At 38.4% G+C, this 72,089-nt stretch overlaps 3 protein-coding genes across 5 annotated transcripts; 1 reads left to right on the top strand and 2 right to left on the bottom strand.

The window, feature by feature from the left end:
• Positions 1 to 36,158: 36,158 nt before the first annotated feature.
• On the bottom strand, positions 36,159 to 37,594 carry LOC145112263 (uncharacterized). The gene is made up of 3 exons (XM_079048447.1): positions 37,225 to 37,594; positions 36,513 to 36,627; positions 36,159 to 36,177 (listed from the first exon to the last, which is right to left on the bottom strand). The coding sequence occupies exons 1-3, from the start codon at positions 37,592 to 37,594 to the stop codon at positions 36,159 to 36,161; spliced, it is 504 nt and encodes a 167-aa protein (XP_078904573.1).
• Positions 37,595 to 37,760: 166 nt separating this feature from the next.
• LOC145116160 (Putative methyltransferase family protein) lies at positions 37,761 to 39,763 on the top strand. Of its 2 annotated transcripts, none has more exons than XM_079052507.1 (8): positions 37,761 to 38,007; positions 38,100 to 38,167; positions 38,441 to 38,560; positions 38,683 to 38,756; positions 38,849 to 38,906; positions 38,972 to 39,073; positions 39,160 to 39,271; positions 39,472 to 39,763. In XM_079052507.1, the coding sequence occupies exons 1-8, from the start codon at positions 37,913 to 37,915 to the stop codon at positions 39,587 to 39,589; spliced, it is 747 nt and encodes a 248-aa protein (XP_078908633.1). In that variant the 5' UTR covers positions 37,761 to 37,912; the 3' UTR covers positions 39,590 to 39,763. The 2 variants fall into 2 exon arrangements, with proteins under 2 accessions (XP_078908633.1, XP_078908634.1); XM_079052508.1 differs by having other exon boundaries at positions 38,692 to 38,756.
• A 21-nt stretch (positions 39,764 to 39,784) lies between these two features.
• Positions 39,785 to 42,343, bottom strand: LOC145116159 (MutS2). Of its 2 annotated transcripts, none has more exons than XM_079052505.1 (6): positions 41,764 to 42,343; positions 40,812 to 40,917; positions 40,575 to 40,627; positions 40,312 to 40,443; positions 40,149 to 40,221; positions 39,785 to 39,993 (listed from the first exon to the last, which is right to left on the bottom strand). In XM_079052505.1, the coding sequence occupies exons 1-6, from the start codon at positions 42,175 to 42,177 to the stop codon at positions 39,890 to 39,892; spliced, it is 882 nt and encodes a 293-aa protein (XP_078908631.1). In that variant the 5' UTR covers positions 42,178 to 42,343; the 3' UTR covers positions 39,785 to 39,889. The 2 variants fall into 2 exon arrangements, with proteins under 2 accessions (XP_078908631.1, XP_078908632.1); XM_079052506.1 differs by having other exon boundaries at positions 39,898 to 40,031.
• Positions 42,344 to 72,089: the final 29,746 nt, after the last annotated feature.

Below are 72,089 nucleotides of genomic sequence, written 5' to 3' on the forward strand. Positions count from 1 at the left end.
TGGATTAGCATAAGCATTACACCAACTAAAACAAGTTTTAAAACACCAAAACAGTTTAGGGTAATGTTTCTAGTCCATTTCCAGAAGCAAAACTCGAAAATATGCATTCAGGGGCTCCTACTCGTCGAGTGCAAGAACCTACTCGACGAGTAGGATGAATTATCACATGGACTCGTCGAGTCCCCCCATGGACCCGGCGAGTTCATGCAGTAGATAGCAGATTTTTGAGCGTTTTCAACAAGTTTGCATCAAGTATCAAGAAAACAAGCCTAGGCTCTGATACCACTGTTGGGTTTTGAGCATACTAACACTCCTATGGTGTACATGCAACCCTAGAAACCTTGGATCTATTTTTTCTCTAAAATACATGCAAATTTGATTTCCAAGGTTTACAACCTAACTAGCATGTTATGAGGTACTCGTAATACAAAACTTTAAGTAGAATAACATACCTTTCTTTTGTGGTTGATTGCTTGGAGTTTTAGAGCCTAGCACCAATAGTGTTGATGCCTCAAGTGGTGTCACAAATCACCCAAAACAACTCGAAAATACTTGGGAGAATATAATGATTGCTAGAATCGGCCCACCCTTGTTTCTCACACACTCTAGTGCCAATTCTAGAACCAAGGCCCTCTTTATATAGTATGGAGGATTAGGGTTACACCCTAATACCCATGACTCTTCATTTACCTAGGATCCATGGGTTAAAAGCTCCACGGACTATCCATGGACTTTCATATACTCTTAGTCCATCCTAAATAAATCTTAGCCCAATCCATATATATATGAAAGACTCCATATTTAATTAGCCTCTTTTGATCTTTAAATTAATTCCAAAATCAATTCTTGATCAATACTAATTAAATAATATGATTTCATGTTAATATATTATAACTTATAATATATTAATAGATCATAAACATCTTATTATCAAAAGTATATCCATACAAATTGTTAGGTGAAGTGCAACCCAAATGGACCATGCCGGGTCGGGTCAAGTTCATACCAAATATAGTTATGGAATTAGACACCTTATCCAACACCAACAAATTCACTTAGGCTAATCATTCACTAATTGGGCTGCAACAAAATACTTGGGTTTTTCTCTTAAGCATTTTTTGATGGGTTTTATACCAAACAACAATCCTATGTGCTCATACAAAAACCATAATGCTTAGATCTAGGCTTCTCTATTGTACATGCAATTCATCCAAGACTTGAAACCCTAATCTAGCATACATAGAAATCAAAATCTATAACAAAACAGGTTTAGATGATACCTTTCAATGTTTGCAAGAATCCTTTGATCTTCAAGAAGCTTAGTGTCACAAGTGTAACACCTCTAATGGCTCACAAACACCACAATGATGTAAAGGAGAGAGGATGAGAGGCAAAAATCAGCTCCAAGCTTCCAAGGGATCAAGTGGCCGATTTTGCTAGCCCTAAGGTGTTGGATTAGGTGTCTAAGTCCATAACTATTTCTTGAATGTACTTGACCCGATTAGCATGGTCCATTTGGGTTGCATGGCATCATGCATTTGGATAGACTAAAATGAGAGAAATAACACTTAAGGTTTATTAATATATTATAAGTTCTAATATATTAATAGTACTATTTAGTTAGTATTGATCAAGAATTAATTTGGAATTAATTAAGTGATCAAAAGAAGACTAATTAAATATATGGGCTGATTGTGTAAATCATCCATACTTATATAGTGGGCTAATGGTTCATGGATTATCAAGTTGGGCTAAAACCCATAGGATGCTCCATGGTGGTTATAGAACCCATGGGTCATGGAAATGAAAAGTCATGACAATTAGGGTTTACATGGTGTAACCCTAATTGTAACACACTATATAAGCTACATGGTATTCACCAAAATCGGCCACTAAGATATACAAGTGAGGGCTAGCCAATTTCTAAGTGTTCTTCATTTCTCTCTAAGTTATTCCAAGTGCATTTGGTTTTGTGTGAGACATTTGAGGCATAACACTTGAGGTGTTAGGCTCACAAAGTTTTCAAGGAATCCTAACTACTACAACGTATGTATTTCCTACTAACTTTTATGTTTAAAAGTTCCCCATGTATACTAGAGAGGTTATGAACCTTGGAAAAACAATTTTGCATGATTCATAGATAAAACATAGATCCAAGGTTTCTAGGGTTGCATGTACACCATAGGAGTGTTAGAATGCTCAAAACCCTACAGTGGTATCAGAGACTAGGCTTGTTTGTTTGATACTTGATGCAAAATTGTGAAAAAAACTCATTTTTGCTACACTCTGCAGCATGAACTCGCCGAGTCCATGGGGGGACTCGACGAGTCCATGAGTAAATTCATCCTACTCGTCGAGTAGGTTCTTGCACTCGACGAGTAGGAGCCCCTGAGTGTAGATTTTTGAGTTTTGCTGCTGGAAATGGACTAGAAACATTACCCTAAACTGTTTTGGTGTTACAAAACTTGTTTTAGATGGTGTAATGGTTATGCTAATCCATTTTCAATAGCTATTATCAAAATTTCAAGTTTTATATGGTTTATTTATGATTCTTGAAATTGTTGATATGAACATTCATGAACTTATGAGTTTAGAAGATCATAGGAATTATTTGTAACTTGCTTGTTAGTTTAATTCTTGATTATTATGTGTTTTAATAGAATTCATAATTTGTCCTCAAGTTATGGATTACCAAAAGTCACTCTTTTAAAGTCCACTATTAAACACATAGGTTACATAAAATAAAAAGTCTCTCATTTTATTAATCCATTAACTCATAAGTTATGAAAGATGAAAAGTTTTGAAAGTTACAAAACTTGCCCTCAAGTTTTGGAACATGTAAGGTCACTTTAAAACTTTAGTTCCAACCCCTAGAATTTTAAAAGTTAAAATTCAACCCTTATACTTTATAATATTATAAGTTAATAATATATATATATATATATATATATATATATATATATATATATATATATATATATATATATAAGAACAAGTCGTTTTACCGTTAGTAGGCCTCATTCACGAAGCCGGTCTATAAGGGGGGTATAAGGTTGTTGCCTATAAAATGACAGCTTAATGGGTGTCCTCTCTCACCCACCGCTTCCTTGAGTGGTGGAGGGTCGTTAGCCGAACGGGTAGGACAAGGACTTCTAAATCTTCATTAAAAGTATGATGAAAAATAAAGTAACTAAATGTTTTTATAAATTCCCAATCTTAGTTACTTTAGGAAAATGTGAATAAGGTGCTAACCCATGAAATTACACTTCGTACTTTGATTAAGTCGTTAGTGGAGCGTGTGTGGTTAACCGGCACACTAACCTGGACTTAACAAGGTAGGCAACGGGTAACTTAATATTTATCATAGTATTTATGGAGCGTGTGTGGTTAACCGGCACATCGATTGAGGGGTAAATATTGAGGGTACCAAGTAATTTGCATGGTTACTTCACACCTTGTTTTGTGATCCTCGGCATCCCAGTCACAAAACCTGAAGGGCACACTCGAGATTGAAACATGCCATTGAAAAGTTCAATGAATTTCAAAGAATCTAGGAGTTTCAAAAACCAATTAAAACCTAATAATTTATTTCGTTTTTCATGGTGGAACTTGGTGAATCGTCATTCACCTACCTTCAAATATTTTATAGCTTGGATTACGGCATCCCTCTTCTAAGTTATAAAATATTGTGTTGGGTCCTAGCCTTAATATTACATTTGGGTGTTTTATTAAGGACTATCTTTATATCTAATCTAAACTTGTCTTTCTTCTTTTCAGATGTCTTCCAATAATGCTGCTTCTGGCTCAAACCCTACCGGCTCCTTCTCTCTCATGAACCTTTGTGAGAGAGTCATCTTTGATGGATCCAACTTTATGGATTGGATCAGGAACATCAGAATGGTCACTCGGTATGAGGACAAGGAATATGTCCTCGACAAGGAGCTTAAAGAACTCGAGCCGACTGCTACTCCTGAGGAGGTCGCTGAATATCAGGCCCATGAAAGAGATGCTACCAAAGTGGCATGCATCATGTTGGCCACTATGATAGCCGAGCTCCAAAAGTCCTATGAGGACTACTATCCTTTTGAGATGCACCAGGATTTGATGGACCGCTACCATCAGAGTGCTCGTCAAGAGCGATATGAGATCATCTCCTCCATGATAACAACCAGGATGAAGGATGGTGAACCCATCACGGGCCACATGCAGAAAATGCAAAGGTATGTGGACCGTTTGCTGAAACTGAACGTGAACTTCCCAAAGGAGTTGGCAATAGATATCATTTTGCACTCCTTACCTTCGTGTTATGATTAATTCTGCATGACATACCACATGAACAAGGAGGAAATTACACTCAGCAAACTTCAAGGACTTTTGAAGACCGCGGAAAGTGGTCTTAAAGGTAAGCCGGTTGTTACTACTCCTACTCCTACCGCGGCCCCTATCTTGGCAATCGGGCAAGGCAAAGGAAAGAAGAGGAAGAGCCCTTCTAAGGGTACCAAGGGAAAGTCCCTTGATGGCTCCTCTTCATATAGAACAAAGAAAGGTTTCGTCACTCCTTCTGCTAACCCTAAAGAGGCTGAATGCTTATATTGTCATGAAAAGTCGCACTGGAAGCGAAACTGCCCAAAGTACCAGCAAGATGTTAAAGATGGGAAAGTAAAACCCAACCATGCAGGTATTTACACTATATTGTCTAATAACTCACCCAATTCTAATTCTTGGGTCCTTGATACAGGTTGTGGTATTCACATATGTTGTGATTTGCAGTTACTAAGAAGAAGTGAGAATGTGGAGCATGGGAAGACAAACTTGATCATGGGAAATAGGAAAGTTACACATGTCACCAAGATTGGAGTTTATTCTTTATTACTAAGTAGTGGGTTAACATTAGATTTGAATAAATGTTGTTATTCGCCTGAAATTGCAAGAAGTATTATTTCCTTTCATGGTTTGTACAAACAAGGTTTTACCTTTTCATTTGATAATGATAGTGGTGGTATTAATGCTTTCTTTAATAATGTTATTTATTTAAAGCGTTACCTTGTGATGGTGTGTATGAAACTGTGTCGGTTGTAGATAACCTAGGAAATAATGTATTGTCTATCGATTCTTCCACTAGTTTGGATAAAGCATCATTATGGCATTGTCGTCTTGGACATGTAAGCAAGAAACGCATAGGTCAACTGTAAAAGGATGGAGTCTTGGAGTCATTTGACCTAAAATCAGATGATAGTTGTGTATCTTGTTTGCTTGAGAATATGACATAGTCACCTTTCACTGGTACTTGTGATAGGGGTGAAGGTTTGTTGGATCTTGTACACACTAATGTGTGTGGACCCTTCAGAACTGCCACAAGGGATGCTAACCGCTTCTATGTGACTTTTACTGATGATTTTAGTAGATATGGATATGTCTACTTAATCAAGCATAAGTCAGAGACCTTTGAAAGATTCAAAGAGTTCAAACAGGAAGTGGAGAATCAGTTGGGCAGGAACATTAAGATGCTTCGATCCGATCGAGGTGGTGAGTATCTTAGTACAGAGTTCCTTGACTATCTTAAGGAATGTGGGACTATCTCACAATTGAAACCTCCCAGGACACCGCAGTTGAATGGTGTGGCTGAGAGGCGCAATCGAACATTGTTGGATATGGTTCGTTCCATGATGAGTCGAGCTTTGCTACCAATCTCATTCTGGGGGTATGCCTTAGAGACTGCTGCCCATATCCTTAATCTAGTCCCTACAAAGAAGGTTGCCAAAACACCTCATGAGATGTGGACCGGAAAAGTTCCCAATCTGGACCACATCAAGATTTGGGGTTGCGAGTCTTTTATGAGGCGTGAGTCTCATGATAAGCTCGAACCTCGAAGTGAGAGGTGTATTTTCATCGGCTACCCACAGAGATCCTTTGGTTACCTTTTCTACAGACCCAGTGATAATGTGGTCTTTGTAGCACGGAGAGGAGTCTTTCGGGACAGAGAATTTATAAGCCAAGAAAATAGTGGGAGGCAAATTGACCTTGAAGAAATTCAATAGTCAAGTGGTGAAGGAACCTCAAACCATAGCAATCAACCTGAGGAGGAAACTCCTGTTGATCCGACAGAAGAGTATGTACCTCTGAGGCATTCCACGAGAGTTAGAAATGCACCTGAGCACTACTATGGTTTCCATATTACTGCGGAAGGTGATACACTTATCAGTGATAGCACACTGGTAAGTCTGGATGAACTTAACAGCTACACCGAAGCCATGGCAGGCCCTGAGGCTGCTAAATGGAAAGAGGCTATGCACAGCGAGATACAACCCATGTATGACAATCAAGTTTGGAACTTGGTTGACAATGTACCAGGTCGTAAGACAGTTGGGTGCAAGTGGATCTTCAAAAAGAAGACCGGAATGGATGGTAATGTGCACACTTATAAGGCGCGACTGGTTGCAAAGGGCTTTTCTCAAACTCCGGGAGTTGATTATGATGAGACCTTTGCACCAGTAGCGAAGATTAAGTCTATTAGGGTTATGTTAGCCATTGTTGCATTTCATTATTATGAAATTTGGCAAATGGATGTGAAAACCGCTTTCCTTAATGGAAAGTTGGCTGAGGATGTTTACATTAGTCAGCCAGAGGGTTTTGTCAGTACAGAGTATCCTAATAGAGTGTGTAAGCTTGAGAAATCCATTTATGGATTAAAGCAAGCACCTCGCAGATGGAATCTTTCCTTCGATGAGAAGGTCAAAGAGTTTGGCTTTTCGATGGGTGAAGATGAATCTTGTGTATATGTCAAGGCTAGTGGGAGTATAGTCAGCTTTTTGGTATTGTATGTGGATGACATACTACTCATAGGAAATAACATCACAACTCTGCAGGAAGTTAAGTCCTGGCTTGGGAAGTGTTTCGCTATGAAGGACCTTGGAACCCTAATCTAGCATGCATAGAAATCAAAATCTATAACAAAACAAGTTTAGATGATACCTTTCAATGTTTGCAAGAATCCTTTGATCTTCAAGAAGCTTAGTGTCACAAGTGTAACACCTCTAATGGCTCACAAACACCACAAGCAAGAGAATGATGTAAAGGAGAGAGGATGAGAGGCAAAAATCGGCTCCAAGCTTCCAAGGGATCAAGTGGCCGATTTTGCTAGCCCTAAGGTGTTGGATTAGGTGTCTAAGTTCATAACTATTTCTGGAATGTACTTGACCCGATAAGCATGGTCCATTTGGGTTGCATGGCATCATGCATTTGGATAGACTAAAATGAGAGAAATAACACTTAAGGTTTATTAATATATTATAAGTTCTAATATATTAATATTATTATTTAGTTAGTATTGATCAAGAATTAATTTGGAATTAATTAAGTGATCAAAAGAAGACTAATTAAATATATGGGTTGATTGCGTAAATCATCCATACTTATATAGTGGGCTAATGGTTCATGGATTATCAAGTTGGGCTAAAACCCATAGGATGCTCCATGGATGCTCCATGGTGGTTATATAACCCATGGGTCATGGAAATGAAAATTCATGACAATTAGGGTTTACATGGTGTAACCCTAATTGTAACACACTGGATAAGCTACATGGTATTCACCAAAATCGGCGACTAAGATATAGAAGTGAGGACTAGCCAATTTCTAAGTGTTCTTCATTTCTCTCTAAGTTATTCCAAGTGCATTTGGTGTTGTGTGAGACATTTGAGGCATCACACTTGAGGTGCTAGGCTCACAATGTTTTCAAGGAATCCTAACTACTACAAGGTATGTATTTCCTACTAACTTTTATGTTTAAAAGTTCCCCATGTATGCTAGATAGGTTATGAATCTTGGAAAAACAATTTTGCATGTATCGTAGATAAAACATAGATCCAAGGTTTCTAGGGTTGCATGTACACCATAGGAGTGTTAGAATGCTCAAAACCCTACATAAAGGTCCTTATATACTTGAGCTTCTATGGTTTCAGTCAAAACCGTAATTTGATGACTTAGACCCTAAGTAACTTGAGAACCTTCTGGAATGAGGCCTCCTTCGACGAAATTAAGATGGACTTCTCCTTAATTTCATCCATGCCCTAATCCATAAGGATTCTCAACCCAATATCAACTATCACACAATTGACAGTTCTAGTCCCCTTTAATTAATTAATGTCTTTTAGCCATAGAATTAATTCTTAATTAATTCTTGTCTAATATTAATTAAACTATATGATTTTTCTTTTAACATATTATTCATATAATATATTAATAAACCATAATAACCTCTCTTTCTCCATAAATCATCCTATCAAGTTGCTTTGGTGAAGGCAACCCAAAAGGACCATGCACAACCGGGTCAAGTACATACCAAATATAGTTACGAGCTTAGACACTAATCCAACAGTCTCCCACTTGGATAAGTCTGGTAACTACAGTGCAAGTACAATCCGATTAGCAATCGTAGCTCTCAAAGACGCTGTCGAACTCTGATCTTATCAGTAACCTGTCATTTAGATAAGGTATCGTATAGTCCTCCGTTCTATATATCGTGCGGACAATCACATGGAACATAGTCATACTTATTGTCCAGCAGTTTGTTTCTCGATCTCTGATTCGTCTGAAAAATAACTTAATTGAACACATCAATTCAGTCCTGACCGGGCCCGGCACATAAGTAAATCCAAATCATCGAGGGGCCCTGATATCGCTTTTACCCTCTTAGGATAAAAGGAACAGATAAACTTTGACTTATATGCATTTACCATTCACTCATCAAATCATGCACAACAATGTGTTTTATAACATCAAGTTACTGATGCGTTTACGCATTATGAATGCACAACCAACTTGCAAACAATAAACCATATATCTAGGTTTTAAGACCATATGATATTATCGTCTTGCGATCACTCGAGATAAATTCCATGAAGTGATTCCAGCAAGTGCGGGTCTAATCCAATGCTCAAATCATGTTCATAAGCACTCATGAACGTTGCAGCAAACTTTTGCTATGTCTAATACACTTTAGACAATCTACAAACCAATTCATGACAATCTTCTTTCATACCTACTCCCAAAGTATGAGCGACTGTGGAACTTTTGAATAATCTTATTATTCAGGAAGTCTAAACATGCAAAGTGAAACAATAGGTAAACAATCAACATAAGACAGTAACTTTACTTATAAATAACACTCATTTATTTAATCATCAAATGTCAATTACATTTATCTATTACACGTTTCGAAAACTATCTAATCTAAACTAATATCGTCCTTCAGCCCAATGCTCCTAGCGTGCTGCAAGTGCTTAACCCTACTCAGTCCCTTCGTAAGGGGATCTGTTAGGTTATCCTCTGATGATACCCTCTTCACTACGAGGAGTCCCTCTTCCACCCGATGTCGAATAAAATGATATCTCCTGTCGATATGTCGAGATCTGGCATGATCCCTCGGTTCCTTGGTTAAGGCAACCGCTCCTTCATTATCAGAGAATATCTCCATAGGCTCCTTTATGGCTGGCACAACTCCAAGGTCTCCGATGAAGTTCTTCAACCATATTGCCTCCTTTGACGCTTCACTAGCTGCTATGTATTCTGATTCACACGTTGAATCAGCTACAGTCTCCTGCTTGGAACTTTTGCAAGTTACTGCTCCTCCATTTAAGGTAAAAACCCAGCCTGACTGAGATCGATAATTATCTCTGTCTATCTGAAAACTGGCGTCAATATACCCTCGCACCCTTAAGTCATCACTCCCACCGAGGACTAGAAACCATTCCTTGGTCCTCCGAAGGTACTTAAGAATATTCTTGACTGCGGCCCAATGTGCTCTGCCAGGGTTCCCTTGATATATATTAACCATGCTCGAAGCAAAGGCCACATCAGGGTGAGTACAAGTCATAACATACATGATCGAGCGAACTGCGGAAGCGTAAGGTACTCGGCTCATCTCTGCTATCTCGACTTCGATACTCGGACTTTGAGTCTTACTCAACTTGGCATTACTTTGGATTGGTAACTCCCCTTCTTGGAATTCTCCATGCTAAAACGCTTTATCACCTTGTCTAAGTAAGTCTTCTGACTAAGACCTATTAGCCTCTTACTTCTGTTTCTCACTATCCTTATTCCCAAAATATAGGCAGCCTCTCCGAGGTCCTTCATAGCGAAACACTTCCCAAGCCAGGACTTAACCTCCTGCAGGGTCGGGATGTCGTTTCCTGTGAGTAGTATGTCATCGACATACAATACGGGGAAGCTAATTATACTCCCACTAGCTTTAACATATACACATGATTCATCTTCGCTTCGCAGGAAGCCAAACTCTTTGACTTTCTCGTCAAAACAAAGATTCCATCTGCGAGACGCTTGTTTCAATCCATAAATGTGAAGGGTTTTGAGCATTCTAACACTCCTGTGGTGTACATGCAACCCTATAACCCTTGGATCTATGTTTTCTCTATTATACATGCAAATATTTAATATTCCAAGGTTTCATCCTAACTAGCACAATATGAAGCAACTATACTACAAGAATCTAGTAGAATGACATACCTTTTGATGTAGTAGCTTGATTCCATGGAGCTTAAGATCCTAGTGCCTCAAGTGTGACACCTCAAATGGTTCACACAACACCAAGAACCCTTGGAATAACTAGAGAATAAGGATACATGCACCAAATCCGTTTTTGCCCTCTTGTGTATACACACTAGTGCACATTTCATGAACTAGGAACCTCTTTATATAGTGTGGAGGATTAGGGTTACATTCATGTAAACCCTAACACCCATGACCTTTCATTTCCATAGGATCCATGGGTTAAACACTCCATGGACTATCCATGAAAGCTTAGCCCGACCTAAATGAACTTGGCCCGCCACATATATAAGAGTCCATATTTAATTAGTTCCTTTTGATCACTAGATTAATTCTAAATTAATTCTTGATCAATACTAATTAAATAATATGATTTCATATTAATATATTAGAACTTATAATATATTAATATAAATCACTAGTATCCTTTTTTTTCTCATTTTGTCTATCAAATTGTTTCGATGCCATGCAACCCAAATGGATCATGCCAAATCGGGTCAAGTACATACCAATTATAGTTATGGGCTTAGACACCAATCTAACAGTCTCCGACTTGGATAAGTCTAAAACTATTATTGCGCATGACTCCAAAACCCAACTAGCAATCGTAGCTCTTAAAAGCTGTTGTCGAACTCTGAACAAATCAATGATGTGTCCATTAGATAAGGGGTCATATATTCCTCCATTCTGGATATCATATGGACTGAGACATGGATAATAATCATTCTCTCTGTCCATTTGTTGTTTTCCGATTTCCGATTTATGATGACCGACTAATTGAACAAATCAAATCAGTCTAGGCTTGGCCAAGCACTTCGGGGTGTCATCACTAAATCATCGAGGGGCCTACAGATATCACTTTTATCCCTTTAAGGGTAAAAGGAATGGATAAACTTCGACTCATATGCTTATTCTACTACTTGTTGAATCATACACAAAGGCACGTTTTATAACATCGAGTCACCATGCGTTTTCGTACAATCAATGTATAACCAACTCATAGGAAAAAACTCATATCTCTAGGTTTGAAGAATATAAGATATTATCGTCTCATGATCACTCGTGATAAAATCCATGAAGTGAGTCAAATGAGTGTGGGTTTAATCCAATACTCAGAACTTATGAGCATTCATGAATGTTGTAGCAACCCTTGCTATGTCCACTACCTTGGACATCTACAAACCAGCTTCATGATAGTCTTGCCTTAATACCTACTTCCAACGTATTATCGACTGTGGATGGTTTGAATAACTTAGTCATTCGGGAAGAACGACCTAGTTATTCTGGAAGTCAAAACATGCAAAGTGAAACACAAGAGTAATCGAATCCAATATGGTCTCAAAACTTATGAATATAAATAGAACACCTTTTATTTATCACCATATTGATTACACATTATTCATTGCATACTGTTTCAAATTATCAACTTTATACTTGAATCAAAAAAATAGTCATGCCATGCTCCAAGCATGCACACTATGTTTATCCAAACAATAGTCACGCCATACACCAAATATGCACACTATGTTTGTCCAAACATTAGTTATGCCATACACCAAGTATGCACACTAAGTTTGTCTATGATCTTTTACTTTGTGAAATAGATCGATTGAACCTAATTCCAATGATTCTCATTTCATAATCCCAAATCCTTACAGCAAATGCAAGAATTCCAAATTCCTTCCATTTACCGAAATCTTGTTAGATTTTAAACTTATATGCACTGATCCTCTTGTAATGATTATGCTTAAAGTCACAAAGACTTGTCAACAGTCATTACAGAGTATTCCAATGGAGATCATTCCATGGAAACAAAGTCTCAAATTCAAACTACATTGCTTTGAATATCCTTCTTGCATTAAGTTTCCCAATCTTACATAGATTTAATGAATGACTTCCACCTATGGGAATATTTCCATATTCTCATTTTGACTATCACTTCTGAATAAGAGTTTCCTCTTTTCAGAATATGTCAATATGGTCCTCTCAAAAATTTACACCATACTTCCAACTGTCCCTGAGCAACCAATCTTTAGTAAACCTTAGATTGTCCTCGACAATTGCTTAATCATTTTAGTCATATCCAATTCTAGACTTTTCCCCTCTTAATGCCCTTAGCATTTGGAAAATTTAGAAAGGATGAATATTATAGCACATGCAATCGACCCTATATCCAAAGCATATGGGACACTATTCATGATGTCTCACATAAAGACATGATACTGGACCAGTCTTTTGCTATAATATTTCTATTTATATTTTCCATGTTCTCACAATTCAGATTATGAAAAGGGATGCCGTAATCATAATTGAATTTTAGAACGCAAATAATGTTCCCATATATAGAAGTTCCTTATGTTGAACCATTCCAACATAACATTCATATATATACTTGACTAAATTTGATTAAAATCTCAATCTAAGCTTTTAGAATTGAAATGAAGTATAATTTCCTCTCCCTTAATTATAGCAAAACAACTTTTCCCAATTGAACTTTTGTTTTTCTATAATTAACATTGCTAACTTGCAACACTTATCATAATTATCATGCTCCCACTAACATGACGATTATCCGCATAACACTTATGCTCCCACTAGCTTTGACATGTACTCAGAAATCAGTTGGACTTCTACAAATCTATACTTTATTGACTTTCTTACCAAAGTTCAAATTTCTGATACGAGATGCTTTGATAAAACTTTATCAAAATCATACACCTTTCCTTAGATAGCACACATGTGTGTCTAAACAATTTCAGAACTATGAAAAGGGATGTCGTAATCATAGTCTCAATTGTTTAGACCTTTTCCACTTCTCACAAGTCCATGTTAGTGTGCTGGTTAACCACACACGCTCCACTAACGACTTTGAGAATGCAAATATCACAATTGCTATCTACTTAAAATCTCCTTAGTGAAAGTGTTTCCTCACCATCATTTTCATGAATCGGAGAGAAACCTTATGACACTTAGATTTTATGGTGTATGTGAAGTGAATTTGTCAAAACCGTAATCACAAGGCAAGGTTAGTGACAAATCCAAACTCATATGGATTGAACTTGTGCAATCTTAAATTCTTGCCACCTGGCAGCACAAGGGACTGCCATTGCTTCCAAGTTGTTATGCAACCGATTGAGAACTCTCAAAACTCATATACAAATCCAACTTTAACTGGAATGGTCACAGAAATGGAATATGTCAACACGATAGGTTATAAACCTCAAGTTGCGTGCTAGTGATAAACTATAGATTTTATTCTCTATTAGATCTTGAAACTCTTTCAGGATCTTCTAGACTCTCACTGTCCTCTTGACATATAAGACTCTCTTGCCAAGAACCATTCCTTGACAAAACAAATATTCAAGATATAGTGCGGATTCTTATCAAGACAAACACTTCACACAATTGACCTTAGTTGGTCTTTGTTTTATCCAAAACATCACAACTTACCAATTTCAAATGTACAAGAGTAGAACACATTTTACTCTTACATTTGACAAGTGTTATAATCCTTCTCAAGATTATGTCACTCAAGTTACAATCTTGGAGTATGACTCATCTTCTTGATTTAACAACTTCAACATTTCATGACTCCTCTTCTTAGCCATAAGAATGCACTAAGATGTCCCTAGAGGATGAATTGTGATATGGTCTCACAATCATTAAGATGATCATAAAACATGATACTAAAGTACTCTCCCATCTTTTTAGATTTGAGAAACTTTTTATCTTTCTGCCTAATTTGACTCTTCTCATTCGTTCTGCCATACACTGAAATTTTTCCAATGTTTCAGAATTATACTTAAACTTGTAAGTATAACCATATTTACTGAACTTCAGTAATCGTAACGAATAATCTTATCGAACTTTGTGGTGGACTTGACCAGTGCACAAGAATGTGTACTCGATCCCTTAGTCCTTCACTTGACTCACATATACATCTGAACAAGGAATTAGTCTTAATTTTCCAAAGATGAAAATTCTCATTCATCATACTATAACTTGCATGATTCCAAGTTTCTATCCAACTGAAACTTGGGTGATAAGAATCTTTCCTTATTTAGTAAATTATGACACTACCACACACGACAGAATCAAATCCATTTTCCAATGTTGCTATCAATGGAATCATATAAACAACAATTTTTCACAAATGCCCTTGTAAGGATACTTAAAATAAATAAAAACAAAACTTTTCTTTTATTTAAAACTTGCAGAAAAAATTATCCTTCCAATGCAAATGCATATGAAAAACTATGTTGTTATCTATTCCTATGCAATCTATCACAACTCTTAAGCACCAGCTCAAAAATTCTGATCACCGAACCATGCGATCGAAATCCATCTACGCGATAAGAATCAGCTTACTCTTCTTTAAGCTTCCTCTCCTTTCTTTGATTCTTAAAACTTCAACATGTGACCCAGTATCATGTAATAAGAATCTCCAAATAGGAACTTAGTAGAGTTAGATAATGGACTTACCTGAAGTAGAGTCAAACTTTTTCACTTGACCAACCTTATGATCTTTCAGGTAATAGGGCATCTTTGCAACCAATGCCCCTTCCTTTGGCAATATAAGCATATGGACTCTTTGGGAATGGTACACGAGACTGTCTCAGAATTAGCCTTTCTCTTTACCATTTGGTCAACTGAGTTGACTATGGTCGATCCCTTTCCATTGTGAAGAGAAAGCTTTTCTGGATTTTCAATGTTACCATTGTCAATGTCCATGGAAATTTGGAAAGTTAATCTTCTAATCAAATTTGCTTTACCAGTGCTCCAAATCATTTCTGATCTAGCAGTACCTAGCAAATAGATAAGATCATTAAGGGTCATGTCATAGTCTGTTTCATAGTAGTCCCAAAGGAAACTCACTATGTCACTTAGAAAGTGATTGAACAACCAACTTTCTCAAGACTTTGACACCCAACTCTCCCGGCTTGTCAATATGTGACTTCATCTCCAAGATGTGAGCACACATAGACCTTGCTTGCCAATAGGGCTTGACTGACCTTGAACTATTCAAGAACTTGTGGGTTAGGGAGAATAATTGGAGGAGGTGGAGGAAGTGAAGTATGATTTCCATGAGCCAACCACGGGACAACATCTTCATTAGGAAACTTGTTCCAAGAGATTTGGGAAGATCATAGTTGTCTGAACCAGACATCTACAATGGGAGATATTCAAGTTAGTTGATTTAAGTCCTTAATATAACACCCAATATGAAATATTAAGGCTAGGACCCAACATAATACTTTTATAACTTGGAAGAGGGATACCTTAATCCAAGCTACAAAATATTTGAAGGTAGGCGAATGACGATTCACCAGTTTCCACCATGAAAAACGAAATAGAAATATTAGGTTTTAATTGGATTTGAAACTCCTAGATCTTTTGAGATTCATTGAACTTTTCAATGGCATGTTTCAATCTTGATTGTGCCCTCTGAAGTTTTGTGATTGGGATGCCGAGGATCACAAAATAAGGTGTGAATAACCATGCAAATATACTTGGTACCCTTAATATTTATCACTTAATCGATGTGTCGGTTAACCACACGCGCTCCACCAATCCTATGATAAACATTAAGTTACCATTTGCCTACCTTGTTATATCCAGGTTAGTGTGTCGGTTAACCACACGCGCTCCACTAACGACTTAAGAAAAGTGCAAAGTGTAATTTCATGGGTTTGCACCAAATTCACATTTTCCTAAGTAACTAATATTGGGAATTTATAAGAGTTTAGTTACTTAGTATCTAGCATTAATACTTTTAATGAAGGGAGAATTATAGTCCTTGTCCTACCTATTCGGCTCACGACCCTCTACTAGTCAAGGAAGCGGTGGGTGAGAGTGGACACCCATTAAGCTTCCATTTTATAGGCAACAACCTTATACCCCCCCCCTTATAGACCGGCTTCGTGAATGAGGCCTACTAACGGTAAGACTGACTTGCTCTTATACATACATATAGATATATATATATATATATATATATATATATATATATATATATATATATATATATATATATATATATTATTAACTTATAATACTATAAAGTATAAGGGTTGAATTTTAACTTTTAAAACTCTAGGGTTTGGAATTAAAGTGTGTGTGAGACTTTACAAATTCCAAAACTTGAGGGCAAGTTTTGAACTATTCAAAAACTTTTGAATTTTCATAACTTATGAGTTTAATTAAGGTTTTTAAAAACTTTTAATGAAGAGACTCTTGAACAGCCATAACTTGAGGACAAGTTATGGAGTTCATAAAACAAAAAGACTCTTCAATTTTGTAACCTATGCATTTTAATGGATCTTTAAAAGAAATGACTTTTGGTAATCCATAACTTGAGGAAAAATTATGGAATCCATTAAAATACATTTAGATCAAGAATTAACTAACAAACAATTTTTGCAAATAATTCCTATGATCTACCAAAACTCATAAGTGTATGAAGAATCATATCAACAATTTCAAGAATTACATAAACACACATAAAGCTTGAAATTTTGATAACAACTTTGAAATTGGTTTACCATAATCATTACCACATCAAAAACAGGTTTTATAAGTCCAAACAATTTAAGGTAATGATTCTAGACCAATTCCAGCCTTAAAACTCGAAGATATGCTGTCAGGGGGTCCAACTCGTCGAGTGCATGAACCAACTCGACGAGTTGGATGAATTTAGGCATGGACCAGTCGAGTCCCTTACTGGACTCGTCGAGTCAGCTGACCAGACAACATATAAACTTCGATTTTCAGCAATTTGCATCAAGTATAAAAGAAAACAAGCCTAGGCTCTGATACCACTGAAGGGTTTTGAGCATTCTAACACTCCTATGGTGTACATGCAACCCTATAAACCTTAGATCTATGTTTTCTCTATTATACATGCAAATATTTAATATTCCAAGGTTTCATCCTAACTAGCATAATATGAAGCAACTATACTACAAGAATCTAGTAGAATGACATACCTTTTGATGTAGTAGCTTGATTCCATGGAGCTTAAGAGCCTAGTGCCTCAAGTGTGACACCTAAAATGGTTCACACAACACCAAGAACCCTTGGAATAACTAGAGAATAACGATACATGCACCAAATCCGTTTTTTCCCTCTTGTGTATACACACTAGTGCACATTTCATGAACTAGGAACCTCTTTATATAGTGTGGAGGATTAGGGTTACATTCATGTAAACCCTAATACCCATGACCTCTCATTTCCATAGGATCCATGGGTTAAACACTCCATGGACTATCCATGAAAGCTTAGCCCGACCTAAATGAACTTGGCCCACCACATATATAAGAGTCCATATTTAATTAGTTCCTTTTGATCACTAGATTAATTCTAAATTAATTCTTGATCAATACTAATTAAATAATATGATTTCATATTAATATATTAGAACTTATAATATATTAATATAAATCACTAGTATCCTTTTTTTTCATTTTGTCTATCCAATTGTTCCGATGCCATGCAACCCAAATGGACCATGCCGAATCGGGTCAAGTACATACCAATTATAGTTATGGGCTTAGACACTAATCCAACAAAATGCACACTCTATTAGGATGCTTTGCATCGACAAAACCCTCTGGCTGACTCATGTAAACATCCTCAGCCAACTTCCCATTAAGGAATGCGGTTTTGACATCCATCTGCCGTATTTCATAGTCATGAAATGCAGCAATGGCTAGCATCACCCTAATAGACTTTATCTTTGCAACCGGTGAGAAGGTCTCATCATAGTCAACTCCTAGAGTTTGAGTAAAGCCCTTCGCAACCAATCGCGCTTTATAAGTGTGTACCTTCCCATCCATGTCAGTCTTATTCTTGAAGATCCATTTGCACCCGACCGTGTTACGACCTGGCAAATTGTCAACCAAATTCCAGACTTTGTTGTCATACATGGACTGAATCTCACTGTCCATAGCCTCTTTCCATTTCGCAGACTCCGGCCCTACCATGGCTTCCTTGTAGTTGTTAGGTTCATCCAAATTTATTAGTGTACTATCATTAATAAACATATCACCTTCACTTGTTATATGAAAACCATACAACACAGGTGGAACACTAACTCTACTGGAACGTCTAAGAGGTAAGGACTCGTCAATTGGTTCAACTGGAGTTTCTTCCTTGGGTTGAACGCCAGTGTCAGAGGTTCATTCATCGGTCGATTCTTGAAGCTCTTCAAGATCAATTTGCCTCCCACTGTCTCCTTGGCTTATGATTTCTCTCTCTCGGAAAACCCCTCTCCTCGCAACGAAGACAACATTATCACTCGATTTATAGAAGAGATATCCAAAGGACTTCTGTGGGTAGCCGATGAAAATACATCACTCACTACGAGGTTCGAGCTTGTCGTGAGTCTCTCGTCTTACGAAAGCCTCGCAACCCCAAACCTTGATATGTACCAACGAGGGATCTTTCCCTGTCCACATCTCGTGAGGTGTTTTGGCAACCTTCTTCATAGGGACTAAGTTAAGGATATGGGCGGCAGTCTCTAAGTCATACCCCCAGAATGAGATAGGTAGCGAAGCACGACTCATCATGGAACGAACCATGTCTAGCAAGGTTCGATTACACTTCTCAGCTACACCATTCAACTGCGGTGTCCTGGGTGGCGTCAATTGCGAAACGATTTTGCATTCCTTGAGGTATTCGTGGAATTCAAGACTTAGGTACTCTCCACCTCGATCGGATCGAAGCATCTTGATTTTCCTGCCCAACTGATTCTCCACTTCTTGCTTGAACTCTTTGAACTTTTGAAAGGTTTCTGAATTATGTCTGATTAAGTAGACATAGTCATATCTGCTATAATCATCGGTAAAAGTCACGTAGAAGCGGCTTGCATCCCTTGTGGTGGATCTAAAGGGTCCACATACATCTGTATGTATGAGATCCAATAAACCCTCACCCCTTTCACAAGAACCAGTGAAGGGTGACTTGGTCATATTTCCAAGTAAACAAGACTCGCACACGTCATCGTCCCTAAGGTCGAATGACTCCAACACTTAATCCTTTTGGAGTTGGGCTATACGTTTCTTGTTGACATGTCCAAGACGACAATGCCACAAGCATGCTTTATCCAAACTATTGGAAGAATCAATACACAACACATCATTTCCTAAATTATCTACAACCATCACAGATTCATATATTCCATAAATAGAAAACACCATTAAGATAAGCATTAATAGAACCCTTTTCACTATCAAATAAATATTTAAATCCTTGTCTATACAAACCATGAAAAGAAATGATGTTTCTTGCCATATCTGGCGAATAGCAACAATTATTCAAATCTAGTCCTAATCCATTACTAAGCACTAAAGAGTAAACTCCAATCTTGGTGACATGCGACAATCTTCTGTTTCCCATGGTCAAGTTTATCGTCCCATGCTCTACATCCCTATTTCTTCTTAGGCCCTGCAAATCAGAACAAATGTGAAAACCACATCCTGTATCAAGAACCCAAGAAATAGCATGTGATGAATCATTAGATTGAATAGTGTGAATACCTGCGTAGGACGGCTTGATCTTCCCATCCTTGATGTCTTGCAGATATTTTGGGCAGCTTCGTTTCCAATGCCCTATTCTGTGGCAGTGATGACATTCTGCATCCTTGGGGTTGGAGTTGGGTTTAGCAGGACCAGCCTTGGTTCCACTAGAAGAGGTGTCATCATGGGACTTTCCCTTATGGTGGCTCTTTGAGGGAGCCTTCCTCTTCTTACCCTTTCCTTGCCCAATAGCCAAAACAGGGGCTGCAGTAGGAGTAGGAGTTTGTGCAACGGACTTGTCTTTGAGGTTACTCTCGGCAGTACTCAATAGACCTTGCAGCTTGCTCAACATGACCTCCTCTTTGTTCATGTGGTAGGTCATGCAAAACTGGTTGAAGCAGGGTGGCAGCGAATGAAGGATGATGTCAATCGCTAGCTCTTCATCGAAGTTAACAGTTAACTTCAGCAGGCGGTCAACATACCTTTGCATCTTCTGCAGATGAGCAGTGAGAGACTCTCCGTCTCTCATCTTGGTCATGATCATCGAAGTGATGATCTCGTACCTCTCCTGCCTCGCACTTTGGTGATACCTTTCAACCAAGTCCTGATGCATTTCGTAGGGATAGAAGTCCTCGTAGGACTTTTGGAGTTCAGCAGTCATGGTCGCCAGCATGATGCAATGGACTTTCGTGGCATCACGCTCATGGGCCTCGAAGGCAGCGATCTCCTCGGGAGTAGCAGTGTTCATATCCACCTCTTTCATATCCTTGTCGAGGACATATTCCTTGTCCTCGTAGTAGGTGACCATCCTTATGTTACGGATCCAATCGTTGAAATTGTTTCCCTCAAAGATCACCCTCCCACACAAATTCATGAGTGAGAATGAGCCTGAGGCGTTTGAGCCGGAAGCGTTGAAGGTAAGTGAATGACGATTCACTAATTTCCATCATGAAAAACAAAAGAGAATTAACTTTTAAATGTATTGAAAACTCCTAGATCTTTTGAGATTCATTGAACTTTTCAATGGCATGTTTAAATCTCGATATGCCCCACAAGTTTGTGACTGGGATGCCGAGGATCACAAACCGGGTGTGAATAACCATGCAAATGTACATGGTGACCCCAATGTTACAGTCACCTAATCGACGTGCCGCTTAACCACACACGCTCCATCGATCTATGACAAACATCAAGTCACCATTTGCTACCTTTGCTTAGAGCCAATTAGTGTGTCGGTTAACCACACACACTCCACTAACGTCTTAGCAAGGGTACAAAGTGTAATTTCATGGAATTGCATCAAATTCACTTTTTCCTAAAGTAACTAAGATTGGGAATTTTTGTAAAAACATTTAGTTACTTTATAAATTCATTATACTTTTAATGAGGAAAGGTTTGCCCAATCCTACCCATTCGGCTAACGACCCTCCACCAATCAAGAAAGCGATGGGTGAGAGTGGACACCCATTAAACGGCCATGTTATAGGTCATAACCTTATACCCCCCTTATAGATCGGCTTCGTGAATGAGGCCTACTAATGGTAAGACTAGCATTTAGGTTATACATATATAATAATTATTCTTATAATATTATAATAGTATAGGGTGAATTTTAAACTTATAAAATTCTAGGGTTTGGAATTTAATTGTTTCAAAATTAAACTTTTAATCCAAAAAATTAAATTCCAAAACTTGAGGGCAAGTTTTGAAACATTTCAAAACTAACTAGTTCAAAATTCAAATAAATAATTAAACAATTAATTATGGTGATTATCTAATTTTGACCTAATCCAATTTTATGCAAGATAATGATCAAATAAATTCAAATAATTAACATTTATCATATAAGGAAATAATATTTCAATTAATTTGAAAATATCTTTTATTTTGGCAAGGATAATCATCCAATATTAATAAAAATTTGTATTTTATCAGTTAAAAACGATTTTGTAATTATCTCATAGCAAAATAGGCATAAAATCCCGAAAATACCTCTTTCTGAAGGCCCGACTCGCCGAGTCCCCTTATGGACTCGTCGAGTTCATCCTACTCGTCGAGCCCACTTTGGGACTCGCCGAGTCTGTCAGTCAGGGGGTCAAAAAAATATTTTCCAGCATGAATGAAACACAAAGCATCAAATACAACACAAGCCAATCAAGACTCTGATACCACTGATGGGTTTTATACAAAACAACAATCTTATGTGCTCATACAAAAACCCTAATGCTTGGATCTAGGCTTCTCTATTGTACATGCAATTCATCCAAGACTTGAAACCCTAATCTAGCATACATAGAAATCAAAATCTATAACAAAACAAGTTTAGATGATACCTTTCAATGTTTGCAAGAATCCTTTGATCTTCAAGAAGCTTAGTGTCACAAGTGTAACGCCTCTAATGACTCACAATCACCACAAGCAAGAGAATGATGTAAAGGAGAGAGGATGAGAGGCAAAAATCGGCTCCAAGCTTCCAAGGGATCAAGTGGTCGATTTTGCTAGCCCTAAGGGTCCTTATATACTTGAGCTTCTATGGTTTCAGTCAAAACCCTAATTGGATGATTAGGCCCTAAGTAACTTGAGAACCTTCTGGAATGAGGCCTCCTTGGTCGAAATTAAGATGGACTTCTCCTTAATTTCGTCCATGCCCTAATCCATAAGAATTCTCAGCCCAATATCAACTATCACAGAATTGACAGTTCTAGTCCCCTTTAATTAATTAATGTCTTTTAGCCACAGAATAATTCTTAATTAACTCTTGTCTAATATTAATTAAACTATATGATTTCTCTTTTAATATATTATTCATATAATATATTAATAAACCATAATAACCTCTCTTTCTCCATAAATCATCCTATCAAGTTGCTTTGGCGAAGGCAACCCAAAAGGACCATGCACAACCGGGTCAAGTACATACCAAATATAGTTACGGGCTTAGACACTAATCCAACATTTTTATGGACAACCTTTTATGTGGGTTAATTTTTCAAGACAAGAATTCAGTCGTTCAACGCTCGTTTTCCACGATTCCGCTCAACAGAACACACTTTAAGAATATTCGCTGCAATACGCTCCACTCAACATGATAAAAAAAAGAGTAGTTGGGTTACGGTGCAAATCAAATAAAAAAACAAAGGAGTGGGCCAATCCAATCACATATTCGTTATAAAAAAAGAAGGGAATATTAGGCTATGACATTCAAATGGGTTTTGGCATAAATTTGTCTGGGCTTATAATCCTTGGATGGGCCAATTATTTTTAAATGGGCTATCATTATTTTCGGCTTCTCTTAAACTAGCTTCTCATTTTATTGAGCTACATCCAACAATGAAAATGGCCCAATTTTCGCAAGAATAAATTAGCCAAGCAGTCGTTCAATGCTCAAGTATAACAATTTTGTTCAACAACAGGGTGTTGCGATTCTGCTCGATAAAACGTGTTTTCAGAAGATGCGTTGAAGCCTGAATCAACTCAAATTTTTCAAAAATAAATAAAGAAAGAATAAAGGAAAAGAAATTGGGCTTATGGATTCGCAATTGGGATCTTTCCAATTCACAAATGGGTTGTCATCATTTTGGATTTCTCTACATGGGCTATCACCATCTCTATTTTGGGTTGTCTCTTAAGCAACAATAATAGGCTATTTTTGAAAATCATCAATTAGCTGCTCAAGGCCCGAATACTGCAATTCCGCCCAACAAAAAAAATTTAGAATATAAATTGTGGTCCACCCGGCGTTTCATAAAAAAAGGAGGGGGAAGAGTAAGTAGTACATTGCTACTACTACTATTAGTAAAGCATTTCGAAATAACCCTCAGCAACTGCGTTGCCCGGCTATCAGAAGCCGTGTCGACTAGCTCCATGCTGTCTCGCTACTCAACTCTCATCAGTCATGTTGGCCGACATCCCATAGTCGCGCTGCCCAGCTCTCGGCAGCCGCGCTACCCAGCTCTTGTCAGCGCTTACATCGCCTAGCTCTTCCCAAAAACTATGTATCTCAGCTCTCAGCAGCTATACATCCATCTTTCCCTTTCTTATCCTCCTCTAAGGAAAAGGGGGTGGATAAGGGTTGGTACGACAATATGCATAAGTGATTTTTATTCCGAAGGGGCAGAGTTAAAGTACATGAAGAGCTGATGCTATGAATGATAGTGCATTCCCAAGGTGACATTAATATTCTGGATCGAAAGAGCAGCCCTGTGGTTCAACCCTCGGTAGTCTCGTTTCCCATCTTAGTGGTCGTGTTGCTCATCTATCGCTAGCAGCTCGATGCTCAGTTCTCAGTGGCCCTGTTGACCAGCTCTTGACAGCAGTCTCGCTACGCACCACTTGACAGCGGTTACACTATCCGGCTCTAAGTAGCATCGCTGCATAGCCCTCGAAAGATAGCCACGACAGCGAGGCACCAATCGTCACTACAACTAATGATGCAGCAAAGCATCAGGTGCCATTACACTTCAACCCGGTCCAGACACAAAAGATTGCATGCTGCTGCTCCCAATCGTGCAAGGTTCAGCACCCTTGCTGTAACACCCCGTTTTGACAGGTACTTCAGTTGTGGTCTCGGAGGCCCAGGGTATAAGCGATTCGGTATTTTATGGGTCTTGGGTTTTATTCGAAAGGTTTTAAGGCTTGGTGTGTAGTTAGGAGCATAGAGCTTCTCGCCACCTTTTCATGGATACAAAGTTCGTCGCAAACGGACCTAGAATGAAGGAGTTTTAGCACTTTGAAGTTATTAGCATAAATGGTCCCTAGTGGAAATGTTTGGCAAGTAAGTCCCATGCATACAAGGATGCATGCGCGTGTCCAGCTGGTTTACGCCTAGCGTATAAGTGAGAATGGTCGCGGGTGCGGAGAGGCGTACGCCCAGCGTACGCTCAGAGTCACTAAACCCTAATTTTAGGGCTATGTCACTATAAAAGGAATAATATGACTCAGGGGTCAGCCTCCCTCTCATCTTTAGACAGCCACCACGAAACCCTAAACCACCTTTGAGTGTCCTTGGAGCTTTGGAGGCCATTAGAGAGCATTTTGGAGTAGTAAAGCCATTTTTCCAAGCAAGTGAAGAGCATAGCAAGGTGGGGGATCAAAGTAGAAGATATAGATCTGGGGTTATTGCTTCATTTCTGACTTTCTTGAGGTATAAAGTCTTGAACTTGCCTCTTAAAAGCTTAGATCTAGGGTTTTGAAGCTTTGGACCTTTTTAGGTCCAAAGAATGGATCTTGTTCATGCAACTTTGTTATTGAGCTTAGGGTTGCCACCCTTGAAGCTCAAAGTGTCCCTTAAGCAGTAAAGTTGCAGGCTTTGAGGCTTTTATGTAGCCATGCATGAGATCTAGCCACTTCCATGGAGGTTTATTGCTATTTTTTGGAGTTGGGTTAATTTGGTGGGTTGCAAGCCACTAAGTGATCGACTTTATGGGTTAGGATGAAGTATTGGACTCAGATATGTAGTTTGGACGTAGTGTCTTAAGGGATTAAGAAGTTTTGGATAAAATGGCTTAACAGGAGAGTACGCTGCGTAGCGTACAAGTCATTCAAGCAGTACGTGCAGCGTACAGAAGGGTACTCTTAGCGTACGCTCAAACAGTGGTCTTTATGTTATTGGACCTTGGTTTGGTACAGGCTTTCGATATAGCAGTAGTTACACTGAGATGGGCCTTTAGAAGTCGGTCAATGTTCCAAGGACTTGTTGGGCTTGTGAGGAAAAGCCCATTTGAGAAGTTGGGCCCAATTTAGAAAATTGGGCCATTAACGGGCCTAAGTGGGCCATGAGTGGACTTTTAAGGACTAGTTGGAATTGGGTCTTGGATATGGCCCAAAGTTAGAACAGGGGTAAAATGGTCATTTTACCCTTAGTGGGATTCTTAGTTTTTGACTAAGTGTTTATTTGGTCATAATAGTCGGAGAGTAGTTGGAGCTGCAGACAGAGTTACCTTGCACGAGTTTTCAGCAACCAGATTGAGAGGTGAGTTTCTCTCTAGTAGGAACAGGTCTAAGGCCACAATGTCGGCCCGTTTAGATGTTAGTAGTTTCGGACTACGGTCCGATGTCTGGGTGGTCCCGAGAAGAGTATATGTATGCTTGATGTCTTTGTGATTCATGCATGTTATGTGTTGTGTGTTCCGGGGCAAGCCCAATGTATGTTAGCTTATATGTTATGTGTTATGTGTTCCGGGGCAAGCCCGATGTCGGGGTTAGCCCGATGCAGATTACATGTTTCCGGACTTCGGTCCGATGCCAGGGCGGTCCCGAGAAGTAGTTATGTATGCTTGATGTCTTTGTGATTCATGCATGTTGTATGTTATGTGTCCGGGCAAGCCCGGTGTATGCTAGTTTATATGTTATATGTTATATGCTTCGGGCTTCGGTCCGATGTCGGGGTAAGCCCGATGCAGGTTATGTGATTATGTTATATGTTATGATACATGTTATGTTGTGTATATGCCAGGGTAAGCCCGATGTCGGGGTGAGCCCGATGCCGGACGTAGCCCGATGCCGGACAGGAGTCTGATGTCGGGTAAGCCGATGTCGGGTTCGTCCCGATACAGTTGGGAGTAGTCCCAGAGTTATGCTATTTTTTATATGACATATGTATGGTATGTGGTAGTTTTAGGAGACTCACTAAGCTTCGTGCTTACAGTTTTCAGTTTTGGTTTCAGGTTCTTCGGCTTTCAAAGGAGGAGCTCGGGATGATTGTTGTGCACACACCATTTGTTTAGCCTAGGATGTTTATACTCTAATATATTTGACATGTGACTTTGATACATGACTTATGACTTTTATATGATGAGGATATTTATGGTTTTATTAATGGTTTAAAACGAAATTTTTGGGCTGTATTTTTGGGATGTTTCACTTGCCTTGATTCGCCCGACTTCTCAGCCCGACTCCATTATAGCGGCAAGCTCCGCACGCGAGGTTCAGTACCCTTGCCTTGATTCGCCTGGCTTCTCAGCCTGATTCCATTATAGCGGCAAGCTCTGCATGCAAGGTTCAGCACACTTGCCTTGAGTCGCTTGGCTTCTCAGCCCGACTCCATTTTAGCGGCAAGCTCCGCCTGCAAGGTTCAGCACCCTTGCCTCGAGTCGCCCGACTCCAGCGGCATACTCCACCAACAAGGCTCAAAGGTTCGCAACCTTTGCCTATATGATTCCATGTGATGCTCTCCGGCGTGATGTATCCATGATCGCTGGCAGCTAAGCCTGATCCATTCCACGCGATGCTCTCCTGCGTGATGTACCTATGATCGCTAGCTGCTAAACCCGATCTGCATGCGATGCTCTCCCACATAACATCTCCATGATCATTGGCTGCTAAGCCCAAGCTATTCTTCTAATTCACGCAACATAAGTCGCGCATCGTCGCACACCATAAGTCGCGCGTCACAAGCTTATTCCACACCTAACACCATGCTCTCGTTGTTTCCTCTCTCACATTCATCATGGTTCTCTTGTGCTCGGATGATCGATGAATTATTTTCCGCATTACATCCTGCTATAGTGAAGTTACTCTCCAGCAAGAAGGTTATTCTGACAGCGGCCCTGCTACCTGCTACCTTTCAGCATCTCTGTTTCCTAACTCTCGGAAATGGTCTTGCTGTGCAACCCTACATGTAGCCTCGCCATGTATCCCACAGCATCTATGTTTCCTGGTCCTCAGAAATGGTCTTGTTGCACAATCCCTACCTGTAGCCTCGCTGTGTATCCCTCCGCATCTCTGTTTCCTGGCCCTCGGTAACGGTCTTGTTGTGCAACCCTACCTGTAGCCTCGTCGCGCATCCCACAACATATCTGTTTCCTGGTCCTTGGAAATGGTCTTGCTGCACGATCCATATCTATAGCCTCGTCGTCTATCCCTCAGTATCTCTGTTTCCTGGCCCTCGGAAACGATCTTGCTGCGCAATCCCTACCTGTAGCCTCGCCGCGTATCCCACAACATATTTGTTTCCTGGCCCTCGAAAACGGTCTTGTTGCGCAATCCCTACCTGTAGCCTCGCCGCGTATCCCTCAGCATCTTTGTTTCCTGGCCCTCGTAAACGATCTTGCTGCGCAATCCCTACCTATAGCCTCGCCGCGTATCCTTCAACATCTCTGCTGCCTGACCCTCGGTAACGGTCTTGCTGCGCAATCCCTACCTATAGCCTCGCCACGTATCCCCCAGCATCTTTGTCGCCTGGCTCTCGGCAACAGCCTCGCTGGACAACCCTTATTAGCAACCTAATCGCCCAGCTCTCGGAACCTATTCCACCTATTATATTGTCAACAACCTCATGGCTTATCATTTTAACAGCATCCATCTCGAACAAGAGTTTTGCTACTTTTATCATGCCAACAACTTCGTCGTGTATTGATACAGCAACCTTGCCTTATTCATCGTAGTCTGATCCGGCTACTTACGCTACCCACATCATACTTGGGGGAATCTAGCTAGGTATAGCCTAAGCAAGAAACACCTTCGATACAGTCATCAATGTTCACGTAAAGTAGACTATGTAGATTGTTATCGATGACGTTCCATCAACGCATGACTACAACAACAACTGCATCGGATAACAATCTCAGGGACTGAATGACGAGCTTATGCTCCTTGGCTACTTGTCCTGACGTCGTACAGACATCATTTTCGCATAGCAGCCCCGCTCCACATAACATCATTAGCAGCCTTTCTCTGCATGATCACAGCAGCGGCTATGTTGCATCTTACCGACCGCGTCATACTTCTAGCACGGAAATATCATTAAGCCAGCCCATGCTCGGCTCATCACGCACTACCACGGCTCCTGTGGGTAAGATTCGGTCGTTCTTTTTATCCTTTGATTTATTAGTGCTTTGTCTATTCCGATCCGATTGTCGGCAATCCCCCATGCTTTCTTATTTATGGAATTGTTGAATTTCTAATTTTACCTTAGGTTGTAGGTCATCACTAAAATCAGCCACAAAATTTGCTAATGTTTGTGGCTTTATTAACAATCTTGGATTGTATTTAATGTCATATGTGTTAAGCTTTACTGGCCATTTAGCCATTATACCTGACATTTCTGGTTTTCTCATAACATTCTTCATAGGATAGTTAGTTTTGATGTGTATAGTATGAGTTTCAAAATAATGTCTTATTTTGGTGGAAGCTGTAAATAGTGCAAGTATTAATTATCAAGGTGAGAGTACATGGTTTCATGATCCAAGAGACTTTTACTTACATAGTAAGTATGGTGCTGATTTTCGTCAAGATCCTTGGCCAGGACTACACTAACAGCACTGGATGAAACTGAAAGATAAACGAGAAATGGTTCCACATCTAGTGGTTTCACTAGGAATTGTGTTGAACTTAAATATTTTTTGAGTTCTTGGAAGGCATCTTCGAGTTCTTTGGTCCACTCAAACTTATTGTTTTTATTCAAGATATCATAGAAAGGTTTGCACCTCTCTGAGGATCTTGAGATGAATCTATTCAAAGTTGCCACTCTTCCTATCAATCTTTGGATATCCTTGGTTGAAGTTGGTGTTTCTAAATTGACTATGGATTTGATCTGCTATGGACTTGCTTCTATTCCCCTGTTAGTGATCATGTAGCCAACGAATTTGCATGTCTTCAATCCAAAGTGGCACTTGGATAGGTTTAGCTTCATGTTGCATTCATCCAGTATGTTGAAAGCTTCTTCAAGATCCCTGAGGTGGTCTTCAGCTTTTTTGGATTTGACCACCATATCATCAATGTATATTTCCATGGTGTCCCCCAGTTTGTCTTTGAACATACGATTTACTAATCTTTGATAGGTTTCACCTGTATTTTTAAACCAAATGGCATAGCAATATAGAAATATATACTTATGGGGTTATGTAGGTGGTATCTTCTTGATCAGATGGTTCTATTTGTATCTGTTGGAACCCAACTGAAGCACCCATGAATGTTATTAACTCATGGCCTACTATGGCATCTACCATAGAGTCAATGTGTGGAAAACGGAAAGGATCCTTAGGGCAAGCCTTGTTAAGACCTGTTTAGTCCACACATACCCTCCATTTGTCGTTCTTCTTCTGTAGCACCACCACGTTAGCCAACAACTTAGGAATTTGACTTCTTTAATGATTCCTAAAGAAGTTTTTCAACTTCCTCTTGGATGATTTGGCTCCTTTCAGGTGCGAACTTCCTTCTTTTTTGATGTATAGGTCTGAAAGAAGGATCTATATTAAGTTTGTGAGCTATAATTTCTTTTCTTATACTTGTCATATCTTCGTGTTTCCATGTGAAGGTCTTTCTTATGTCTTTTAGGAACTTTACTAGGCCTTGTTCAGTTTCTCCAGGTATTGAGGATCCTATGAGTACTTTGGCATCGGGATCCTCAAGATTTAAGGGCACTTCTTTTGTATTGTTCTTCTGCTTCTAATACGTCTTGTGCCCTTTGCTTTAGTTGCTATGCTTTTCTCGGTATTGTTGACAGCATCATTGAGGTCTTATAGCATTCTTTGGATTCTTTGATCATCGATGATCTTCATCGTCCCCCTGGGGGTAGGCATCTTGACGCATTGGCGGCATGTCGATGGTATTACTTTCATTTCATGGATCCGAGACCTACGTAATATAACATTATAGGAGGACAAATCATCAATAACACAAAAGTGTTTCATAGAGTTTACCCATTCGATGTAGATAGGTAGTTTGATCTCTCTGACCGTATACTTCATTTCACCACTGAAACCTATCAATACTGATGATTTTTTTTATTATCTCAAATTCTAGGATATTCATCCTGGTCAAGGCGTCTAAGAGTATGATTTGTATTGAGGATCCTCCATCTACCAGGATCCTTCTGAAAAAGTGATTAGCGATGTAAAGAGTGATCACCAATCTATCATGATGAGGATCTTGGATGTTCTCTCTATCATGTTCATCGAAGGTGATTTTTTTCTCGTTTGTTATTGATGTGTTCTTCCGGGTTCTTTCTTCTTTCTCCACCTTGGACACCTTTGCATGTCTTTTTGCTGCAAAGTAAGAAGTTCCACAGATATCAGAACCCCTAGAAATAATGTTAATTACCTTGGCATATGAATGAGTGGATCCTGGTTTTTCCAGGATCTTTATAGGTTCGTGCTCCTTATCTTTAGATCTTTAGTTTCTTCTTCCTAGGATTTCTTTAATATATCCCTTGCTTAGTAGATAGCTAATTTCCTTTGAGATTTATGCAGTCCTCGGTGCTGTGGCCAAAATCCTTGTGGTATGCACACCACTTAGATTTGTCTTTCCAGCCACTTGATTTTCTCCTTTCCTTGGCCATCTTACTTTCTCACCATGATCATGCATAACATAGATCAGACCTGAAGCATCCATAAAAAATAATAGTTAGAGATCTTGTGAACTTCATCTTCCTCCCCTTCATTATGAAGGGGATTAACCCTATGATGATCAGGTTTTGAGTATGGCTTTGGTTTATAAGATCTCTGGGCCGAGGGCTCGACTTTCTTATTAGGGTTGTCGTATGAATGTGGGGTGTTGGACCTTTTCTAAATTTATTTTTCTTCTTCTAGTCTAATGAATCTCAGCGCTCTACTTCTAACTTCATCCATTCTCCTTCATGGGGTCATCATAAGATCTTCATAAAATGGAGAATCCTTTTTAGGCCCATTTTAAAAGCTTCTATGGCAGTGGCCATGTCATTTTTAGGAATGTTCAATGCTTCCCTGAAAAACCTGCTTACAAAGTTTCTAAGGGATTCCTTAGGATCCTGGACTACTCGATAAAGATCACTAGTGATGTTTTTGAATGTCGTGTTACAAGAGAATTGGTTATTAAAAAGGTTAACTAAATGAGCAAAAGACATAGTGGAGTAAGGAGGAACATTGAGAAGCCATTTCAAGGATGATCTTCTAAGGGTTGAACCAAAATCCTTACATAAAAAAGCCTCTTTTAAGTATGATGGAATGGGAATGATTTCCATTCTTTCTCTATATTGTGTTATGAGCTCCTCAAGATCTGTAGTTCCATCATATGGTTTAATGGTGGGAGTTTGGAAGTGTTTTGGAACTTCAATGTCAGCTATTGAGGGAGAAAATCTTGATATCTTGTGGTTGGTGTGGGATGCTTTAGGTATAGGTTGGACTACTCCTGGCACGCTCGAGATCATCTGCTTTAGTTGCTGAAGTTCCCTACCCATGACTGGACTTATTCTTGCATCAAGATCCATATAATTAGTATTAAATGCATTATTTCCGACGAAGTTATCGGTATATTTGTTCTTAGGAGTAATGAAGGTTTCGTCGAGATCCTAGATCACAAGAGTTTGATTGTTTGTGGTTACACCCCCAGTCGGAACAATAGTAGATGTTGGGGTTGTAGTCTCCCGATGATTCCTTGAGGAACATCGTCTATCAAAATTTAGGATCTTGGGTTGCAAGATTGATGGTGCTACTTCTTGAGGTTTGCGGGTCTATGTTCTTATTCTTTCCATTTCATTGACTAATGTCATGTTTTCCTCTTGTTTTTACTCACTTGTTGCTTCAACACCTTCACCATGAAGAAGTGTTTGTTGTTGGACATCATAACGGGAGGATCCGGGAATCCCCGGGATCCTAGACTTCCATGGCTAGTGACCGGAGAGGTGATTTTCTTAGAGGCATTAGAAGTTCTCTTCTGACCATGAGGTCCGCTTGGAGGTGGTGGAAGATTTTTAGAAGAAATAGGAGGAATAGAGGAATAAGATAAGGTTGATTGTGTAAACATGGTTTTCCGAGGATTATGAACACCATGGCCCCACGGTGGGTGCCAAATTATTTTGGCCGAAAAATAATCAAGAAAGTATCAACCAAATTGTATGAGAGGTTGTGGTGTTGCAATTAAAATGAATGTGCAAGTGAAATGAAAATGACAAGAGTGATCTCACAAGGAAAGCCTTTGATCATTTCTAGGATCTCCGACATAAAACCATGGGAGGTGATAATGATCACTTGCCTCGTTTAATCTTATTAATCAATATGAAAATTACAAAAATGTGTTTGAGAGTATGAGTATAAGTGATTCATTAGATCTCAGTGTCCGTTGTGTGATTATACATGTGTATTTATAGCATAGGTTGACTAACTAAGTGTCAAATATTCTCGGGATCCTGTTGAACAAGCATTTGCATGTTGCTTTGACTTAGTAATTACAGGTCTTAAGCTTGACTAAAACGATTCTTTAGTGTTGACTTCTCTTGTGTTTACCATTTATGCACATGTGAATAATAAACAAGAAATATATTGGATAATTTTGTTAGGAAATAATATTTGTAATATCAGGATCATGACTTCACTTCAAGATTCGAGATCCTGGGAATGTTTCAAGATCTTGACCCCTAACAACAAGTATGTTATTGCAGCCACAATGGCTATCCTTGACTTGTAAACCCCCAACGATGGTATTACGACCACTAGGGCTACCACCGTACCCCAATAGTAACATACGAGTGTAGTATTACGACCGCTAAAGCTACTATTGACTTGTAAATATTCAATGATGGCTTTACGGCTACTAAGGCTACCATCATACTATGATAATGGATTTGTAGCTACACAAGGTACCATTTCAATTAACAGTGAAGGACATTGCCACAAGGTACTCGTTACGTGGCTTACCATACTCATTGAATATTCTCATAAGGTACCCGTAATGTGACTCTCCCTACTCGCAAGATATTCTACAATGTTCTCATTATGTTGATCACTATAATAATAGTTGAATATTACCACAAAGTACTCAATATGTGATTCATCGTACTAGTAGCATATTGTCATGAGGTGCTCATTATCTGACTCTCCAACAATTTGATAACTATCAACAATTAAACATCATTTAGTTAATAACCAACATCTATAATGTTTCCCATATAACATAATTTCAATCTGATATAGTCTAAACTATAACAATTATCAATAAATACTCAATTTACATAATTTCTCTATCTGTGAATTTTAACCATCAATAATTTGTGCTAAATAAGATTATTACCCCGTACAGGGACAATCAACTATAAATCTCAACTATATCATCCTATTACCCCTATACGCTACGAGTTATTATTAACCCTAGTTACATCAGCTCAATACCAAGCATAACAACACTTTGCTATAAATCTATACAATTTTCAAATTGTCAACTTATACAATATTAATAAATAATGATCAACACATTCATCATATGCATAACAAAGTATATCCACATATGTAGATATCAATTATCTGGATGGGAATCAAAGTTACTCACCTTGAAATATTGCATGCGTTAGCTTCCAAGTCATGAATTTTTGTTCTCTTTCCCATTTCCATTACTCTAATAATTGTCAAAACAATACAATTATCTGGAGTATTATACCCCAAGATACAATTCACTTACATGGTGACTCAACATTCCCACTAAGTACATAATGATCAATTATGTAATACAACTCATTAAGCTCCATAAACTACTTATTAATGTGTCTTAATCCATTAAGACATAAGTTTTATTACATCTCAATCGTCATGCCATTATTTGAATGTCATAACTCAACTTACAATCCATTCATGACTTAACCCTATAATCAATTTTTTATATCAAAACCAATTATGCCCCATGAATAAGTCATTTATATGACTTAATTGATCAAGATACGAACTCAATTTCATTTTATAATAACTTCTCATATTTAGGGTTCATCACCATTTTCACAAATTCAAGAGATAAATCGTGGATTTAACACATAGTACTTGAAATTGGTGTTACTAAGTTACTATAACATCATCCCCATCATAAATTCTCAATAAAAGCATACAAAAGCATACTTGAAATTGGTGTTACTAAGTTACCTCAATCCCAATGATGAAGTTAAAAGTTTGATTCTCTTGATGTTTCTAGATCAAAATCTTGATCTCTAAGTGTTCTAGTCTTAAAATCGTCATTTTATGGTCTCCAAGGCCTGTATAGGTTAAAATGAACCAAAGAAGCTGACTTAAGTTTTAAAATATGCAGTATGTACTGTCGGCTTAAACGTGGCGTGTTCTCCACATGGATGTGCGTGTTCTATCACCCCTACTCAACATTGTATTTTTAAACCTATCATGTTATCTTTACATCATGTGTCATGTATAAAAAAGTACATTACTATCTTCTTGAATAGCAACATACATCTCTGTCTTAAGTCAAAACATGCCTTAACTTAGTTTTACATGCCATGTAAATTCTTATGTACGCGTCGTGTGCATGGTTCCATATTTATAAAATTGTAATTAAAGGGTTATATAACATTCTTCTTCATGATTATACACCAATGCATAGCAAAATACATGTATTAATCTCCTTACTTATCCTATAATCAAGTTACACGTTTTACAATAATATATTCTATTATAAGAAACATGTGTTACAAAACAAGTTATTCAACAGAAGTTATGGTCATTTATTTAAAAAAAAAATTAATATTTCTGATATTGAAATTGGTTATAAACTAATCATATTTGTGTTTATCAAAGTCAATGTAATAATACCCATGATTAACTGTTTGGAATAGGAGGGTGTTTGGTTAAACTCAAAAAATGAGTTTTTTTAACTTATTACCGGTTTCACACCGGTGTAAATTAAAATGAGTGTTTGAATAGACAGTTTTTAAAATAACTTATAACGGTGTGGAACCGAAGATAAATCATTTTTGATAACTTACTTTCCCTAGTTTATCAAAACTCTTTATAAGTTATAGTTGCTCAATATGTAGTAAATTTTGGTTATTTTGCTAAATACTAATAATATTTATCAACTTATAGACAAGTTAAAAGCACTTAGGTCATCCGTAATACCCACCACTAACCACTATAGTCGTGGGTGGCAGATCATCACCACATTCTCTACCACTAACCATGAGATACCTACCACTAAACACACCACTCCACCTCATTTTTTAATTCAATTTAAATCAAAAATACATAAAAAAATCATATAATTTATTTAAATACTAATTTTCATAATTTAAAATACCAAATTACATTAATTAAAATACAAAAAAAAACATTAAAAATAAAAATACAACTTCAAACTACATCACTTAATTAACCTAGAATAACAAAAACATTACATTAACTTAAATAACCTAAATTAAAAAAAAACAAAAAAAAAAAAAAACAAACAAACAAACATAAGTAATTTTCGTTCATGTTGAGTTGGTACAAATGATTCGTGACATCTTCTCGAAAATTGAAACACGTTTCGCTGTTATGAATTTCAACAACTCGTGATAAAAATTCATTCGTTCCGGGTACGAACTCTTCAAGCGGGATGACAACGTCGTCCGGATCGTACATGCAAATCGCTCGACCTTAATCTTCAATGATTCTATTATGCATTATAATACATGCTAGGACCATTCGTTTAATTCTATCCTTATCCCAAAGTCATGTAGTGTATTTCACTACATGACACATCTACTTGAGGTCTCCAAATGCCCTCTCGATATCCTTCCTCGCTGATTCCTGTATCTTGGTGAACAACTTTGTCTTTTCACTTCGAGGAGCCGAATATGCCTTCATAAGTGTAGAATAATCTGGGTATATCCCATCACAAATGTAGTAAACATATTGTACGAATGTCCATTCACCGTGAATGTCATATTAGGTGCTTTGCCGGTACAAAGATCGTTAAAAAGTGGAGACTGGCCAAGAACGTTAATGTTGTTGTTAGACCCCGCGACTCCAAAAAAAGAATGTCATATCCATAAATCCTAAGATGCGACAGCTTCTAGGATTATACTTGGTTCACCTATATCTCCTCGAGTGAACTGACCATGCCATGCATTTGGACATTTTTCCCAAGCCACATGCGTACAATCTAACAGGGGCGGACCTAGGGGTGGTCCACGGTGGCACCGGCAACCCCTAACTTTTCCGGCCGCAGTGGAAAAATTTTCTAAAATTTTCATAAATTTTATTTTTTCTACTACTGTCTGCTGTAAAATCTTGCGTCCGCCCCTGCAATCTAGACTGCCAAGCATACCCGAAAATTCATGCCTCTCTTCATGAGCCGAATATAATCTCTCAATATCACGTGGAGTTGGTTTACGCAAATATTCTTGATGAAAAACCTCAAACACACATGCGCAAAACCAATCTACACAATTCGTCGGATGCATCAAATGTTATACCGTATCCCAAATACCTAAGCGCAGCCGCACACTTTTGTATACTAATAAAACTCATTCTTCCTCTAGCGTCGGGTGTTTGTTTGAAAAAATCATTACGGGCTTCTAAAGCATTACTAATACGTAAAAATATCGTCTTATTTAGACAGAAACGACGTTCGAATGCGTCATCATTGTAAAGACAATTATCAGCGAAGTAATCACGTACCAATACGTCGTGTGCGGCTTGACGATCACGATTAACGACCAACCTTATACGAGCAACATTCGAACTTTCTTCATCGTGAATGTGTTGCACAACATTGAAGAATGTCGAAATGAATTCTCTGTCATCATCCGAGTCAAAAAAATTTAACACTTCCAAATCCTCCATGTGTTTTTTGGTTTAGAATGAGAGTAAAATGTGATGAAATGTGAGGATTTTATTAGATTTATATAGGTATTAAATTTTTGAAAAAAAAAATGTAAAACTTAAAAAATTGACTCAAAAGAAAGAAAATCGATTGGAAACGATTTGATTAGCCGTTTTATTTGGTGGTCGGAACACGGACCATAACGACCATGACCGACCACGATGGCCATAATGCTATACATAGCGGATGGTGTTAGCCATTTCAAATAATACATCCCGGTCAATACACTTCAACGGTTCAACCTATCAGATCTCCATCAACGCCCATCAGAAAACACCATGTCTGAAATCGAATTCATAAAACCAAATGTAGTCGACAGTGATGATGACGATGATACAGTTTGCTTGGGCGAATCTTTCTTCATAGATGACAAGTATCTCCTTCGATAATACGTAAATAAACCGCGAACAGCAATTGATCGATTTCGAGATTGATTCATTTTCTTGTTCTTATGTTAATGTGCAGCTATGAGCTCACTACGTTTACATTTGGGCCTCATGTCCTTCAACTTCTTTGTCTCCAATCATCTTCGAGTATGTTTTGTGCTTTTCACTTCTCACGTTTATTATTTGTCATTCCTTTTTAGGGTTTAAGGTTTTAATAATCCGCCATTGATTTTAGGAAGTAAAGTTCATACTGATTTTGTCTTACATACCTATATTCAATTGATATCAGGCATGAATCTGGTAAGACTGATTCGTGATTCATCTTCCACAACCAACTAATTTCTTATTAGGTCATATAATCGTATTCTATTCAATCTTTCAATACGATTTAGTTTCAAACTACTACCTTTTGTTGTGCAGCTGATTTCGATTTAACTGGACAGTTGGTATGGCCTGGTGCAAGGCTGTTGAATGAATACCTTTCAAATAACGTTGAGCTACTACAAGGATGTTCTGCTGTAGAATTAGGATCTGGTGTAGGTCAGTTATGTTTTCAAAGACTACATTCAATTGTTTTAAATGTTTAAATTTCTATCTGGAAAGTTTTTGGCTTTAGTTATTCATATTCAGAAACCCCTAAAGAAATGGTGGTGTGGGTGTAGGTGTTACAGGCATACTTTGCAGCAGATTTTGTCATGAAGTCGTGCTTACAGATCATAATGATGAAGTGCTCAAGGCATGTCTGCAAGATTCCATTTTTCTGCATACATATATGGTAAGTTTTTTATTCTCTCGGTTGTAACTGTTTATATAAATTTCCCTTTTCAGATCTTGAAGAAAAACATAGATCTTCATGAATCTTCTGACAACCCTAATTCATGTTCTGGTAAGATTAGTAAATCAAGACACATTTTGGAACTTGCTGTCTAATATCAAGATTATTGTGAACAGCTTTAAGTGCAGAGAAACTAGAATGGGGAAACACTGATCAACTTAACCAAATATTACAAAAGCATCCGAAAGGATTCGATCTTATTCTTGGAGCTGACATCTATATCCTATCATTTCTACCATTTCTTTCAATTCTTTTTTATAAACAAATCGATGAAATTGCATTGCTATTTCTTGACAATTGGTAAGCTTTCAGCAAAATAGTGTTCCTCCACTCTTTGACACTGTGAAAGAGCTTCTTTTTCAACATGGGAAAAAGCAATGTAGGTTCATATTGGCCTATGTCTCCCGTTCTAAAATGTATGTGACTCTTTCTTTTAGGGTTATTTTTAGCATATCTTGTTTGGATGCTTCAGACACCCGATTATGGAATGACTATAATAATTGTACTTTCAAGTTTTTTAGTGTAATTGATTTGTATATTATAGCATTTTTCTTTCATTTCTTTTTATTATTAAGAAATTACCAAATAATTAGCTTTTTAATACATTCTTTTGCAGGATGGATGCAATGGTACCAAAAGAAGCGGTTAATCACGGGCTAAAGATCCATGAAGTTGATGGGACCCGATCAGTGATTGGAAATCATGAGGGGGTTATATATGAAATAACCCTTTAGAAACTTAGAAATATTAATTAAATATGATTTTTGGATAATTCATAATTGTGAGGAATATATCTTTGAATGTTTTAGAGCAATGGAGAATGATTGACAAAGGACGAATTACACCAAATAGCAATGTACTTATCTTTTTTACCAATATAAACAACCTGCTTTAATTTTTTCGCAGAATAGCAATCAACTTACAATTAATGTGTTGGTCAGACATTTTATTTTATATAAAATAATATTTCATACAATGCAACAAAATAGGGAAAGAGGAAGTTATTATAATATATTGAAACAAAAGATTAAATACTATGTAGTAGTTGTTGTTGTTGTAGTAGTGTTGGTGTTTGAAGAATCAGAGTTGAGTTTTATGCCTTTCCCATATGCAGCAATTAGCAAAGCCTCAGCCCGGCCTACAGCAACAACCAGTGAAATGCATTTGCATCAATAACTGGATTCATGGAAGACAAAAACAAATATGACATCCACTAGACAAACTATGTGGGGGCATTCATGTCTTTTTCAGATAATTAGACTATAAATAATGTGTAGACATGAATCAAAGTACCATGATCCTTTTTCCTTCTCAGAGATGAACTTATTTGTGGAAATAGAGTGCATGCAAGTGCCCTGCTATTATCCTGCCAAAATTTCACAATCAATATATATTTTTTCTATGTTTAAAAATTAAAAGTATATATATTCCTAAGGCATTAAGGAAGAAATCAAACCTTTGTTGAGCCATTTCCAGAGAGTTTGAACTCACTTTTCCAACGCATAGATGGCACTGGGACAACAGACACTTGAGATGCAACCAGGACTCCAATCCATAGCCCATAATTAAATCCACCACTCCACCATCCCTATATTACACAAAACAATATTATTATTTAGTAATAATGAAAACAAATCTACAAAAATTAAACCAACTTTGTCAAAACTATAAGCCCCTTACAAGTTATGACTTTAAGTTAAAAAGTGCAAAGAAACTAACCTGCTTCCCATCCCCTGGAAATGGAATTGATTGTTCTATGTATGCAGTTGTTCCTGAAACCAACTTAACAAGTTATAACAAAACTATCTTTTAGATTTCTTCCTATTATATAACATTGTACTTTGAAAAATTCTACCCAATTATAGCAATTTCATCCAAATACAATGCTGTTGTTGGGTAGATTTTTTTTTTTTTTTTTTAAAGGAGAAAAAAATGATGGCAGAAAGAGTAACATACCAACTGGAATATTAAAACTTCTAAGCAACTCAACCATGGCATTTGCATCCAAACGACGCCTTACACGGTTGCCTACAACTACTTTCACATTAGGAGAATCATATACCTGAAATATACAAACAAGTTAGAACTTAATGGGATTAAATCTTGTTCCTGTTAATACCACTAAATAAGTTAGAACCAAATTTTATTAATGTTCGAGTACAAAGTATTTTTTACTGCTAAAATGAGTGGATTTTTCAAAGCACAATGTCTTACTAAGAAACAAAGTGAAAGGGCAATCCTATAATGGGTGATTTTAAAAAAGCTCAATGCCTTAATGCTATAATAGAAAGAAATGGAAGTAGGATGCTATAGTACACAAATAAATGAAAGTATAGGGTTACATTCACGTATAAACATAGTAAAAGGTTAGATTATATCTCGATGTTCCCTTTTATATAGTTTCCTATTTGGGTATAAATTAATGATTAGCTTCACATTGTAATATACTGATATATTAACCCATTCTCAGACTATGCTGAGCTCGTTGATGACTCATTCATTCAAGAACCTTTTATGTGGCATTCTCGATGATGAGTATTAGAAGGGCATGCATGTCTTTTTGAACACATGAGAGACACAGAGTGAGTCTTTGCCCCCATCATATTTCGCCTTTTTGAGTGTCCCATTCACATTATCATAATTCATAACAACTGGAGTTCTAAGAGAAGTAGGTTATCATGATATAGACATACACGATGAAGGTTCTCCATGGCTAACAAAAGGCTCCAACAACTAAAAAAATGTTGTCAATTTTGAATCTGAAAAACTGTAGTTTTGTTCTATCTCTTTCTGAGTGAGCAACTAACAAATATCATCGCCAAAAAATTCATGGGCAAAATGTTCAGTTACACAGCTTGCAACATATAATTATGCTAGTTTTGAACGTTAGCTATGGATTATTAGATACCTGAGCAGAATAGCCCAAATCATCGGTTTTCAAGACAGCTAATGCACCGGAAACATCAGGGTCAATTCCGATAACCCATTGTGAACGGGAATTGCTTGTAGGAACATCTTCATTTCCACGACTCACGTCATTTTCTGGTATAGGGTTTTCCGTTTCCTTGAGGGGAGGAGGGCATGTGAGAGAATATAACCATTTCTCTTTGAGCTCGTCAGCAGAAACCTTACTTATTGCCTTGATTTTAGCACTCCTAGGTGTGCATAATTTTGGGAGAGAGGTAGAGAAACGCTCGGAGACGATGGAACGTAAGCAAAGAGTCGTGGTGATAGCTCTGAGATTACAGGAAAAAATTGGGGTCATGAATTTTGGGGAGATTTGCAGTTGATGATGATGTTGATGAAATTGGAGAGCTCCCATCAATTAGAATGAATGAACTTCAAAACAAAATCGATTGTTGGTGGGTTTTCCGTTAATGGTGGTGCAGGTTCTGGTGGCGGTGAGATTAGGGGGAGTAATCGGAGCGATGAATTGCAGAGAAGAGCGCGGGATACTGTGGTGGCTTCATAAAGAACTAGAAAAGAAAGACAACCTATGAAAAAGCCTCAAGTTTATATGAAATTGACCACTTTACCCTTTGACGGGATCTATGTTCATTTATACCACATATTTGTCTCATTTTTTGCATTTTTCCCGAATAGGCGGTTGCTAGAAGGTTTACCGGTTACTCCTCCACTGGAGGTACTTTAATGAGAAGGTCATGTGGCCTCTTTGTTGACTAGGTTAACCAAACGATGATTGTTACCCCGTTAGGAAGACGTTAGACATAGAGCTCCACACCATGTCACTCTAACGTCAACTCTCTCGCAGTGAATCGTACCTTCTATTGAGAAAATCTTGGGTTATTGGGAGGAATTCATCACGAAATCTAGGTATTTGAAGAAGATTAGGTGTATACTGTTGGTAACGTTGTTCAAGCGGAAAGAAATTTGGGTGATTATCGCGTTGAGTTGTTCAACCGGTAAGTATATCACATCCATGATTAAAGATTTATCTACTTATAATTCTTCAAGTTTGTTTGTGAACAAGAGGGGAGGTTTTCATCAACAAGGGTATTCATACCAAGAACAGTGAGACGTGGGAAGTGCTTAGAGTATGAACATAATCCAAATAGTTGTAAGGATGAGAAAAAGCCACTAGTGCCCTCACCACCAAAGAAGAAGGGCAGGCCAAGGAAAGATCCATTGATAGTTGAGCATGATGAAGCATTAAGGTTTTCTCAGTCCATTCAACCTTCAAATAAGAAAAGAAACAAGAGACATGTACAATGTGATCCCAAAGAAGCATCAAGTTCCAAGGTTTTAAAAGCTAAAAAGAGGTTATGTATTAGAATGGAGGGTCATGAAGAAAAGGTTACCGCAACTCAAAAAGAAGATGTTTCTGCAATTCAAAATAAAGATGTTGGTGATGGTATTGAGACTAGAGAATGAGTTAATGGTGGTATTCAGATTGAGGATGGTGGTGTTGTTATTAAGACTGAAGAAGGAGTAAATGATGGTATTCAGATTGAGGATAGTGGTGATGGTATTGAGACTGAAGAAGGAGTAAATGTTGTTATTGTTGATCAAGTTGAAGATGGTGGTATTGTCATTCAAAATCAAGAAGGATAAGATGTTCTTATTGTTGAGCAAGTTGAATAGGTTCATATTGGTCAAGAAGATGTTTTACTTCTAATGGTTGGTTTGGAACTACACAAAGCACTTGATGAGGTTGAGCAAGGGTTGGATGAAATATTAGGGGATGGTAGTTTTCAACAAAAATCAAATGTCTATGATGCTACTCAATTTGATAATGGGGGCAATGAGGAATATGTAACTTAGGTTGAGTTTAATGATGGAAAAGATGATGGTGTCCTTGTAGAGAAAGTAAAGGTGGATGTTGAGGACATTGTAATGATGTTGGAAGCAGGATATAGCATGGAAGAAGTTAAAGGTATGGAAGGAGCAAATGGAACTGTATGACATGTCACCAGTTGAGCTGGTAAGGAATTACTTTTGTTTTTGTAATATCTTTTAATTATTTTGCTCCAATTTAACATATTTATGTAATTATCAATATCAGGATATGGCACATGTATTGGATCATCCATCTGGTAATGATGATGATGCTATTATTCAAGATTTTGATGGTCTTATGGATGATGATGTTATTGATGATATTGTTGATGGTGTATTCCAAGATGGTGATGTTGATGGTGAACAACAACAAGTAATGATAATGGTCATTTGGGTGACGATGAAGGTCCTGAGTATGTCCCTAAAGTAAGAAAGTTGAGAAAACCCTCTAAAAGGATCATTTTGCAAAATCTTAAGAAGACGGTGTTTGAAAAAAATAGAGGTGGTTCATCTACTAGCAATCCAGTTAGTTTGGTGTAGTTGGTTAAGTGCATTGGGGTAACTTGCACGCTTATGGGAAAGACCCTCATCTGGTGGAGTATCTAGGTAAAAGCCTTAGGAGTAGATGCAGCCTATGCAATCTCTTGGGAAGATTTGAAAATGCAAATGATAAGAGAATTTTGTTCTACGGGAGAAATGGCCCGTGTAGAACATGAATACAGTCACTTTAGCACTAGGAAGTCCATTATAGCCTTTTATACTGTAACACTTGGTCCATGTATTCTTTCATTTCTCAACATTGGGGTTTTTGTGGGAACTCGACGAGTTGGGGAGCTCCAACTCGTCGTGTAGAGACTTTTGTGTCCGCTGCTTTTAATGATCCAACTCGACGAGTCGGGGAGTCCCAACTCGACGAGTTGACAGCTAATGATGAAACCCTAATTTTAGGGTGTTGCACCCTATTTAAAGGACTTTAACCCCTTGGTTGGCCTCCTTACCAGCCTCCTTTTGTCCATAAAAACCCCAAGTTCGTTATCCTTTCAAGATTGAGTGTGTGGGCCTTGAGAATTGATTTTGGGTGGTTATTTGGAAGGATCTTGGAAGTTGGAAGAATCTTGTTTAGAAGGAGTATAGATCCAGAAACTCTTCACCAAAAGAAGTCTTCTTTAGGTATAAAGTCGACATCTTGCTTTGTTATCTCCTACATCTCATTAATGGAAGTTTTAGCATGTTTATGGGATTTTGTTTGGGATAGCCAAGATGTTGAAGGTTCCATGGGTTATTATGTTAAATCTAACCCCTTCATGACTTCTCATGGCTGAAAGTTGCAAACGTTTCTTAGTTCCAAGCCCCATTCATGCATGCAAGTCCTTCATTAAGTCCTTATTAAGCTCTAGAGGGTAGTTGTAGCTTGCATGGACGTAAAGTGGGAAACTTTATGTGATTATCCAACCTTTGGCACTAGATCTGTGTTTTGGGGCTATATTGGAGAGTTCAAGGGCTTTAAGTATTAAGACTCTCTCTAAAGAGCCTAGGGTTTGGGTTTGTTTCTATTTGGGTGGTTCTTAAGGGTAAAGTTGGAAACTTTACCCTTCTAGACATCATTTTGGATGAGATCTGAGATTTGGATTCCCTAGATTCGATGGTATCAGCTTAATGCATTAAGAGGTTGGATTTCTGGACAACTCGACGAGTTCATTAGTGAACTCGACGAGTTGATGGGATTTTTCCCGATCTGTTCGGGTGATAGAGAAACTCGACGAGTTGAGGGACAACTCGGCGAGTTGGGTCAACTCAGGATGTTGACTTTGACCTTTGACCTTAGTCTTTGACCAAGTTTGAACTTTAAGGGGCTTTAGGGCATTTTGAGTTGTATTTAAGAAATTGTTTCTGTTTAGGGTTGTGTAGAGCAGATATTGGAGTCCCGACCTAGTCAGCTTCCATGCAGTATTGCGGTGAGTCTTATCACCACACTCATGGGTTGAAGGTGTAACATTTGGACTTAAATTAAAATGAATTTGGAAGTTGGGGGTTGTTTGGTAATTATTGGGTTTAGTTTGAAAAAGATCTGGTGGAGAGGGACTAAACTTGGAAAAATGGAAATAATGTTTGAATAGGGACACAGGAATTAAACCTGGTACCTTTCCCCCCTCGTTTCTTAATGCAAACCCTAAACCTAAAGCCTTCATACAGCCGCCACCTTATTCCTATCTCCAGTCGCCGCCATCAAGCTCGACCGCCACCTCCTTGTTGTGGCTTGAACCAGCATCGCTCCCTCACCAGTGAAGTCAAGGACGGAGTTGCGACTGTCGGGAATGTCGGAAGCTCCAGGAATCGAGGCCGCTACTGTTGTTTTTCTGGTGGAGACGCAACCTTCATTTTCCCCACTGCTACCGTCCCTCCTCCTCCCGTTTCTTCTCCGCAACAGCTAGCTCGCGTTCTCCGCTGCTGTCGCTCCTTGCGGTTGCTTTCTGTTGCGCTCCGGTTGCCGCCTGCCACCCGAAGTAGCTGAGATGGGTGTGTGTTTGCGATATCTCTCGTGTCTGTATGTGTGTAATTTAGTGTGTGTGAGTGAGCATTTTACAGGTATAATGTTGTATGGACTTGGCTTGGCTGGGAAACCGAAGAAAACCCATCACCACCACCGTGAGGTGGTGGCTGCCACCTTCTGTCGCTGTTCTGCCACCACTAGCCACCATCTCCGGTGGTTGTGTGCAATTGGAATGAGGATTGGAGTGCTTTTGGCATCGTTTTGGCCTAAAATCATAATCACCACCACGGTGAGGTGGTGGCTACCATCGTGAACCGTCATTGACCACTACTGCCCGAGGTGGCAGTGGGTGGTGCCCAGCCTAGTGAAACCCTAATTGACCTAAAAGCTTAATCTTGGACTTAGTTGGCATGTGTTTGGGTTGGAAACCCTAATTAGGGTTTAGAAAACCCTAATCTTGGTGACTTTTGTTTGGAACTTGTCGGGACCCGCGTTTTGGACCATTGGATTGGAGTTATGAGTTATGCCCAACCGTGTAGTATAACCGACCTTGTAGAGTGATGGACTTAATGGATTAAGTCCTTAATGGATTAAGTGTTTTTACTTAACCCTAATCGTCATTTTATGTGAAAACCCTATTTGTGATTGGGCTTCGAGTTGGGCCTTTCTTTTGGGCTTAGGTGTTTGGGCTTTTTTTGGGCGATCTGAGAACAAGTGTATGGACTAGGATACTTGGATGGGCTTTAGGGTAAGACCCATGTAAGGGGTTTGGGCCCAATTTGGAAAATTGGGCCATATTTGGGTCTTGGTTGATTATTTGGCTTCTGGCATTCAGAGTGTGACTTTGGGCCTTGGGCTTGGACCAAGCTAGGTTAGGGATAAAATGGTCTTTTTATCCCAAGAATTAATTTATGGTTATGCACTGGAACCCAATTGTTAATTGGGTTTTGTTTTGATGTTGACAGTTCGGGAATCTGTCAGCCAGCAGCCAAGGATTGTCTGCGTGATTTAGTAGTGTGAGGTGAGTTTCCTCACTGGGTTTAGCGGGTCGAAGGCACCAATGTCGGCCCATGTTTATGCTATGATAGTATGCTAGCTGTCTTCGTGACTCTTGCATGTGTATGTGTTTATATGCTTTCCGGGATAAGGTTCGATGACCAGCCGAGGCCCGATAACTGTTTGCATGCTATGTATCTATGTTGCATGTGTATGTGTTTATTCGATATATGTTATGCGAGTGTGGGCGGGGCCCGTATCTCATTATTATCTGAGTGTGGGTGGGGCCCGTATCTCATTGGGTGGGACCTGTTATTCGAGTGTGGACGGGGACCGTATCTCATTATTGTATGATATGAATGGTATGTGGTATCTTGGGGAACTCACTAAGGTTTGTGCTTACGGTTTTCAGTTTATGTTTCAGGTACTTCGGTTTTCAGAAGGAAGAGCTCGGGTTGACTGCATGGTATGCACACTTATTGTTCCGTATTTGACTTGTTCTGGGGTTTATACTCTGATTATAATGTATCTGTTTTATTTAAACAAGTAATTGATGATCCTTCTTTTATAAATTAACGAAATTTTCTGTCAATATTTTTGGGACGTTACAAGTTGGTATCAGAGCCTTGGTTTGAGGGATTCGGGGACACTCTCGGGTGTGTTTGGACTCAAACTGAGGATTTGATAAAGTTTTTTGTTCAAAAAGAAATATATTTTAAAAAGGATTTTTCTAAAATAGAAAAGGGTGTGGTGCATGCAATCAGCCGAGCTCAAGTAAGTTTTCCCAGAATACCCATACATGTTATCTGTTATGATTTGATTTATGAATTTGTGAACCGCATGCTAGTTAGAGCTAAGGATCTGCTCAGTTTCTGCATGATAGAATGCTAGGAGAGATGCCTTGTTTGCCTATTGTATGAGCTCATAGACTTGCATGCTAGTTCTGATTAGCCAGTGATAGGTTGGCCTGATATGTGATGGTTGATAGTCTAGGAAGCATGTGATGTTGGGTTGGGTTTGGTTGGTATGCGTAAGGCAGTCAGTAACGGGAGTGGGAGCTCCTTGTATGATTTGTAGTATGTGGGATTGGAGTGTACTGCGTGAATGTTGCTTGTTATGTGCTTTGTGTAACTCTTAAGTGATGGGAGTTAACTACTAAGTGAATATGTCAAGTCACATGTGACAAAGGTTGAATAATCTTAGAGTGATGGATTTGACCCTATTGTGAAACTCTTGTTTGAGTCCAACCATTGTAGGGATGAGTCTGTTACTCGAAGGATTATCGAAGCTTTGTTGCATGTGATTGTATTCATGAGGTGGGTGACTGGCATTATGAGGAGTTCTTCAGCAGCTGATGGCAGAATGAGGTTTGGGCACCTAGGAAATCCTAGGGATTGCTTCAGTGGGATTTGATGCGTCGTTTTGTGAGTGTTTGGTGTATGGATTTGAGAAGGTGACTTAGAGGATTCGGGAGGATTCTTGAGGAAAGTATGGATAGATGTGGAAGGTAGTATTGGGCCCATACTACTGAAAGAACAGGATCAATACTCGAATCGGGAAGAGTCTTGGAGAATCTAGGAAGCCTGTGGGATGAGGATTCTTGGGTATACTTGGATCTGTTGCATGTTGTTGCGGTATGGAGTGAGCACTCAGAAATGGGGTTCAGGTTATGGTTCCGGCTTAGGTGCAGGTACTGAGCCGATCGATGCGCGGATGTGGAAGTTCATCTCATCGGAAATTACTCGCGGTATTTTAGAATGGACCACGGTGGTCTTGGGTTCGGTCAAGGAAAGGATTTTGGAGCCCTTGGATGATCATCTCGGGGCCTTTCGGGCCGAGATTGTAGAAGGACAGTTGGGGGCTCATCTGGAGCCCAAATCTTGTGGATCCCTAAAATCCTTCAGGAAGGAGGATCCTATTGTTAGTTCCTGTCATTGGGATCGGAAGGGAGTTTTGCACCATGTCCTCAGGATGGTCGAGTTATATCGGGAGGAGGTGATCATGATTCCTTTAGATGTTTGCGGGTATGTTATCTTCTGCTTCTTCAAAGTGGATATCGGGAATTTGTATTGCTTTGGAATTTTGATTGGGATTAAATAAGTTATATCTCGGCTCGATTCTCTACTATTGTCTAGATTATATTATCAATGATCTGGATATGCCATCTTGCATGTCGGGAGTCTTCGATGAATCTCCCGAGGGTCGTATCTTGTTGAGTGGGTTTAACATGTCCCATTGTTGTTCAGGGTCTTTATCGGGACTAAATCAGGGTATTTCTTAGAGGACCCTTGGTCAGGGTTAGCAGGTTAGTTCTCTAGTGAAGAAAGGGTTCAATAGTTTTATCATTTGTTCGGGTATGATCGGCGATTGCCCATGGAAGAACTTTTTGAGTTCCAGCACCACAGTTGCTCGGAGAGGAGCGGTATCAGGAAGATAGTGGTGTCAGTTGCATAGTTTGTTTGGTCACTGGATGTGCCAGGGAAGTTTTATATATGTATGGGTTGTAGTTGGTTAAAGTTCAGTAATTCCTTGAGAATGGAAATTAGAGTAGAGGTTCGTCAGTGCATGGCAAGACTTATGGTTCTTATTCGCCGACATAGGAACTAAAGGAATTGGTATGGTATCATGGGTGCTGATTTGGATCATCAGACTGGTTAAGATCTCAAGAGTATTCTTCCGGATTCCAGGAGTTGGGAAATCGTTGTGTGACAACCCGAAACTTTTTCCGTTTCAATTTAACCGATTTCCGTTAATAAAATTTGAATTTTATTAAGTTTCCATCAAACTTCTTGGTTTAGAAAATCATCTAGTTTTATATAATTAAATTTTATATGAGTCGGAACCAAAACTTCATGAAATCTCGAATTATCCTTCGATCAAAATGTCAGTTTTCGGTCTAAGTGACTTTACGGCCGTAAACTCGTGTACGGCCGTACACTGGTTTACGGCCAAGCGTCGGGTTGACCCCTCCACCGACCACGAGAACCCCTATAAATACGAGACCCTACCCCCTCATTTACACTTTTCCAGCCGGACACTCTCTCTTTCTCTCTCTAAACTCTTGGCCGTACACCCCAAAAACACCCGTATTCTTCAAGGATTCATCGAAAATCACCGTTGGGAGTCATTTCGGAGCATCTAGAACACGTTTTTCATCGAAATCCGACATCCTTGTTCTTGAGTGTACGACCCTACACCCTTCAAATCTGTAAATCTTCATTGACCGCACACCAGTTTACGGTCGTACACCCTTCAAACCTTCAAAGGCCGTACACCCTTCGAGAGGAGTTCACGGCCGTAAACAGTTCACGGCCGTAGACAGTTCACGGCCGTAAACCCCCTTCACGGCCGTACACATTTCCTAAGTGGTGCTTTAGACTGAAAACCCACTTTCCTCTATTCAATCAAGTCCCGGTAACATTCCTTAACCGAAAGCAGGTGTTTTTCTAACACTTTATCTAACTAAATCGCTAATTTAGATACATATATGTATTTAATTGTTATTAGGATTCCGTTAAGTGCCACACTACAACTCGAGGGTCTTCATTTCAGTCCGTTGATTCTACGTTTGCGCACAACTAACTGTGAGTTCATACCCCTATGCCTTTACTATTTTTAACGTTTTCAGGGGGAATACAAGCCAAACATAAATGATTTTGTGAAACTTATACAAAAAGGATTTCAATAAACTTAAAACGGATGCAATTGATACAATCATACAGTTTCTATACTTTTATGAAATATATAGATATTTTATCCCTTTTGTATTATGCAGAGCATAAGGGAAGTTTTCATCATAAACACAGAACTTTCAATGTAAAACATGAATTGAATGCATGAATGAACATATAAACTATAATAGGTATAGTTTATGGAACAACTAGCATATCGATGTACAAAACATAGATTCAATGCAATCAAATATATAAACTATATAATGTGTCCTTTATGAGATATATAGACAACAAGTTAAATTCAATGGATTCATTTTATTCTACATGTAATCGTTATTATAGCATTTTATGAGTGAGCATTCTTCGCGTACTTACTTAAGTACTAACAAAAGCTCTGAGATTATAACCAGAGTCTCCTGGAGGGAGAACGTGAGTTTGTGTATAGATCTATATGGGATTGACAATCCCGCACCATAACTGCTAGCTACACTTAGGCCGACAGGCCTGGGTGACAAAGTCATTTCGATTCCGACACCTGAAGAATGTCGTTCAGGCAATTCAATGGTCAAGAATGGTTATAACAACTCATAAATTTGGTACTAAGAATATACGATCAATGTATGAATGGTAATAACTTTAAATAGTTTTATTACAAAGTAATAGAACTACTATACATATTAAAGTTGTCAGAGCTTTCCGAACTTACTATACATACTGGTGATAACCAGGGTTTTTCATGTAAACAGAGGTTTATTATTCAATCAAACAATACACAACACATTCAATGGTAATTAGACATATGAACTATTACGATATCAGATTCGGTAACAAAATACACATGTTAGAAAATAATGGATTTTCTTGGAAGCATAAGAATACATTCATTAATTCATTAACCGATTTTCCTCTCAAAAACATGTTTATGAACTCACCAGCTTTATGCTGATACTCTTTCAAAACTGCTTGTATTTTCAGGAAATCAGTAGACAGGTACCTCCTAGAGTTTTGAGAAGACGGAACGTATAGAGTTTCGTCTTTTACTATTGTTATATTTTTGAAGTGTATAAACATGAATCAAACTGATGTAAATATTTTACTTAATTAATGTAATTTTGTGTTTACTTTGATTACTGTAATGCAATGGTTGTGATACTATACATGACGTCATCCGCCCCCGAACGTTTCCGCCGTTCCGGTTTGGGGGTATGACAGATTGGTATCAGAGCTCTTGTTTATAGTGAACTAAGTATACCGAACCTTACATGGTATACAACTATAAACACTAAGGGGCCGAAGTGCTCTGAACTAAAAGTATACTTTTAAAATATAAGTATTTTATAAGAAGTATACAAGTATACATAAGTACCAGAAACAATATCATGAGTAGAACAAAACAAAAGTATTTGGATGTTGGACACTGTGATTAAACCTGGATAGTTATGTAATCATGTCTGGGATCAATATAGCCTGATCAACTATATTTATTTGAGACATGACCAACATGTGTCTGGGAGTGATCATGGTGTTGCAACAAGCCTAAAACTTACCAAGCTATACACATCAAGATATCGATAGAACAGAGCATACAACTTAAAATACTATAGGAGTATTTTAGCTAGAGCCGAATACAGTGTAGAGATTCATTCCAAGTGTTACTACTTATTTCTTCCTAGCGATAGTTTACTTGCTTTAGTAACCTTTCTCTGTTTATCGCTTAGTAGAACACTTTATCTATCAGGATGAGATATATCTTGTTTCATATCTCTTAATTTAAGATCTAGGGGACTTACCGTCCTCTTCTTCCTGATTATTTTTAGAAAAAGATGCCTCCCAGAAAGAGACCCAGCAAGAAGAACAACGACCCTTCACCGCCACCACCTCCTCAGTTCGATCTTGCCATGTTCCAGGCAGCAGTTGCAGCCGCCGTGACTGCAGTAATGACGCAAATAAACCCTGGTGGCGCTAGTGGATCTGAAGGTGGTTCTCATCCCCACAATCTCGGCGATCAGGGACATCAAAAGGAGTGTTCCTATAAGGACTTCATGAATGCGAAACCCAAGCCCTTCGATGGCAATGGAGGAGTCATTGCCTTAACCCGATGGTTCGAGAAGATCGAATCCATCTTCGAGATTTGCTTGTTCTGAGGCCAACAAGGTGAAGTTCGCCGCCTGCACCTTCACCGAGACCTGGTGTAATGGTCTAGTCAAATCCCTAACCCTGCCGGTAGCGAATGCCATGGGTTGGGAAAGCTTAAAAGAACTCATGCTTGCTGAGTACTACCCAAGGGGCTAGATGCAGAAGTTAGAGCACAAGCTCTGGAACCTAAAGATGAAGGGTTCCGACATTTCCGCTTACACAACTAGATTCTGCGATCTGACTCTTCTCTGTCCGGGGATGGTTACCCCGGAAAGCAAGAAAATAGAGAGATACATTTGGGGATTGACGCCCCCAACACAAGGAAATGTCTTGGCTGCTAAGCCTACCACTTTTGACAGCGCCAAGTGTCTGGCGCAGACCCTAATAGATCACGGGGTTGATCATGGTGAAGTGCCAGCCGCTCCCGAACCACCAAAGGAGAGTGGTGGGAAGAAGAAATTTTGGAACAAGCGTAAGGGCCAGTGTTCGCAGGAGCCCTCCAAGAAACAACAAACAGTGGCAGTCCACGCTGCTACTACTCCTGCTGCTGTTCCCACTACTCCAACAACTCCCAGCCGCTATGCTGGAAACCTACCTTTGTGCAACAAATGCAACTTCCATCATTTGGGAGTTTGTAGAGAGATGCAATGCAACAAATGTGGCAGAAAGGGGCATACAACACGATTCTGGAAGACACTAGCTCAACCGACCAACCAGGCAACTGAAGCAGGCATGGGTCAAGCCTGTTATGGCTGCGGGGAGGTTAGGCACTTCAAGAGAAATTGCCCCAAGGCAACAACACGTGGTAACACAGGGAAGGTGCTGGCGATGGGCCAGGAGGAGGCAGTTGCTGATCCCACAGTTGTTACGGGTACGTTCCTCCTCGACAACTCTTATGCATGCATTCTTTTCGATTCTGGTGCGGAGAGAAGTTTTGTTAGTCATGCATTTCAACATCTACTCAAACATAAATCCCAACCTTTAACTGAAACATTTACCGTCGAGATGGCTAACGGAAAGAAAGAGAGCACTAACGACATATTCATAGGTTGTACCCTTACCCTAAACGATCATTCCTTCCCCATCGACCTTATGCCAGTTTCCAAAGAGCTTCGACATTATTATCGACATGAATTAGCTGAGCCCCAATCGTGCTGATATCCTTTGTTACGAAAAAGCCATCCGTCTCAATCTGCCCTCGGGCGAAACTCTCATAGTTTACGACAATAAACTCAAATCAAATCTTTGTATCATTTCATGCATCCAAGCCCAGAAATATATGTGAAAGGAGTGCCATGCATTCCTAGCTCATGTCGTTAACGAAAAGCAGGAAGTTAAGGACCTCGAGAGCATCCCCAAAGTCTGCAACTTTCCTGATGTCTTCCCCGAAGATCTTCCAGGAATCCCTCCCGAGCGCCAAGTCGAGTTCCGTATCGACTTAATTCCCGGAGCTACTCATGTAGCTAAATCCCCATACCATCTAGCGCCGACAGAAATGCAAGAGTTATCCAGTCAGCTCAACGACCTGCTCAACAAAGGATTCATAAGACCAAGTTCCTCACCCCGGGGAGCCCCGATCTTATTCGTGAAAAAGAAGGATTTGGATGTGCATTGATTATCGAGAACTGAACAAACTTACCATCAAGAACCGTTATCCCTTACCCAGAATCGACAACCTCTTCGATCAACTTCAGGGAGCCAGTTACTTCTAGAAAATAGACCTAAGATCAGGGTACCATCAGTTGCGATTTCATGAGAATGATGTTCCCAAAACAGCATTTCGAACTTGTTATGGACACTACGAGTTTGTAGTAATGCCCTTTGGTCTAACCAACGCACCGGCGGTATTCATGGATCTGATGAATCAGGTGTGCCGCCCTTTCCTAGACAAGTTTTTAATAGTGTTCATTGATGATATACTTGTCTATCCCGAAGCGAGGAAGATCATAGACAACACTTGAGGCTAGTGCTAGAAACACTAAGGGCGGAGAAACTCTATGCAAAGTTTTCAAAGTGCGAATTCTGGATCAGAAAAGTAACCTTCCTTGGTCACGTTGTTAGTGAGGAAGGCATACAGGTGGACCTTTCCAAGATCAAAGCGATTGAGAATTGATCAGCACCAAAGACACCCATAGAAATCCGTCAATTCTTAGGTCTCGCTGGCTACTATCGCAGATTTATCCAGAATTTCTCCAGAATTGCTAAGCCTTTAACCACCCTGACACAGAAAGGTGTAACCTTTAGTTGAGGGAAAAGCAAGACATTGCGTTTCAAACATTGAAGCAGGCCCTATGCATTGCACCTATCTTGTCTCTGCCCAAAGGGACTGAGGATTTCGTTGTCTACTATGATGCATCCAATCAGGGCCTAGGCTGTGTGCTCATGCAGCGAGGAAAGGTTATTGCCTATGCCTCGAAACAGCTGAAAACACACGAGGTCAATTATACAACTCACGATCTAGAGTTGGGAGCAGTGGTCTGTGCGTTAAAGATTTGGAGACATTATATCACATTAGAATATGAAGAAAGGTATATTCCATTCTGGAATTTGACTTTAAGAGACTTGAGTCTAAGCATTGCATCATACGATGAGAGATCGTTAGAGCATGACCCATCGGTCTGTTACAATAGCTAAAGGAAAGTACTTATCCTAAGAAGAAGAAGGAGTCCTCAATAAGGATTTATTTTGTAACTCGAAGGTTACGATTGAGCGTCCAACATAGTACGAAGAGCAGATGCAGGATTGAGCACTACCTGCGATCGAGAAGTCCAAAAGCTAGATACTCGTTCGAAGAAACATATAGATTACATTTATTACTTAGGATGGAAAGATTACGTATGGACTCATTATACCAGACCTATTTCGTTGATGATTTCGGGACGTAATCATCCTAAGGGGGAGATAATTGTAACGCCTACAGATTCGGGCTAGTCAAATTAAGGACAATGAGCGTCAAAAATGACTTTTTGATGGAAGATTATTTAGAAGGAAAAATCTTAACTAAGTTGTAGTATATGTTACAAGGATTCCGTACATATAAACAACGCTGAAATCCGAGTTATAACGAAGAAGTTATGACCCGTCGAAGTTTCGCGACAGAACCGGCACGACATAACGCGACGTAAATAGTGAATTTACGATAGAGCGATATTTGGCCTTAGCAATCTAAATGAAAGTCGTAGAATACATTAAACCGAGAGCATGCATAAAAAGAACGCCCAAATCTGACTTCGTATGAGGAAGTTATGATTTTTCGAAGTTTCGGCTTAGCAGTATGCAACCCGAAATTCGAATAATAGATCGAGCGGTTTTTAGCCGACACAACCTAAACGAGAATAGAAGATCTCGTTAATAGTAGCGTAACGATAAAAAGGCAGTCGAAAACGGACGTCGGATGAAGAAGTTATGAATTTTAAACGGACTTTTCATGTCTCGGCCCGTTAAAAATATAATATTAATATAATACTAAAAATAAAGTCAAAATTAGCCGACAGAGTCTAAACGAAAATTGTAGAGCATAATTTCACCTACGCGTGGATATAAAGAACGTCAAAAACGGAGTTCGTATGCGAAACATACGAATTTTTGAAGTTCGGAGCACAAACTTCGAGAATTTGACTGCATTTACGACGTGAACACAGTGTTCACGACGTGAACTCAGTGAACGACGCGTTTCGAGCCTAGAAGACACACGACACGCGTTTCGAGCCTAGAAGACGCGTTTCGAGGGTATCCGGGAATGGTTGCTAATTCACACTCTCTTTCACTCTCTATACCCTCTCTAGCCATCTTAAAACACCCCGAAACCTCGGGAACGCCCGTAGCACCCGAAGAAAGCCCGAAGTTCCCGAGAAAAAGAGTTTTTCGAGCCGAAACTCTGCCCGTGTGAAGCCCGGTTTTTCAGAAAACATCCCATTTCATCGAAGAATATTGTTTTAAGGGACGAAGTGTTGTCCAATCGTCGTCTTAACAAGTGAGTGCATATTATTTTCATCTTACACATAGATATGAAGTATCTTATATAAATTACGTGCTATGTGTGCATATTATCTGTATACTTGCTATCTATTATGGATGAACAATTTTATACATGTTTTAATTGATTTAAACTGTATATGTATTTTATATCTACAAATATGTTGGCTAAAACATGGGTAAATGAATTAGATGATGTGTGATGAAATAAAAATTGATGAGAGGTATCGACGTTTAAGATGATCTAGTCATCTAGCAGAGTATAGACATAGTTATTTGTTATTAATCCGGGAGTATGGATTAGGTATTTTTGAACTATGTGTTCATCCGATAAGTATCATGTACAAAGTTCTTCTTTTTGACACTATTGTGTGTCGGGGTACGGGAGCGTACGGGAGTACTTTATTAGTATTTTCCCTATACTTTTTATTTTGAAGAGCTTTGGAGTCTTCGTTTCTTTTATGAAGTGATCAGACGAGCTTCATGTGTCAGCGTTTCTGTTCACGATGTCAGACCACTGCTAGGCAAAGTTCGATGCTGGATAGGGTGAGTCTGGGGGTAAAATACCTCACGATATTCAGACCACTGCTAGGCAAAGTTCGATGCTGGATAGGGGGAGTCTGGGGGTAAAATACCTCACGATATTCAGACCACTGCTAGGCAAAGTTCGATGCTGGATAGGGCGAGTCTGGGGGTAAAATACCTCACGATATTCAAACCACTGTTAGGCAAAGTTCGATGCTGGATAGGGTTAGTCTGGGGGTAAAATACCTCACGATATTCAGACCACTGCTAGGCATTGTTATCTAGATAACTACCCCTGACTTAATTGTCTTGTGGTTCTTTCTTTTACGAACGAAGGTTCGTGGTGAAACTTATTCCATTCCCCTCATTTGATGTCTTTATCGATCCTCGTTTGCTGCTAGGGAATTTCCGAAGCAGCTTCGTCAGTTTGTTGTTCATATCAATCCTTTAGGCTAGATCTTGTAAGATCATTGTATAGGATCAGTACGTGGGGATCGACGTTCGTTAGTGCTTGTAGTATAAACCTCGGGCAGCGATGGACTTCGTGCCTATTCCTTAGGATAATCCTTAGGAATGAAGGATAGATGATTCTTAGGGTAGATCCTTAAGATTAAAGAAGATAATGGGGATGGGTAATTGGGTTGATTGTTTAATGATTAAATATAATAATTATATTATTGTGGGTTGAAAACCCTATGTACTCACCATGTTTCCCAACCTGATCCACTCAAGTTTATTTGTATCATAGGTGTCGATATGAAGCTACTTTACACTGAGAGATTTAAAGGAGATGTAAATCACTAGTGTAAATAAATGTAAGGTCTGTTTATGCTTATGTTTCAGTATTGACGATGACATCCCAAAGTTTTAATATGAACAAAATACATTTATTCGGAAATGCTTTAATAATATATTTATCATGTTTTTCTGGGAAGAAATTCCACAATATATTTATTTAAAAATATACTCTGATTAGCAAATAAAGCATAAACAAATCGATCTTTTCTGGCCTTGAAATTTGGGGATGTCACAGTTGGTATCAGAGCATTAGTTTAAGCGAACTAGGAATTTGTAGGATTTCTAGACTTAAACTTAGAATGCTAAGTGATGATTGTGAGATGAGTTTCTACCATATTTTAGACACGAGCACTAGTTTATTTTAGGAAAGATGCCTAAAATGCCTTTATGTGCTAAATGCTATATGTTTGCCATATATGATATTATTTGTTTGGATCTATGGTCTGTTGCCGACCGGATCTGGAAACCTTACGTGTTTAGGATTCTAAGCGTACGACTACGATATTAGAACTAGCAAGTAAACGTTTCGGAGTGATAAAGAGATTTATACGTCTATCGTAAATAAAGCTTTCCTATCTTAAAATTCTCGCCTAAGTACACCGAGCGTCTGCTTGGGTGTACAAAACTTTATGGTGAAGACTCGTAGAGAATTGAGTAGATGGAGGAAATGAAAGGCTTATGATAGTGAATGACACCTATCGGAAGATATCGTAAGAGTGGTATCTTGCCTTTAGAATGTGTCTGATAAAATAACGGAACGCTTAGAGGAGTACGGTACGTCTGAAGTACACCTTCGATTGGCAGGATGATGGAACAATTGGTGTAATTCTTGAAGTTGTCCCATCGTCTGGAATTTCCATCACCAACCGAGTTGAAGTAGAATTGATGATTGAAGATACGCATGGAAGAAGTCCTAGTAGAGTCTAGGAAAAAAATTATGATTATTTGGACACATTCGTATTTGTTAAATTGTTTTGTGATTTTAGGACTTTGGGACTGCGAGACAAACTTGGGACGAGTATGAGTAGGTGTGAATAGTAGTAGAGATCTATACTACTGGAAGCACAGGACTCACACTTGGATCAGGGAAAGTCACAAGGTTACCAAGAAGCTAGTGATTGGTCTCGTTTTATTCAAATATGTCGTTACCATTGTTTCGGTAATGACTAATGAGATGATTGTTATTCCGACCCTAGTGGTCATATCAAATTGAGTCCGACTACGATGAGTTTGTTACGTGGTTCAGAGAACCAAGTTCGATGTAACATCTGACTTAAGTCAGAAGATTGAAATCAATGCGATCAATAGCATCGCACTCGTTGTTGAAGAAGCTTGTAGCTAGAAATGCTACATGCTAAAATGTGATTATATCACATTAGAATATGAAGGAAGGTATATTCCATTCTGGAATTTGACTCTAAGAGACTTGAGTCTAAGCGTTGCATCATACGATGAGAGATCATTAGAGCATGACCCATCGGTCTGTTACAATAGCTAAAGGAAAGTACTTATCCTAAGAAGAAGAAGGAGTCCTCAATAAGGATTTATTTTGTAACTCGAAGGTTACGATTGAGCGTCCAACATAGTACGAAGAGCAGATGCAAGATTGAGCACTACCTGCGATCGAGAAGTCCAAAAGCTAGATACTCTTTCGAAGAAACATATAGATTACATTTATTACTTAGGATGGAAAGATGACGTATGGACTCATTATACCAGACCTATTTCGTTGATGATTTCGGGACGTAATCATCCTAAGGGGGAGATAATTGTAACGCCTGCAGATTCGGGCTAGTCAAATTAAGGACAATGAGCGTCAAAAATGACTTTTTGATGGAAGATTATTTAGAAGGAGTAATCTTAACTAAGTTGTAGTATATGTTACAAGGATTCCGTACATATAAACAACGCTGAAATCCGAGTTATAACGAAGAAGTTATGACCCGTCGAAGTTTCGCGACAGAACCGGCACGACATAGCGCGATGTAAATAGTGAATTTACAATAGAGCGATATTTGGCCTTAGCGATCCAAATGAAAGTCGTAGAATACGTTAAACCGAGAGTGTGCATAAAAAGAACGCCCAAATCTGAGTTCGTATGAGGAAGTTATGATTTTTCGAAGTTTCGGCTTAGCAGTATGCAGCCCGAAATTCGAATAATAGATCGAGCGGTTTTTAGCCGACACAACCTAAACGAGAATAGAAGATCTCGTTAATAGTAGCGTAACGATAAAAAGACAGACGAAAACGGACGTCGGATGAAGAAGTTATGAATTTTTAACGGATTTTTCCTGTCTCGGCCCGTTAAAAATATAATATTAAAAATAAATGAAAATTAGCCGACGGAGTCTAAACGAAAGCTGTAGAGCATAATTTCACCTACGTGTGGATATAAATAACGTCAAAAACGGAGTTCGTATGCGAAAGATATGAATTTTTGAAGTTCGGAGCACAAACTTCGAGAATTTGACTTCATTCACGACGTGAACACAGTGTTCACGACGTGAACTCAGTGAACGACGCGTTTCGAGCCTAGAAGACACACGGTAAGCCTAGGGGATGACCAGGATCAAAGTCACGATGTGAACATACATGGTTCACGACGTGAGAGTCGATTTTTCAGCCTATAAATAGAAATCGAGGGTATCCGGGAATGGTTGCTAATTCACACTCTCTTTCACTCTCTATACCCTCTCTAGCCATCTTAAAACACCCTGAAGCCTCGGAAACGCCCGTAGCACCCGAAGAAAGCCCGAAGTTCCCGAGAAAAAGAGTTTTTCGAGCCGAAACTCTGCCCGCGTGAAGCCCGGTTTTTCAGAAAACATCCAGTTTCATCGAAGAATATTGTTTTAAGGGACGAAGTGTTGTCCAATCGTCGTCTTAACAAGTGAGTGCATATTATTTTCATCTTACACATAGATATGAAGTATCTTATATAAATTACGTGCTATGTGTGCATATTATCTGTATACTTGCTATCTATGATGGATGAACAATTTTATACATGTTTTAATTGATTTAAATTGTATATGTATTTTATATCTACAAATATGTTGGCTAAAACATGGGTAGATGAATTAGATGATGTGTGATGAAATAAAAATTGATGAGAGGTATCGACGTTTAAGATGATCTAGTCATCTAGCAGAGTATAGACATAGTTATTTGTTATTAATCCGGGAGTATGGATTAGGTATTTTTGAACTATGTGTTCATCCGATAAGTATCATGTACAAAGTTCTTCTTTTTGACACTATTGTGTGTCGGGGTACGGGAGCGTACGGGAGTACTTTATTAGTATTTTCCCTATACTTTTTATTTTGAAGAGCTTTGGAGTCTTCGTTTCTTTTATGAAGTGATCAGACGAGCTTCATGTGTCAGCGTTTCCGTTCACGATGTCAGACCACTGCTAGGCAAAGTTCGATGCTGGATAGGGTGAGTCTGGGGGTAAAATACCTTACGATATTCAGACCACTGCTAGGCAAAGTTCGATGCTGGATAGGGGGAGTCTGGGGGTAAAATACCTCACGATATTCAGACCACTGCTAGGCAAAATTCGATGCTGGATAGGGCGAGTCTGGGGGTAAAATACCTCACGATATTCAAACCACTGCTAGGCAAAGTTCGATGCTGGATAGGGTTAGTCTGGGGGTAAAATACCTCACGATATTCAGACCACTGCTAGGCATTGTTATCTAGATAACTACCCCTGACTTAATTGTCTTGTGGTTCTTTCTTTTACGAACGAAGGTTCGTGGTGAAACTTATTCCATTCCCCTCATTTGATGTCTTTATCGATCCTCGTTTGCTGCAAAGGAATTTCCGAAGCAGCTTCGTCAGTTTGTTGTTCATATCGATCCTTTAGGCTAGATCTTGTAAGATCATTGTATAGGATCAGTACGTGGGGATCGACGTTCGTTTGTGCTTGTAGTATAAACCCCGGGCAGCGATGGACATCGTGCCTATTCCTTAGGATAATCCTTAGGAATGAATGATAGATGATTCTTAGGGTAGATCCTTAAGATTAAAGAAGATAATGGGGATGGGTAATTGGGTTGATTGTTTAATGATTAAATATAATAATTATATTATTGTGGGTTGAAAACCCTATGTACTCACCAGGTTTCCTAACCTGACCCACTCAAGTTTATTTGTATCACATGTGTCGATACGAAGCTACTTTACACTGGGAGATTTAAAGGAGATGTAGATCACTAGTGTAAATAAATGTAAGGTCTGTTTATGCTTATGTTTCAGTATTGACGATGACATCCCAAAGTTTTAATATGAACAAAATACATTTCTTCGGAAATGCTTTGATAATATATTTATCATGTTTTGCTGGGAACAAATATGACATCCCCATTTTTCACGGCCAGAAAAGACCGATTTTGTTTATGCTTTATAAAAATCAGAGTACCTCTTTTAATAAAAATGTTGCGGAATTTGTTCCCAGAAAAACATGATAAATACGTTATCAAAGCATTTCCAAAGAATTGTATTTTTATTCCTTTTAAAACCTTGGGATGTCATTTTCAATACAGAAACATAAGCATAAACAGAACTTACATTTATTTACACTAGTGATCTACATCTCTTTTAAATCTCTCTGTGTAAAGTGGCTTCGTATCGACACCTGTGATACAAATAAGCTTGAGTGGGCCAGGTTGGGAAACCTGGTGAGTACATAGAGTTTTCAACCCACAATAATATAATTATTATGTTTAATCATCAAACAATTAACCCAATTACCCATCCCCATTATCTTATTTACTCTTAAGGATCTACCCTAAGAATCAGCTATCTCTTGTTCATTCATTCCTAAGGATCATCCTAAGGAATCGGCACGAAGTCCATCATCACCTGGTTTTAGGCACTAAGTATGAATAGTCGCCAGGATTTATACAACAGGCACTAAGTTCGCATAGTCGCCAGGGTTTTAGGCACTAAGTCTGCATAGTCGCCAGGGTTTATACAACAGGCACTAAGTCTGCATAGTCGCCAGGGTTTTGCCACCAAGTCTGCATGATCACCAAGGTTTAGGCACCAAGTCTGCATGATCGCCAGGGTTTAGAGTACACCGGGTGAACACATCGTTCACAACACGTACATGTTGCGAGCCTGCTAGTGTTCCACTGGACTGTCTAGAATAGTCTGTGGTTGTCATCCATACTCTGCTAGATGACGGGGCCATCATTTGGGAAAGGCTTCTCACATTGTCCACCTCTCACACTCACCTCGTGGTCTATAACACATCTCAACTCATCATCCAACTCATATTCCATCTATTACATCTACCCATGTTTTAACCAACATATTATCGTAGATATATATATATATATATATATATATATATATATATATATATATATATATATATATATATATATATATACAGTTTAAATCATTTAAAACATGTATAAAATCGTTCATCCAGCATAGACAACAAGTACTCAGATAATATGCACACATAGCACGTAGTTTATATAAAATACTTCATATCTATGTGTAAGATGAAAGTAACTATGCACTCACTTGATAAGGTGGTGACTCGGTACTCGGACAGCGCTTCGTTTACTTTAAAATAATTTCCTTCGACGAAACCTAGTATTATTACCACTAGATTTTAGTCTAATATTTACCGTGCTAATTATTAGTCTTATTATTATTATCATTATATAAGCGTTTAAACAATACTTTCCAACCACTATGTACAGACAGGGGCCAGACATAAAACACCGGAGGGCAGGACCATTTTGGCATATAGCACTTCTGAAATCCAACAACCCTATGCGGCCCTTTAAACCAGATTCCCCGTACTGCGAGTAGTTAAAAAGATATTATAACGACACTTATATAAGTCATAATAATAGCTCAAATATTTATTATAAGTTTATAATAACAATACTAATTTTAAATATAAGTTATATTAAAATAGATAAGCATAACTTACTTACAATGGGGTTTTAGCTAGGAATCGGGCTCTGCAGGGGCAGAACTTCGTCGCTGAATCGTTAGTATAGCATTTTATGAGTGAGCATTCTTCGCGTACTTACTTAAGTACTAACAAAAGCCCTGAGATTATAACCAGAGTCTCCTGGAGGGAGAACGTGAGTTTGTGTATAGATCTGTACGGGATTGACAATCCCGTAACATAACTGCTAGCTACAATTAGGCCGGCAGGCCTGGGTGACAAAGTCATTTCGATTCCGACACCTGAAGAACGTCGTTCAGGAAATTCAATGGTCAAGTATGGTTATAACAACTCATAAATTTGGTACTAAGAATATACGATCAATGTATGAATGGTAATAACTTTAAATAGTTTTATTACAAAGTAATAGAACTACTATACATATTAAAGTTGTCAGAGCTTTCCGAACTTACTATACATACTGGTGATAACCAGGGTTTTTCATGTAAAAAGAGGTTTATTAGTCAATCAAACAATACACAAGACATTCAATGGTAATTAGACATATGAACTATTACGATATGAGATTCAGTAACAAAATACACATGTTAGAAAATAATGGATTTTCTTGGAAGCATACGAATACATTCATTAATTCATTAACCGATTTTCCTCTCAAAAACATGCTTATGAACTCACCAGCTTTATGCTGATACTCTTTCAAAACTGCTTGTATTCTCAGAAAATCGGTAGACAGGTACCTCCGGGAGTTTTGAGAAGACTGAGCGTATAGAGTTTCGTCTTTTACTATTGTTATATATTTGAAGTGTATAAACATGAATCAAACCGATGTAAATATTTTACTTAATTAATATAATGGTTGTGTTTACTTTGATTACTTTAATGCAATGGTTGTGACACTATACATGAGCGTATAGAGTTTCCGCCGTTCTGGTTTGGGGGTGTGACACGTTGAGATTGGCTAGTAATCGAACGCTAGTTTTGGTAAGCGCAAGTTATAGGCAGTTCGTGCTATATGAGGTTCGATGGGTTGGGAATCCATCAGACATATGGGATGAAAGAGCTTCGCCGAATCCAAGTGGGGGAGAATCGATCAGAATTTCTGGTAATTGGATCGGGTGTGGAACTAGGGAAAGTTTCGCATCCTGGTCAGGAATAGAGACAACTCAAGCGGCCTTTTAGTTCGAGGTTTTGTAAGTGGGAGTTTAGGGAACTCTCGACAACTGTTCGACATCTTCTTGTTATGCATAGCAGGTTATTGGATGGATCCAGATCGAGAGTTGTGTTAGAGCCTCGTTGCCTGTTCTTGTCTGAAGAGGGTTCGAAATTCGAAGTATGACCCAAACACCTGGTTGGATGCGGGTTTCGACTCTGGTACGTGGGGATGTGATGGTTAAGGTGTGGTAAGGCCATGGGTGGTAACCATGGTTGATTTGAAATGTTGTAAGACTGTTATGGGATCGTAACATTCACCAGTCGAGGTGGACTTGATGGGTTTTGAGCATTCTAACACTTCCTAAGTGTACATGCAACCCTAATAACCTTGAATCTATGTTTTCTCTATATACATGCAAATATCTTTTTCAAGGTTATTTCCTAACTAGCATGGCACGGGGATTACATAAAACATAAAAACTAGTAGAAATACATACCTTGTTGTTGCTTGGATTCCTTCAAGACTTTGTGAGCCTAGCACCCCAAATGTTGTGCCTCAAATGCTTCACACAACACCACAAGACTTGGAATAACTTGAGAGAATACTTCTAGCACTCAAAATCGGTTATGCCCTCTCTAGTAACACTAGGTCACGATTTTGCTAGCCATAGGGTTCCTTTTATAGTGTTGTCACAATTAGGGTTTACACATGAATGCCCTTAATTGTCATGACTCTTGATTTCTCATGACCCATGGGTTTGTAACTCCCATGGACTATCCATGGAGCTCCATATGGTTATAACCAAACCCATAAACCATGGATCATTAATCCACCATAAAAGAATTGATGATTGTCATAATCAACCCTATATATTTAATTAGTCTCACTTTGATCACCAAATTAATACTAGATTAATACTTGATCAATACTAATTAAATAATACTATTATTAATACATTAGAACTTATAATATATTAATAATCCTAAGTGCCTTATTCTCTCATTTAGTCTATCCAAGTATTGCAATGCCATGCAACCCAAATGGACCATGCCGGGTCGGGTCAAGTACATACCAAATAAAGTTATGGACTTAGACACTATATCCAACAGTCTCCCACTTGGATAAGTCTAATAACTATATTTGCAAATATGACTTCAAAATCCGACTAGCAATCGTAGCTCTTTCAAAGTCTCTCGGAACTGAGATGATGATGATACGCCATTTAAGATAAGTGATCATATAATCCTCTGTTCTCATGATATCAGCCGGACAAACACATGGAACATGGTCTTACTTATTGTCCAGCATTTGTTTCTCGATCTCTGATTTGTTTCGACATAGAACTAAATTGAACACATCAATTAGGTTCTGACCGGGCCCGGTACATAGGTCAAAACCAAATCATCGAGGGGCCCAGATATCGCTTCTATTTCTAGAAGGAACAGATAAACTTCGACTGATATGCTTGTACTAACTACTTGTTGAATTATTCACAAAGGCACGTTTTATAACATCGAGTTACCAATGCGTTTTCGTACAATCAATGAATAACCAACTCATAGTCAACAACTCATATCTCTAGGTTTGAAGATTTATATGATATTACCGTCTCACGATCACTCGAGATAAATTACATGAAGTGATGCAAGTGAGCGTGGGTTGAATCCAATACTCAGCCCTTATGAGTACTCATGAATGTTGTAGCAACCATTGCATTGTCCAAAGCACTTTTAGACAAATCATACAAGCCAAATTCATGACAGTCTTGATTCATATATACTTCCAACATATGACTGACTGTGGATGGTTTGAATAATATGATATATACCATAACATAATTATTCTGGAAGTCAAAACATGCAAAGTGAAACACAAGAATAATACTAATCTTATATGGCCCCAACACTTTGAGTGTAAATAAAAACACCTTTTATTTAAGCACCATATTGATTACTCATTATTTATGTTTTGATTAATCAACTTTATGCTTGAATTAAAACATTAGTTGTCCCATGCTCCAAGCATGTACACTATGGTTTTCCAAACAACAATTATGCCATACTCCAAGTATGCATACTATGTTTACATATGGTCTTCTCTTTGTGAAATAGATCAATTGACAATATTCCAATGATGCTCATTTCACAATTCCAATCCTTGTTGTAAATGAAAGAATACCAAACTCTTGCCATTTATTGTAATCTGTTAGATTCTAAACTTATATGCAATGATCCCCTTGTAATGACTATGCACAGAAGTCACAAAGACTTGGCAACAGAAATTACAAAGTATTCCAATGGAAAACAATTCCATGGAAATGAAGTCTCAAATTCAAAGTACATTCCTTTGAACATCCTTCTTAGCATTAAGTTCTTTAATCTTACACAGATTCAAAGAATAACTTCCACCTATGGAGACAATTCCATATTACCATTTTGACCATCACTTCTGAACAAGAGTTGCCTCTTTTCAAAATATGTCAATATGGTCCTTACTCTATACTTCTAATTGTCCATGAGCAACCAATCTTTGGTAAACCTCAGATTGTCCTCGACAACTTTGCTTAATCATTTTAGTCATTTCCAGTTCTATTCCTTTTTCCATCTTAATGCCCTAGGCATTTGGAAAATTTAGAATGGATGAATATTATAGCACATGTAATCAAACCTATACCCAAAGCATATGGGACATGATTTATTCTATAAAATTTTTTATTTGCCATGTTTTCATAATTCGAACTATGAAGAGGGATGTCGTAATCATAATCGAATTTTGAGAACGCAACATATATAGAATTTCCTTATGTTAAACCATTCCAACATAACATTCATATATATTCTTGACTAAAGTAGATTAAATTCTCAATCTAAGCTTGTAGAATTGGAGTGAAGTATAAAATCCTCTCCCTTAATTATAGCAAAAACAACTTTTTCAAGGCGAATTGAAACTTTTGTTTTCTATAATTAACATTGCTAACCTGCAATATTTAACATAATCGTCATGCTCCCACTAGCATAATGATTACCAGCATAACACTTTATGCTCCCACTAGCTTTGACATGTACTCAGAAATCAACTGGACTTCTAGAAATCAATACTTTATTGACTTTCTTACCAAAGTTCATATTTCTGATACTAGGTTGCTTTGATAAGACTTTACCAAAAACATACACCTTTCCTTAGATAGCTCACATGTTTGTCTAGACCTTTTGCAATTCTCACTAGTTAGTGTGCCGGTTAACCACACACGCTCCACTAACTATATGAGAATGCAAATATCACAACCGCTATCTACTTAAAATCTTCTTAGTGGAAGCGTTTCCTCACCATCATTTTCATGAATCGAAGAGAAACCTTATGACACTTAGATTTTATGGTGTATGTGTTCCTATCCATGTGAATTTGTCATAACCATAATCACAGGACTAGGTTAGTGACAGTTCCAAATTCATATGGACTGAACTTGTGCAATCTTAATTTCTTGCCACCTGGTAGCACAATGCCCACCATTGCTTCCGGGTTGTTATGCAAACAATTGAGAACTCATAGAACTCACAAGCATAATCAACTTTCAACTGGAATAGACACAAAAACAAGAATATGTCAACACGATAGGTTAACAAACCTCAAGTCGTGGGCTAGTGATTAACAAAACTCTTGATTTAGTTCTTGAACCTATTTCAGAATCATTTAGACTCCCACTATCCTCTTGACATATAAGACTTCTCTTTGTCAAGAACCATTCCTTGACAATACAAATATTCAAGAGCTAGTGCGGATTCTTATCAAGTTAAACACTTCTAACTATTGGTCTTAGCTGGTCTTTGTTTTATCCAAAACATCACAACTTACCAATCTCAAATGTACAAGAATAGGAAACATCTTACTCTACATTTGACAAGTGTTATGAACTTTCTAAAGACTATGTCACTCAAGTTACAATCTTGGAGTACAACTCTAGGATTTGTTTTTGGCACGAAGTATGAATTATCTTTTGATTTAACCATTTCAACAATTCACGATTCCTCTCCTCAGGCAACAAACACACTAAGGTGTCCTTAGAGGATCAATTGTGATATGGTTCCATAATCACTAAGATAATCATAAAACAAAATACACAAGTACTCTCCTATCTCTTCAGATTGGAGAAAATTTTATCTTTCTGCCTTATTTGATTCTTCTTATTCATTCTGCCATACATTGAAACTTTTCCAATGTTTCAGAATTACACTTAAACTCGTAAGCATAACCATATTTACTAAACTTTAGTAAATCATAACGAATAATCTTATCTACCTTTGTGGTGGACCTGACCAGCACACAACCAAGTGTACCCAATCATTTAGTCCTTCACTTCACTCACATGTACATGTGAACAAGGAATTAGTCTTAATTTCCCAAAGACGAAAACTTCTCATTCATCATACAATACAAGTTGCATGATTCCAAGTTTCTATCCAACTGAAACTTGGGCGATGAGAATCTTTCCTTATTTGGTAAATTATGATACTACCACAAATGAAAGAATCAAATCCATTTTCAAATATTGCTATTAATGGAAACATATAATCAACAATTTTTCACAAATGCCATTGTAAGGATACTTAAAATAAATAAAATCAAAACTTTTCTTTATTTTAAAACTTTGCGGAAAACTTATCCTTACAACCCATATGAAAACCTTGTTGTTATCTATTCCTAAGCAATATGTCTCAACTCTAAAGTAATAGCTCAAAATTCTGATCACCGAACCATGCGATCAAAATCCCTCTTCGCGATCAGAATCAACATATACTTTCTTTAGGTTTCTTCACTTTTCTTTGATTCTTAAAACATCAACATGTGACCTAGTCACATCATACAATAAGAATCTCAGAATAGAAACTTAATAGAGTTAGACAATGGACTTTACCTGAAGTAGAGTCAAACATTTGACTTTACTATCCTTATGGACTTTTAGGTAAATTTGGCAGCTTCGCAACCAATGCCCTTCCTTTGGCAACAGAAACATATGGACTCTTTGGAAACGGTACACGGGACTATTACAGACTTAGCCTTTCTCTTTACCGTTTGGTCAACCGAGTTGACTATAGCCAATCCCTTTCAATTGGGAAGAGAAAGTTTTTCTAGACTTCCAATGTTACCATTGTCAATGTCCATGGAAGTTTGGGAAGTTGATCTTCCAATCAAATTTTGCTTTACCAATGCTCCAAATCATTGCTGATTCAGCATCATCAAGCAACTAGGTAAGATCATTAAGGGTCATGTCGTGATCTGTTATCAGGGAGTGACCAAGTCAACACCCGACTCTCCCGGCTTGTCAATATGTGACTTAATCTCCAAGACCTAAGCACATATAGACTTTGTTTGCCAATAGGGATTGAGTGACTTAGAACTTATCATGTCTTGAAACTTGTGGGATAGGGAGATTTATTGGAGTAGGTGGAGGAAGTGAAGTATGATTTTCAGTCCCACTAATGCATAACAAAGGGATTGATCTTTCACCTTGATTGCCATTCGGGATATCATCTTCATTAGAAAGCTTCTTCCTAAAGATTTGGGAAGACCATAGCTGTCTAAACTAGACATCTATAATGGGAGAAATTCAAGTTAGTTGATTTAAAGTCCTTAATATAACACCCAATATGAAATATTAAGGCTAGGACCCAATAACCTATTTATAACTGGAAGAGGGATGCCGTAATCCAAATTATAAAATAGTTAAAGGTAGGTAAATGACGATTTACCAATTTCCACCATGAAAAACGAAATATAATTAAGTTTTAATTGGATTTGAAACTCCTAGATCTTTTGAGATACATTGAACTTTCAATGGCATGTTTGAATCTCGATTGTGCCCTCTCAAGTTTGTGACTGGGATGCCGAGGATCACAAACAAGGTGTGAATAACCATACAAATTGACTTGGTACCCTCAACAATATTACCTAATCGATGTGCCGGTTAACCACACACGCTCCACCGATCTATAATAAGGTCAAGTTACCCTTTGCCACTCTTACTAGTCCATGTTAGTGTGCCGGTTAACCACACACGCTCCACTAACGACTTGGTAAGGTACAAAGTGTAATTTTATGGGCTAGCACCAATTTCACATTTTCCTAAAGTAACTAAGATTGGGAATTTATAATGTATAGTTACTTTATAATTCATTATACTTTTAACGAGTATTTAAAGTCGTATCCTACCCGTTCGGCTAACGACCCTCCACCGATCAAGGAAGCGGTGGGTGAGAGTGGACACCCATTAAGTCACCATTTTATAGGCAACAACCTTATACCCCCCTTATAGACCGGCTTCGTGAATGAGGCCTACTAACGGTAAGAATGACATATTCTTATACATATCTATATAATAAAATTATAATAATAGTATAAGTGTTGATTTTTAAACTTTTTAAAAATCTAAGGTTTAATTTGGAATTAAAGTATTAGAGTGTAAGACTTTTCAAATTCCAAAACTTGAGGGCAAGATTTGAAACTATTCCAAGTCTCTTCAATTTGTAACTTATGAGTTTTAATGGTTCATAAAAATGAAGACTCTTCATTTTATGAAACCTCTTTAGTTCTTTAATCATAATTAAAAGAAGTGACTCTTGGTTATCCATAACTTGAGGACAAGTTATGGACACCATCATAGCCATTAAGATCATGAATTAAACACACATGGAGGTTACACATAATTCCTATGATCTTCTAAAAACTCATAAGAACACAAATTCATGTCAAGCAA

Source organism: Lactuca virosa, chromosome 5, assembly GCF_052849685.1.
Source record: "Lactuca virosa cultivar CGN04683 chromosome 5, Lactuca_virosa_CGN04683_v6, whole genome shotgun sequence".
NCBI lineage: Eukaryota > Viridiplantae > Streptophyta > Magnoliopsida > Asterales > Asteraceae > Lactuca > Lactuca virosa.

Coding starts and splice junctions, on each gene's coding strand:
- LOC145116159 (XM_079052505.1), bottom strand. CDS start 42,177: ATGGGAGCTCTCCAATTTCATCAACATCATCATCAACTGCAAATCTCC. Junction 40,628..40,811: donor AAGTTTTAATATTCCAGTTG/GTATGTTACTCT, acceptor AGTTGGTTTCAG/GAACAACTGCATACATAGAA. Junction 40,222..40,311: donor CTGGAAATGGCTCAACAAAG/GTTTGATTTCTT, acceptor AAATTTTGGCAG/GATAATAGCAGGGCACTTGC.
- LOC145112263 (XM_079048447.1), bottom strand. CDS start 37,594: ATGGAGGATTTGGAAGTGTTAAATTTTTTTGACTCGGATGATGACAGA. Junction 36,628..37,224: donor GCTTAGGTATTTGGGATACG/GTATAACATTTG, acceptor GGATATACCCAG/ATTATTCTACACTTATGAAG.
- LOC145116160 (XM_079052507.1), top strand. CDS start 37,913: ATGTCTGAAATCGAATTCATAAAACCAAATGTAGTCGACAGTGATGAT. Junction 38,757..38,848: donor ATAATGATGAAGTGCTCAAG/GCATGTCTGCAA, acceptor TTCCCTTTTCAG/ATCTTGAAGAAAAACATAGA. Junction 39,272..39,471: donor TATGTCTCCCGTTCTAAAAT/GTATGTGACTCT, acceptor ATTCTTTTGCAG/GATGGATGCAATGGTACCAA.